The sequence below is a fragment of the Fulvia fulva genome, chromosome 3 (genome assembly GCF_020509005.1).
Source record: "Fulvia fulva chromosome 3, complete sequence".
In the NCBI taxonomy this organism is placed as follows: domain Eukaryota; kingdom Fungi; phylum Ascomycota; class Dothideomycetes; order Mycosphaerellales; family Mycosphaerellaceae; genus Fulvia; species Fulvia fulva.
Window position 1 is genome coordinate 4,061,338 of NC_063014.1, and position 67,578 is coordinate 4,128,915.

Genomic DNA, 67,578 nt, shown 5'->3' on the forward strand with positions numbered 1-67,578 from the left:
CGGTTATAGCGCTAGGATAGAGAAGGAGGGGCCCTTTATAGGGTCCTATCGGGCCTATTTTGCTAGCTTCCACATCCTCGCTAGCTTGCCGGCGATTTCTTCTACTATAGCCCTCTAGCCGACTGCTTTCTCCCTCCGTATTATAGCTTTCTTCTATTAGTATACCTCCCTATATACGTTCTAGGCCTCCTCGCTATAGCTACTCGTCTATACCCGGCGGGCTCTCTATACTTCTTATACTACCGTAGTATACTTCGGCGTCTAGTATAGTTTAGACTATATCGTTAGTTAGGTAAGCGGAACGTAAAGTAAGGTCGCTTTTCTTATTTCGTCTATTAACCCTTAGACTACCTTATCTATCTCGTCGTTACTATTATATTGCTACTACGCGATCTAGACTAGCCTCTCGGAGTTATTAAGGTACGCCTAGATATTGGCCTAGTAGGCCTTTCCCTAGTTTAGCTTAGGGGTCCTCGCTAGTATATATTATATCTATATCGTAATAGAGGTCCTAACTAGTATATAGTCTAACGACGTAACGAGTTTATGTTCGATCCTATAGTAGGTTACCGTATAGTAGTAGCTATCTAAGATCTAGGAGAGGTCGATCGTGCCTTAGAGTCCCCCTCTCTTCTAGGTACCTAGGTCCTTCGGGGTATTAAGGGCAATTGCGTTGCTCGCTATCAAGTCGAGTACTTCGTCGGCTATAGGGTGCGGCTATATAAGGCTTTCCTAGAAAGGGTAGTATATATTAAATTCTCCTACTACGATATAGTACCCTTGTCTCTTAAGCGTACTATCTAGGTATCTATAGACCCTAAGGTCGCGGCTAGACCTCGAGCCTAGCGGTTATATATATAGGTTATATATCTAAGTACTACCTACGTAAAGGGAGGTAATGTCTCCCCCGCCTTCTTCGTCTACGTAGTATACTACCTCCTAGTCGGATTCTAGTATGTCCTTACTAATATAGAAGTACGTACGGGGTCTACCGTCGCTTCGTAGGTATGTCGTATAGCCTAGTCACTTATAGGTCGTTAGTCTCTTATAGTACGGGTTAATCTATAGCTCCTAGATTACTAGGACGTAGTAGACGTACGGGTCCGCCTCGTATAGGAAATGGTTCTAGACTATATCCTTGCTATAGTTAACATTATACTAGATAATACTAAGCGTGTCGAGGCTAGTTATCGGCATCGACAATTATTTCCTCTATAGCATCCTATATACTACTACCTTATACGTCCTAGTCTACGCCTATCGGCTATATACTAAAGGGGAGCCGGGCCTAGTTAGATTCCCTCGCCGTAGCTAGTAGAGCACGTAGCCTCCCGTACGCCCTAGGTTACGTATCCTTTATATCGTTCTCGGCCCTAAGGCGCTTATACCCGACCGCCGCTAGCTAGTTCCGGTATAGGCTAGCCTTACGGTCGCCGTAGAATCTTAGGGCGACGGTTCTGTTTATAATTGCCTTGTTTTTCGCCAGTTTCTGCTATAGGCATTCCGCGCTATACGATAGGTAGTACCCCGGACCGTTCGCGTACCGTCTCGTAGCCGATATATAGTCCCTAGATATATAGTCTCCTATATAGTTCGAGTAGGCCTACTTGTTTATATACGTATAGTTTTAGTGTCTATACTATTAGTATTTAAAGCATTAGAGGACACGAAAGGATAAGGAGTGCTTTTCTACTATCTTAAGGCTATATTACTAGATCAGGCCTTATTCTATCGCTAGATCCGCCGCTTTCGCGTCTTATAGCTATACTATTAGCGCCGAGGCCTTCTTACCTTCTGGCCATTTCCTATAGAGCCAAGCCGCCTTCTAGATTAGAGAGTTAAGAGTGACTAAGTTGTCCTCTTAGAGAGCACGTAGGTGACCTTAGTTAGTTAGGTCGAACTCCTTAGGCATATCGTAGACTAGGATCGTAAATTGCTTCGTTAAGACCTTCGCTAATACCGTAACCTTAGATACCTACTATAGCTATACCTCTAGGTGCCTCCTAGTAGTAGTAGAGCTAGTATAGATCTATAGAGTACCGTTAGACTATTAGTTCACTACGACCACCCCTAGTTAGTTGATTCGTTAGGCGAGCTCCTTGTTCGATAGCTTCGTAACTTCGGCCTAGTCTTCCTTTACTATAATACGGATCGTAACTATATCGTACGTTAGGCGGGGGCCTAGTATCGATACCGCGACCGATACCTAGCTATAGGGGTGTTGATTCCGGGTGGCCTTACTAATCGCCTAAGACGTCGTCCTTATTTCTTATTGCCCTCGGTAATACGATAGTATAAGCGCCGTACGTAGCTAAGTGATTATTACCTATAGAGACCGGTATAGGAGCTGATCGTTAGTTTCTATACTTTTTACGTCCTCTATAAGTTGCTACTAGTTGTCTTAGGGGAGCTTTGCCTATAGAGCCGTAGGCGCCGTTAGTACCGTAGCCTAGGCTACTATTACCTAGGAGTTGCCTAATGTAGCTAGGCACCTCCGCGGCGTTTAGAGCTAAAGAAATAGGGTGAGGAGAACTTTAAGCTATCTAGATTAAATAAGGTAGAACTCCCTTAATCCTAGGGGTAGTGGCCTACTTTATAGATCGTTAGAATGGCCTTAATAAGAGCTTTCGAATATGTCTAGGAGACTTTCTCGTTTGCGTAGTAAATATCGGTTAGGTATATAAATATAAACTAGACGAGTACGGTATACTAAAGAGCTTTAAGGCTAGGCTATACGTAAGAGGCGATTTGTAAGGAATATACTTAGACATATACGCCGCTATACTACTAGTAAGTATACTCCGCCTCTACTATACTATAGCCGCGAGCTTCGACCTAGAAGCCGAATAATTCGATATTATTAACGTCTTCCTAAACTCGGACCTACTATATACTATATATCTATAACTACCTCCTAGAATCGACAGGCCATCCTATAGACACGACCTTAAGCTAGTTAAGGCCCTCTACGGTCTGAAGGAGTCCCCTTTATTATAGTATAACTCCCTAACCGAGACGCTAGCCTCCCTAAGACTAGTACTTCTATCGGACTCTAAATATATATACTATAATAATAAGGTTATGTTCTTCTTTTACGTTAACGACCTAGTTATACTCTACTACCGTAAGTATAAGGCCTATACTACTAACATTAAGTAGCGGCTACTTACTAAGTACGAGATATACGAGCTCGGTAATCTCTCCTAGTTCCTAGGAATTAAGGTTACGCGCGACAGAAACAAGCGCTTACTATAGCTCTCTTAAGAAGACTACATTAAGAAGCTAGCCGCTAAATTTAGTATATCTACGAATATACGCAAAACGACAGTACTAGTAGATTAACACCTTAATTGGACCGTTCTAGAGGGTCATTAACCTACCTCTATCGCTATCCTTACGTACTAATAACGTATAGGATCCCTTAACTTCGCCGCTATATACACGCGGCCTAACATCGCCTTTTCCTTATCTATACTATCGTAGTATCTAACTAAGCTAACTAAGATATACCTTAAGCTTATAGATTAGTACTTACGCTATCTCCTAGAGACTAAGAACCTCTGCCTTATATATAGCGCTAGTAAACACATTACTAGCCTTTAAAGCTAACTAGAACACCTCGGTAGTAACTATAAGTTCTTTAGAGTATCGGACGCGTCCTACGGCATAGATAATAATAGGACTAGCTTAAATAGCTAGGTCTTTATACTGTTCGGTAGACTAGTAGATTATAAGGCATCTAAACAAATCACTATTACTAAGTCCTTAACAGAGGCTAAGCTACTCGGGCTTTCGTAAGCCGCCTTAGAGCTTATATAGTAGGAACGAGTCTTCGCTAAGATATACCTTTAGTTTAATTAGCGTACCTACTTATACTACGATAATACGTAGACTATCCGCCTTATTAACTAATAAGGGCAAAAGCTTAATACGAAGCTACGCTACGTTAATTTCTACTACTACTAGCTCTAATAGCGAGACTAGTACGGAGACATTAAGATCAAGTATCTTAGTAGTAACGACATACCTATAGACAGGCTGACTAAGCTACTTCTACTATAGAAGTATAAGCACTTCGTTAAGCTACTTAATATAGCTAAGGAAGGCGTAGACCTACGTACCTTAGTACCCTCTATAGCTATATTAGGAGGTAACGGGCTAATAGACGCCTAAGAAGCCCGTAGTAGCGGCCTTACTTTATCTCGAAACGAATACCGAACGGCTTTATCTTTACGGACACCTCTCTAGAAGCGCTAGTAGGCGCAAAACACGGCCACTAGTAGCTACTAATACTATAGACGATGACGAAGCTAGGGTAAAGTATCTACTATTTACCGGTACGGCCCTAGTACTATTATAAATAGGTGTTTCTCGGACTCCTATTAGCTGATAGCGTAAGGGCGAGAAACACCCCTATTACTAGTAGTAGCGTACGCGCGCGACAAAAGTAGCGCGTCTAATTAGAACGCGAGAAACGTCTCTAACCTACTACTAGTAATAATACTACTACCTTATTACTACATTATCCGCTACTTTCGCACCTTATATATAGTATATACTTGCCTAAAACAAAAAGGTGTTATAACCCTAAGGTAATGACCTTTAAAAGTATAGAAAGTAAGGCACCCTAAAGGTGCCTTTTTAACTTTCCGATACCGTTACTCCGGTATTACCTATTAGAGCCCTATTATACCTTATATAGTATAAGCTCTATCGTAGACAGCCTAGTACATTACGCTACTAACTAGTACCTTATACTCCCTAGGGGTAGAGCGAGCTCTCTTACTATTTGCCGGAGTAAAATAACTTAGTATAGAGTAATTATCGGACAATTTAATAAGTTAAGCGGACGACAATATATGTTTAAGTATATAATAGGACTAAGGCTACCTATAGATTGAACTTAGGACCTCTAATTATTTGCCGGTAGGTAAGATAATTATATACTTAAGTAAAAGTCCGTATAACGGGACTATTACCTAAGCTATCTCACCGGTAATAGTTATATAATCTATACTTTATTATATAGGTAATAATAGTAGGAGTGGAGTAAGGAATGAGGAAAGGGGTATAAAGCTCACCTTACTCACCTTAGCGTACTTTACTTAAAATAGCTAACTTACTCTTACTATAGTAGTAGTAATACCGAGGGCCTAACGTCACTACTATAGGTAGGGGGGTAGTTATAATAGGGTGCACGCGATTATATAGAAATCAGCTCATTTACTCTAGCGTACGAGCTAAGAGGGTATGTCGCGATCCGAGCGTATATATAGGTAACATCCTATTATTAAAACTGAAGGCTACGTACGCTAAGAATTAGGTGACTAATTAGTCACCTATAGCCTCTTTAAGAGCAACACTTGTCTATTCTAGATAGACATATATAATATATAACCTACTTTTGAAACACCCTATATAAGCCCGTATAATAACTTCCTATACTTCTAACGTGATAAGAAGGAGATTAAGAACCTAATTAAGGATATTAAGGGTAGGCTTAGGAAAGTAACTATAGCTCTTACGGTACTCGGTAAGGAAGTTAGAGTCCTAAAGTACCTTACTTTAAAACTCTAAGGGGGTATATAAAAAGATAGTATAACTTTATAGCGTAAGATAAGATTATAAGATTTAATAAGCGTTAACTTATAGGGTATAAGGATTTAATAAGTATTAGCCGAGGAGATTGCGATAACTGATTCAGGGCAATCAACTTACTCTATATAAGAGCTAATAAGGCACTACTTTGAAATGACATAGTTTTTCACACCTTGCAACCAATGCCCTGTACTTTCTAATCGAGATCCCCAATTTCACAGCTCCTGTCGAATAAAACAAGGCCATGACGTGCCCCCGTCGTCTCATGGTTGACTGCATCATGACACTCGTGGTGCCGGTACGGACTGATGTGGTGCAAAGTACAGAGGCTGCTGGAATCCCGGTCGTGGCATGTGGGATACCTCGATTGCACAGTTCTGATAGACATATTGCTGGAGACGTTGTGCTTCGAGGAGCTCGCTGATTCTGGACTTCGCTCTTGTCAGATCTTGTGTCAAGGAATCGACTGTCGCTTCAAGCGCCTCGTTCTGGGCAACGACCTGATTGAACTGCTCACGACTGACGTCCGGAAGCTCCTGTGTCCGCGTCGCATCGAGGTACTCGATCCAGGCTGTTTGAGCATACGAGCAGTCCATGTCGATGTCCTGCTGGCCGTGCCTGCTGCCGTTTCGTCGGTGTCTGTGGGATGATTGCTGCTGGAAGTCCATGTTGATGTCGCCCTCGTAAGACGCCGTGCTCATGCGGACGGGAGAGGAGATCATGTGGAGTGTTCGATGTTGTCCATCATGCACCCATTTGGGGGCCTGGAAACAGCTCTGCTTCGATCTTGCAGGGCTGCACACATCTTCGGCCTTTCGTTTCGACATGATGTATATGAGTTGTAGATAGAAGGCTTCCCGCAGCACCACTCGGGTTGATGAAGGAAAGAGGAAGCTGTCGCGTCGATAACAGAGGCGTGGCGCGTTGTCTGAAGGAGGCTAGACCACCCCCTGCTGATCGGTGGCACGGGCACGGTGGTGACTCCGTGTCTGGTGACTCGTGAGAGGCTGAGAGCTGAACTCTGTTTTGCCAGACCTCCGACCACCGCCTCCGTCGTATGCACCATCAAACAACACGATATGACAAGCACCAGTCGTCCCCGTCCGATTCACCACTTACGACTGACTCACTCTTGCCTATGTAGTGCTCTCAGGGAAGTAGCTAACATCTGATATTGATTTGGAACCTGCGCCTCCATCTCCAATACCTCCAGCACCAAGACCCAAGACATCGCCGCCAATTCCAAAGACCTTGCAATGCGGCTCCACCAAGCAGTCCTTAGCCTCAACGAGCAAAAGAACGGACTGAGGAAAGGATACGATAAGCTTCAAAACGAGTACAAGGTGCTTGAGCAAGAGTACTATCAGCTCAAGGGAGCCATGGCAGCTTCTGAAGAGAGGCAGACTGAGCTGCTCGATGAAGTACGCAAGTTGAGGGAGGAGAATGGGTTTCTGAAGAAGTTCCCGAACTTACCGTGAGAGGTGAGACATCCGAAGACAGTGCTGTGGTGCATGGAATAAGGAGGACTGACGGGTCTTGTAGGTTCGATCTCGTTGTGAAGAAGGCGATGAAGTGTCCTTGGGCTTCAGGCCTGGCGTGATGTTGTGGGTCTGCGCCTCTTCGATTGTGTCTTCTTTGAGTCTCATATTCTGGCGTGTCAGGTGTGAGACGTTATCATTGTGGAGAGTGTGTGGTGCGAGATGTTGGCACTTCTAGCGTCTCTCCTAACATGCCACATCGACATTGGTGGCTTTCGTTGCGGCTCAGTGTCTGGAACCGCTTCCATCAGCAGAATCGGCTGAACCAGCATTGATACATAGACTTCCTAAAGCAAGACACAACTCTTCCCCCATCTCCCACGCCTCATAAAAAGACACCATCCGCCAGCCCAGCTCTCCAACCTTCCATCCAATCTCAAGCATCATCCACAGCCTCATCTCTCCAAGTTCCACACACCCCACATCAACAAGCCAAACATCCCACCTCCTGCAATGTTCTCCCGCACATACGAAATCGAAGCCCTCGAAATCGAGAACGACCGACTCCGCGAGGACGTCGCCCACCTCCAGACCCGCGCGGCAGAAGTTACTGAAGAGAACCAACACCTCAAGCAGCGAGTTCTCCTCCTTCAACGTGGACTGGAGCAGACCGAAGCCGAGTTTGAGGAGGAGCAGGAGCGCGTGCGCTGGAGTGTTCGAGATACGCTTAAGCAGCTGCTGGAGATGAAGACAGTGGTGGAAGAAATCGGGAGGAAGATCGATGTGGAGGTCAAGACGTTGGGGGCGGCGTGTCTTCGTTGAGGAGTTTGATTCCGGGTGTGGGTCGGGTTTGAGGTGAGTCGCCGTTCTGCATGTTGCTGTTGTGTTTGGCTGACCTTTGCTGCTTGCTAGGACTTTTATTTCTTGTTAAGTTGGAGACAAGGGGTTGCGCCGTGGTGCATGTGCAATGCAGATGAACAGGGTTCTAGACTGAGCATGTCTTAAAGTGATTCGGAGGTATGAAGCGGAGTCAAACCGTGTATCGTATATCTACCATCGACTTTCATCCCTGTCCATATGTGATGCCCCTCACGGTAGGTATCGTGGTCCGGCGCTCTCTTTGGCATTTCCGATACAAAGGGATCTAGGCGGTGAAGTGGGCCAGACGTGAGGTCGCACGTAGGGTGCACTCCTGACACTTGCGCGGTGGAAGTCAATTCGGCCAGTCTAATGCTTCACACCTGATATCTATCGACTTTCCATTCATGTCGAATGTTGACGATACTCCGTAGCAGAGTATGATCCCGCTTCAGGGCGATCTAATGTGTACTTCCAGAATTATCGTCCCCGTTGGCATCGGTCGTATAAGGTGCACCTCCAACCCGTTGGCTTCCATCGCACAGTGCGAGAATGCACAGGAACTTTACGTACTGCCCGTCCCTTGTTGTAAGCCCGTCTCCCCGGAAAGTCTTCCGGTAATGGTGAGGCTACGGTGAAGCTTGCTAATAGCAAGGCGGCTGTCGCGACAGTGGAGAGGAAGTGCACTTTGCAGGAGCGATTGGCAGGAGGGAACCGGAATGTGGTTATAAGGAGCGTGGTCTGTAGTGTCGAGGCTGTCTTTGAACGTTCCACCCACCACCACGGGCCACGGCGTTGCCATGAGAAATGCAGAACATTATCCATGTCTTTGCAGACGACTCGCAGACGTTTGTGCAGTACGAGTGTACGACATGGCCGGCTCTGCTTCGGAGTTGTTCTTGCCGCACACCGAGGACCGAGGCAGAGACATCGTGCCCACATTACTGCTGTAGGATGAACGTGTTCTGATTTCCTGAAGGACAGAGTGCACCCGAGAAAGTGCTCTTCACCATACCTTGGAAGTACTGTATGATCTGTATCTCCTCCAGCCAGCTAGTCGTTGCCCCTTCCTCCACAAGAAGACACATCCAATATACTTCACCTCATTTCGCGCTAATTAGTGCTGAAAGCATGGCTTTGGGTAAGAACATCGTCATGGTTCGCCTCCTCCGAGAAGATCAACCGCTGATCATCAATGAACAGCTGTCGCTGCTGGTGGCTTGGCCGCCGCAGCATATCTGGATGGGAAATACCAACTACGACGAGATGCAACAACCATACTCAAGCGGAAAAAGGCCGAAAAAGTGTACGAGAAAGCGCTGAAGGACGACAAGGTCTCGCCATGGTACCTCCTCGCCGAGGCATGCGCAAAGAACCCAAAGAACCGTGCTGTCTGGACTAGGCATGGAGAATGGACTTTCCAACAGTTTCATGACGAGACTGTCCGGTATGCTCAGTGGATGCTGGACCAGGGCATCCGGCCAGGCGACCTTGTCGCCATGTACTTGACCAACAGTGCCGAGTTCTTGATGGTCTTCTTCGCGACCTTGAGCATTGGAGCTGGTCCGGCCTTGTTCAACTACAATCTTGAAGACAAGGCATTGATGCACTGCCTGGCTGTTGCCGAGAGCAAGTTCTTGATCGTTGACGAGGACGCTGGTTGTCAGCAAAGGATCGAAGCCAAACGTCAAGACATCGAGAATGCTGGAGCCAAGATTGTCACACTGAACAACGATCTCAAACGCACAGTCAAGTCCATGCCCACCACCGTTCCCGAAGACAGGCTGCGGTCGGGCATGAAAGGCGAGTGGCCTTATGCTCTGATCTACACTTCTGGAACCACAGGACTGCCCAAAGGGTGTCCGTTCACTGTCCAGCGAACATGGCATCTCGGAAGCCACTTCGAGCCAGTTTTCGGCGCAAAGCCAGGCAGAGACTGCTGGTACAGTCCCATGCCACTTTACCACGGAACAGGTCTCATCACAACATCGATCGCCCTGCTTGGTGGGATCGGTGTTGCTATCGCACCACGCTTCTCCGTCAGGAACTTCTGGCAGGACATCCATGACAGCAGATCAACCATGTTCATCTATGTTGGCGAGACTGCCCGATATCTACTCGCTGCACCAAAGCAGCCTCTCGAGCGGGATCACATCCTGCGTGTTGCATACGGCAATGGCCTCAGACCTGACGTCTGGCACAAGCTTCAAGAACGATTCAATATACCCGAAGTTGCAGAGTGAGTGTCCGATTCAGCGTGAATGGTCACAAACACATACTGACTTTGATGCGCAGATTCTTCAACTCCAGTGAAGGCGTATTCCAACTCCTCAACTACGCCACCGGCCCATACACAAACGCATGTGTCGGACACCACGGTCTCCTCCTCCGCGCCATCACCAACAAAACATACGTCCCAGTAGCAATCGACGTCGACACCGGCGACATCTGGCGAGACCCCAAGACCGGCTTCGCCAAACGCACTCCCTACGAAGAAGGCGGCGAAATGCTCGTCAAAGTCCAGAGTAAAGCAGAGTTCGGCGGTTACTGGCGCAACCCCGAGGCAACGAACAAGCGCTTCGCCCACGACGTCTTCGTCAAAGGTGACCTCTACTACCGCAGCGGTGACGCCTTGCGAAGATCCCCAGACGGCCATTGGTACTTCATGGACCGCCTCGGCGACACCTTCCGCTGGAAATCCGAGAACGTCTCAACAGCAGAAGTCGGCGAAGTTCTAGGCCACTACCCCGGCATCGCAGAAGCCAACGTCTACGGCGTCACAGTGCCCGGCCACGAAGGTCGCGCAGGCTGTGCCGCACTTCATCTCACAACAACTCCCAACCCAGCCTTCTTCGCGGATCTGCTAAAGTACTGCCGCGCGAGATTGCCGCGGTATGCAGTGCCCGTGTTTTTGAGGATTGTAAAGGGGAGCTCGCATATTCATAACCATAAACAGAACAAAGTTGGTTTACGGCAGGAAGGTGTTGATCCAGAGAAGGTGGGCACGTTGGAGAAGGAGGGTGGGGAGGATGAGTTTTATTGGTGGAGGCCCGAGACGGATGCGTATGAGGTTTTTACGAAGGGGGAGTGGGAGAGCTTGAGTAAGGGGCAGGCGAGGTTGTAGGTACTCTGCAGCTCAGAATGAAGGAAGCGATTGACGACAGATTCTCGTGTACCTGGTATGAGGCAACAAGTCAGAGGTGAATATCGACGATGTCCACGATACATGTCCCAGAGGCAGAGGCTGTCAGACGGATTCAAGATCTGCTGCCTACTTGTCAGAACGACCGCCCCAGGGTGGCGGCCAACAAGGCTGCGTGCTCATGTTACACGGCCTGTACCAACGTCTCGCTTATTCCAGCTCCAACCATATTGAGCGAAGCACATGGACAAGAATGGGAGCATCTGCATTTGCCGACACTTCAGCTGAGCTCTGAGCTGGCAGTGTCAGCACAGCCGCCTCGTCTTTGGCCTGATGCATCCAATACTTCTTGGCTCGATTGGCCATACCAGGGCAACGTCGTCGCATTGCAATCCTCCTCATCCTCTAGCACAGACACCACACGTCATCGACCAAATATCGATACTACATCTCGCAACATGTCCAGACCCAGTCAGCAGGGTCAATTCGACACCCTGAAACAAGAATTGACCCACGGCAGTCCCGTTAAAGGAGACGCAGCAGCAGACGTCGTCAAGACTGCCACCGTGGGCGCTGGAGCTGGCTCTGATGTCTCGGGTTTGGGAAACGCAATCGGAGCTGCGGTCACTGCCGGAGTAGGTGCAGTGGATATCAAGGCCAACCACGATGTGAGTCCCCCTTCGATGTGAGTGACATTAACGCTGACACGTGGCTTAGTTCAAGAAAGCTATCGTAGAGAATCGAGAAGCGGGCAACTTTTATTCTGATCCGAAGCAGAACCACTCATACACTGAGGATCCGGCTTTCGGTGGGCAGGGACCTGAATAGGGTGATGGCAGGAATCTACCGTGAAGTGGTTGGAGTGGTGCAGATGAAGCGTATGGATGAGGTCCTGACCCTGTTTTCACCCTTCATGATCACACTGTCGCTATCAACTACATCCCCTAGTAGATATACCTAAAATTCATATTATCCCGATCCGTCATATCACTAAACGCCGTAGCATCCAGATCTCTCCCCTCCAGCCCTCCCTCCTGCTGACTCTGGATCCTATCCCTCTTCTTATTCTCCCAATCCAGCGCGAACCTCAGCAGCAAAATAACACAAAACTCAATCAAATGACTAACAATCATACTCCAAATCCCCAACGGATACTCCGGCCGCTGCACCTCAAGGTAGAAGAACGGACCAACAATGTTGCCGGTACAGTAGCCCAAGAAGAGGACGCCGTTGGTGATGACTTTCTTAGTGTGGCCGGCGGTGTTGGCGGTCGTCATGGAGAGGATCATGCAGAAGGCTGCGTTGTAGGGGCCGGTGAGGTAGTAGCATGTTAGGCGGCCGCCCATGTTGTCGGCTGCGAGGAATCGAAGGCCGAAGGTACCGGCGATGTTGGGGAGGAGGAAGATTAGGATGAACCAGCAGCGCGTCTGGCGGCCGTGGCGGGCCATGTAGTCGTTTAAGTAGACGCATGCTAGGATTGAGATGGCGATGATGGCGCCGTAGGGGATTTGCATGAGCGTTGTGACCAGCGTGCTGAAACCGAAGCCTTTGATGATGATGGTGCCGAAGTTGGAGATGCCGCCGTTGGGCACGTTGCAGACCATGCCGAGGATGAAGAAGAGGTAGAGTTTGTAGTCCATGAAAGCTTCGCGGACTTGATACCACTTGAAATTCTTGTTCTCAATGCCGGTTTGATCCTCTCGTAGTCGTTCCACCGCAATCCTCTTCTCGCGATGCGTCAAACCCTTCGCAGTGACAGGGCTATCAGGCAGGAACACCACCATCACAATCCCCCAGACCGAACAAAGCGCCCCAATGATCAAGAACTCATACTTCCAGCTCGGAAGGCTGCCCTTGATATTCCCAATCCCAAAGCCCAACAACCCACCCAACGCAATACCCACCCCATTCGCCGTGTACCACAGTCCCATCCTGATAGGCTGCTGCCGTCTCGTATACCACATCGCCGTCACCAACATAAATGCCGGATCCGCACACGCCTCCGCCGCACCGGCCAACGCCCTCAGCGCCGCCAGCGTCGCGAAATTCTTCGCAACAGCCTGCAGCATGAGGAAGAAGCCCCACATAAAGATCTGACTACCCAGATACTTCCCCACCGGAAGTTGTTGCAAGAGTAAATTGGTAGGTAACGCCCAAGCGAGAAACCCAAAGTAGAAAATACTCGACAACCAACTATACTCGGTCCCGACGAGGTTAAGATCCTCGCGGATCCCGAAGATGGCGGCGTAGGAGAGGGTTGTTTTGTCGATGTAGAAGAAGGCGTAGCAGACGGCCAGGTAGGGGAGGATCATGAGGTCGATCTTGCGGACTAGGGCCTTTTCTTCGGAGGGGTCGATGGGTTCGTGGAGGTCGGTGGGGGAGTTGAAGAGGGCCATGGCGGCATCGCCGTCGCCAGCTTTGTTGAGTTTCCATTTGGTGGTGGAGGGCGCGATGGAGGCTGTTTCTTGGTATGTGATGTCGACTTTGTCGGGGTCTTGGTTGGAGGACGGAGGGGAGGTGGTGGTTATGTTGTCGTCGGTGTGGACGTTGCTTCTCTTGAAGAGGCCCATCTTGGGCGAGCTTGATGGTGGCGCTTGATGGCGGGCTTGGTGAGGCTTAGCTAAAGCTACTGGTCATCGAGACTGAGCTTCTTGAACGGGGAGCCACTTGAGCTGAAGCGAGAGCAGACAGGAGAGACGTGCATCAAACACCCATGAATAGGTGTACACGGCAAAGAAGAGGGCGATTCTGCCTCAAATACAACAGCTCCCCCAACGGCAGAGCGAGGATGCCGATATGGTAGCACGCGGCCGCCCCCCAATGATGAAGCAAAACCCGCCTTGCATGGTCACGCCAGTACGACAGGTCGTCCTCCGCATCAACCCCGCCGTTCCCTAGCACTGGTAGATAGTTTCTCCACGCAAGAACTTTTAAAGCTTCCCAACACAGAATATGATCGGCAAACATGCCGACTCATTCGACAGACACCCGGCCGGCGTGTGAAGGTCGCAGACTGAAAAGAAAGGTATAGAAATGCTGGTAAAGTATGCTGAAGGTCGTTCATCATTTCATCTTGACGTTTTGGAGTCATAGTCGTTGCCGACATGCGTGAAAATGTTACTCAGATCATTCGGTAAGGCAGAGACAACATCGTCGCTGTACCGATGCTTCGAGTGCGTCCAGCGCAGATCGTCTTGTGAATGGCCGACTCGTTGGTGTGTTATCGGATCTTGATGGCACAGAGGCGAGGTCACAGAGTGCCTCAGGCATACCTATGGTGTCAAATCGCGCGAGCTTCGGTGTTGAGCTCAATCGCGAGCGAGCGACACGAGCTGAGACACGGATCGTTATAAGCCAAGACATCGTGGCCACACGTGAAGGCCACTTTGTGGGCCGCGAGATACCGGGATCCCTTTTCAGCCGCGACTCGGCATCAGCTGATGGCAAAAGGTGGGCCAGTTTGGGCCACAACAAGGCACACTATCAGGCACGCCCTTGCAACGTGTCCTGGTCTGTTTCACAGCCGCGTCGATCTTGATGATTCGAGGTGCTGCACTCATGGTCACGGTCACGGATCAAGTCCGCTCGTGATATCTTCGGTGGGGTGCATTATCCGGACTTTGCTTCCGTGATCAGTCATCCTCGACGTTTGTTGTTGGGGTACTGGCTGTATGCCGAATGGTCGACGGATGCCTCAAAATATCGTTTTTGGCCATGGCCAGACACGTAGGCGCTTGTGAAGGCGTCTTGCCACATGACCGGCGTTACCGTGGGCATTGGAGGTGGTGCATCCGGAACCACCGAGTTTGCATTGACCGGGAGCTGTTGTGAACCATACATTGCATGGCTGTTGATGGGAGAGGTCTGATTGGGCATCATTGGCGCGGAGGTGGGTTGCATCGTGCGCGGATCAGGTGGTGATGGTTGCGACGGCGCCTGCGCACCACCGAAGGCCGTGTTCCAATTGTTGAAGATGCTAGAAGGATCCCAGACAGGTGTGTGCTGTTCGTTGCTTATCACCGGCTCCAACGCATAGCCCATCTGTTGCGCAGAAGCGACAGGCTGCATATGAGGAGGGGCGTACGTGCCGTGACTGGATAGGTCGTAGCTGCTCGAGTGGCGTGGCATTGCTGGTCGAGGAGTCATGCCATACGGTGAGACATTGTCGAATGGCTGCCCGTATTCGGTAGCAGGTGTCATAGTCTTTGATGATGCAGCATCAAGGCTTGACCAAGCCTGGTTAGACATGATGGGTGCACTCGTCGGGCCAGAATTCGTGCTTGGTGGAGTCGGATGGTCACCCATAGTAGGACTGCGCAGCCCAAGCGTGGGTTTCAGCTCGAAAGGCTGTGTTGTGTCCGAGCTGAAAGCTTCACGGAGGGCATTGATTTGCACCTGCATTTCCTGTGTCGAAGAAGGAAGACAGTGTTCGAGAACACGCATGTGACGTGTGAAATAAAGCCTAGCTTGTGAGTTCATTACCGGATCTGGGGAAGTGATCGCAGCCTGTGCAGTCATCAGTGTTTGTCCATGTTCTTGTTTCGTCTTCACTCACAAGATGTAGCATCGTGCAGGTCAGGACGCAGTAGATTGTGAAATTCACTCCCCGACTCATGAAGTGCAGTCCATGGAACCCAAAATCCCGGTGTAAAGCTTCCTGTATCCGACACATGTGAGACGCAGACGACAAGCAAATGTCAAGTTGCGCTCTGAAACTGGGATCCCGCTTTTCAAGCAACATCTGTAGCTGTGGCCGATGGTGCATAATCACTACCAGATGATGGTAGCAGTGAAGGTTGGCAGTGAAGTGATCGCCGTTAAGCACAGGTGGGCTGCCATCCTCTGGATAGTGCAGTTGAAAATCAGCCGGAAGGTCCCGTAGCCAGTTCGGTAGGTCTTCGTTGTGCCGTGTGAACACAGGGTCTAATGCCCAGTCCTTCTTGTAGCGGCGCATGTGCTGCCACAACAGGTTCGACTGCTTGATGTTCGCGACATTCTGAGCCATAAATGTCGACCTTCGAGATGTTTTGTGCTCGTAGGCATCAATGTCGTTAGCTGGCAGGGGTGGGTTGAGCTGCACGGTTTCAGCGTCTACCGCAAAGTCGGTTCTGCCTTGCGGAGCTCCAACCAGAATCTCAAGAATGAACAGGGTCTGCCATACGCGCGTCCTGACTATGCAGTCTTGCCGGTCGAGACCACACGAGCTCTCCATGCGCTTGTCGTTGTGTTCGTGGAGCGAAAGATCGAAGCCCATGGTGGTCATGTACTTCATGGCCATCCAGGAGCGATAGTAGTAGCCTCTCTTCGAGATGCTTTCCCGTGCTTTCATGAGGATGAGCATAGCCTGGACGGTGCTCAGCCGTGGTACATCCTTGAAGCTCTCTTCGTGCTTGGATGCTAGAGCAAGCCATCTGCGAGACATAGAGATTGGTGCCACGTATCGTGTCACACAAGCGAAGATGCCTTCCAGAAGAAGTGGTGAGATGCTCGCTCGCGAGGTCCGCCACTGTTGGTAGAATGTGGCTCGATGCAGTACTGGCACGTATGGATGCACATGCTCGAAGAAATAGCCAAAGTATTCCATGGCTTTCCCCTCGTCGGGCATCATCTCAGGCGGTATACGGACGGGAGAATCGGTATACACCGACTGTGGCAAGACGACTTCCGCTTCCTCCTCGACAGCAGGTGCATCTGGCGCAAGTCCCTGATTTGTGATGTAGGGAGCGGCCGATGTGATGTCGATCTGCAGGTCACCCATCTGCGCGGAAAGTTGCTGAACCCCAACATCTATCTCCTCTGGATCACCGCTGGAGCTGCGCGACTCCACCGTCTGTGTGCGTGCCAGGCTTGGCGGGTAACCAGACTGGTATTGCACAGGAGTTGGGTTGAAGTACGGGTCGTCGGCGTAAGCTGGATCTAATCGTTGTGCCGGCTGTTGCTGATATGTCTGTTGGTTGTAGCTGTAGCCGGCTGGATCGAAGTCATGCTGTAAAGATGGCGCTGAAGTTGTGGTGGGTGTCATGACTGGCGCAGAAGCTGAAGCAGGCCATTCATGGACCATGGGAGGCTGTTGCGCAAAACCATTGCTTTTGGTGTTGACCGGACTGGTGTTTGGAAATGTCGTATTCTGAAAAGAGAATGTAGTCTGGGCAGGAAGGCCGCCGGGGGTCTCTTGGTCATCATCTTGATCGAGTGTCGGTGGCACGCACTTCAGCTTCAGACGTACACACGCGCCGCAAGGCCATGGACCATTCTGAAGTGCGCCGTCACATCTGATTTTCCGCTTACGGCAGCCGTCACAAGCGCGCATAACTTTGAGGCGTTTGTGGCGGTTGTACTCGTCCACGAAGACATACTGTTTCGTGTGGCCAGTGAGCGGCGGCGCCGGCGCAGTCGTAGCGTGGTCCATCCGGATGAAAGAGCAGTATATGGAGGTGTTAGCTGATGCGCATCCGGGTGGTGAGTGTGGTGGTGGAAATCATCGGGGTTTTGATGGCGAAAGGATGATGAAGGCCGAGTGGTCCGGCGTGGTGACTTGCAGACGGCTCCTGGCTCCTGGCTCAGCGCGGCGACGAAGTCCGGTGCAGGTGTGGGTTGAGTAGTAGGAGTAGTATTTGCAGCAGTTGCGCCATCGTCGGAGGGATAGGTATACTGTAGTCTGTGCCGCAGCGCGAGGTGTGCGTGCGTGCGTATGGTGAGCAGGCCAAAAGTCTAGTCTACTCGACGTGACCTTGACCTTGGCCTGACGTTGACCTGTGGGGGGGGGGGACCTGCAGATCAACGCGTGTCCACTGAAGTTCCGCTAGCCACACGGAAGGCGAACAGCGATTTGCCCGGCTCCACTGGCCGCAGTGGTAATGCACACCTGCAGCAGGCCTGACGACGTTGACCTGCACCTGCACCTGCACCTGCACCTGCAGCTTCTCTGTGTCAATCTGCCGCTGCGGCGGCAAGGAAGAGTTGGGCGCCGTTCATTGACGCCAGTGTCCCGCAGGTTTGCTGCGCCCTCGCTATCGAGACACGGTAGCGTATGCTTATGCTAGCAACAGAAAAAATTAAAAATTGTCTTCTCCCAGTCAATCAATCCATATCGCCGTGACCCCTCCCTTTACGTTTAGGGCTTCGGCGCATCTGATTCTGACATCTCGATTCTCTCGCCTCTCGCCACAACCACAACCTTGGGCTGCACCCTCCCACCCACAACACACAGACATCTCACCAAAATCACTATCGTTACATTGTCTCCAACGCCCACTTGCGCCATGGACGCCGGCAAAGACAACGCCAACCCGACCATCCTCAACCCGGACGACATACCTCGCCGCACGCGGTCCACGCCATCGACGCTGACGAAGCATGCCATGTTCGACACCTTGGCACCGGCTTATCCCAGCCTTACAGACTCCGACACTCTGAACGACAGCCTATCGTCTTCAGAAGATGAGTCGGACCGCGAAGAAATTGACGAGCAAGAGGTCTACGATCTCATCTCCAACATCACCGACCCGGAACACCCGCTCTCCCTCGGCAGCTTGGGCGTGGTGAATCTGTCAGACATTGCCATAATCCCGCCCACCTCGCCAACATCCCGCATCAGCTCCGTGCGCGTGCTCATAACGCCCACAACATCCGCCTGCTCATTGACAACAGTCATTGGCCTGGGAGTCAAAGTCCGCCTAGTCAACGCCCTCCCACCCCGGATTCGCGTAGATGTGCGCATCAAGGAAGGAACCAGTTCTTCGGCAGACGAGGCCAACAAGCAACTTGGCGACAAGGAACGTGTCGCAGCCGCCATGGAGAACCGCAATCTAGTCAACATGGTCAACCACATGCTGTCCTCGTGCGAGTGACGAATTTTCATCTAACACACGAGCGAGGTGTGGGTTCCTGCATTAGCGCAGCAATCATCGCTACCTCCAACGGCTCTCATTGTACATGTGCTGTACGATGCACTTAAACGATGAGCACACCATCGGGTTATTACCTTCCAGTCCGGGAGAAAGACACCCCGCAAGCAAAGCAGATCATGCTACGGTACATGCAACATGCGTGCCCAACTCCACGAACAGATGTCACTCACCGACCAGGGATTGCGAGATGCACAACTCAAGCCGAGGCATTGCAAGCAGATCATTCGCACATGCAAATGGCACAGACGCACGGTACGGCACCGGCAACGGCGGAGGCAGGCCATCGTATTTCGATTCCCGGCTCACCACCCGCTTTCTGCTAAAGGTCGGCTCACTCAAAATCAAGAAAGCTGTCAGGCCACTTTGACGCGGGTCCCAATACCACCAAAGCGTGCAAAGCCCCTTGATTCAACCCAATAAATGCAAGCACACGCACAAGCACGCACTGCGTCACACACCTCGCTTACAAAGTTGGCATCCGCGACATGGGACATGGGCCACGGGCCACAATATTCCGACCAGTACCATGATGAAGTGACGTTAGCTTAAAGTTGCCGTCGAGGGCTTGTCAATCATTTGCATTGCTTCCATCACTCTTCCAGAAGAAAGCGTGGGAAAGGACAGGTCCGCAGCGGCCGCGCTCTGGCGACCCTCGCCCCTTCCCCTTCAGCCTAGTGCCATGTGCGGATAGACTATGATGATACGCCATGACTGCATTAACGCCTGCCAAACCCGGTCATGATCTGATTCCAGACACTCTTCAGACCCGAATGTGTCGCTTCAACAATAATGATGTCCTCCTGACGCTATGCATTGGGTCTCCGTTCCACTCTGCTGCAACGCTCCACACGCTAGAAAACACCAAGCTTCCGTCTATTGATGTGCCGTCGAGGGCACAGGCGGCAGAGGTCCCATCTGTCCAGGAGGCGGAAGTGGCTGATCAAGACGACTCGCCTGTCCGCCCTCTGCAGCCCTATAGACGCCCGCCCTACCGATATTCTGATCCGCCATGGCTTTGCTTGCGCCCTCGGGAGGCTGATACGCTGGTGGAGGTGCAGTATGTGGGTAATAAGCGGGAGGCGGAGCCGCGCCGTATGCGCCTGAAGCTTGTGGGTAGGATTGCATTGGGTAGCCTTCTTGCGGTTGGTAGTGGTATGGCTGTTGCTGCTGATAGTATGGGTTGTATTGCGGAGACCGCCTATAAGCGCGGCGGACCATCCATGCGTGGTAGGGTTTGGGTGGGAGGCCTTTTCGGATTCTGCGTTGCGCGTGGTAGTAGCCGCCGAGGAAGAAGAGGATGATGCCCCCGAAGAGGAGCACTATTACGGTGTAGCGCACTGCCATGCCCGTCTGAGTAACAAGTGTGTGAGCATTGGTTCAGCTTCCTGCAAGGCTGTATTGGTTTCTCGGCTTACCGGTGACCACCACCAGCTATTGTGGTCATCATACTCGTCGTTGTTGCTGAATGTGTCGGCATCCACATCATCGTACACTCCCGTCCCTCCCAACGTCTGATCTCCTGACTGCCGCTTCAGCAGCGTATGTGCCAGCAGCCTCGCTGCCATGGCGCAGTCGTTCTACCGTGTGGTATGTCGAAGCCCGTCTGTAACCGTCTACTTTTCGCACTACTGCAAGGTCGCGGCGATTTCCCTCTTTCTGTCGGCGTTCTGACAATGCAGTGTTTCGCCAAGTGATCGGCGCGGTACGTAACTCGGGATTGTGAATCGAGTAGATCGAAAGGGTGGTAGAATTACGAGAGCGAGTGAGGATTAGCCAGGTGGCCGTGTGTACGACAGTTGCAACAAAGGATTGTGGGAAGGGACGTGTGCGAATGCCACGGGGTGGTGCAAACTAAGGTTGGAAGTGAGGGCGATGCTTTCTGAGGCTTCATGCATGGCGGGCGGGACAGGAGTGTTTCACATCGTCTCCTAGCGTCGGTGCGGAGCGTCTTCGAAACATCACGAGACGCTCAGCATTTGCCATCTGTAGCCTTTGGCTGTTCGAGTACAAATTTCATACACAACCGTAATATAGAAGTCGAGACTCTTGCTGTCAGTCCTGAGAATAACATTATGGGCATGTTCGCCATGACATAGCATTGCATGGAGTCACAAGATCTAGCTCCACCAGCAAATGCACGATTTCGAGGTGAAGCCTGCCTCCACTCTCCGACAAAGCCACCCGTCGTCCGAACCTTCATCCAGCCCTCTTTCGCAACAGACTTTTGGCCACTGTGTTGAATCGTTTGACAGCATTGGCTTGTTGGCGAGCAGCGCCACGCACTCTGTGGCGTAAGACGATCTTGGGCAGACTCGCAGGGCAGCATGTGCATGTCACGTGATACTGTACTTCTGCACAAACATCCTTCTAGGTTTTTCCATGCATGCCATCCCTTGCCAGACATGCTCCGCCAGACGGGTACGGATACGGGCAGGAGATGTGTTGCACGGAAGCGTGTCCGGAAGGCGAGCGAGCGAGCGGTACAATGTATCTACCGGCATGAATTGATGCCTGATGCTGCAAGACGTGCCGAGGGAAACGCGGCCGTTGAAGCAGATACATCATACATTCTGCGAGTGATGGTTATCGACGTTATGCGGATGGAACATGTCCATACCGGCATCGAATATGCTTCAGCGGCACGGCATCTACAGGCTACTTCCTCGTTACAGGTACGAACCTCCCGAGAATTTTCCAGAGAAGTCAGAGGCTTTGTTGAGCATCTGTCTTTTCTGGGTAGAAGATATGCGACTCGAGCTGGCCATGTCCTTCTCACGGTCAAAGGCCCGTTTGCTCGGGTCGTCTTCAGCTTCGGCGCCTTTGCTCTTCTGGTGCTGTTCGAGAAGGGAGGGGCCACGAGCCGTTGTCTCCTGTGCCATGAAGTTAGTAGACGAATGCGCCAAGTAAGGCTGAGTACAGATCGTGGGAGATGAAGTCTTACCAGTTGCTCCTTGACTTTGCGATTCGTGGTGTCTTCCTTTGCGACTTTCGAGGTCTTGCCGGAGGCTGTGTTGGGTATAGGATTGGGCTTGGAGATGCCCATCATCTCGTCTTGTAGGCGTTTCTGCTTCTGCTCTGGGGTCTCATGCCACGTTGAGCTGTCGCCGTCCATGTTGTTTGGCCCTCTTGCGCCTTTGCCGGTGTTGAACTTGGTGGGCCGCTGCTTGGTAGGGTCTAGGCGAGCAGCAAGATCATCCTGCTTGGGCGGCATCATCATCCAGTCGTCTCTCTTCAGCTTCTCCTCTGATTGTGGCCCTGTTGTGCCTCCAGCCTGCGTGCCATCTTCTTCATCTTCGTGTGCTTGCGTGGTAGCACCGCCAGTAGGTAATGATGGGCCGAAACCGTCGTCGTCGTCACTGCTATCGTTGTCGTGGGCATTTGGTGGCTGTTCGGGTCTTTCGTCTATGGGTGCAGGAGGCATTGCAGGTCCCACTACTCGCCGTCGCTTTTCTGGCTCGTCTGGACTCGCCGATCGCTTTGCGCCGGAGGTTGTGGTAGATGCATTCTGTTCCTCTTCCTCTTGCTGCCGTTTGCGCTTGGCGAGGAGGTGTGGCGGAAGGTCCGCTCCTATGGCCGACATGTTGGTGATGTTCGGACGTGGTGATATGATTCATCTCGACGTTGAGGTGGAGCTTGACCAAGTGACGAAGCAGAAGCACGCGGCTTCGCGGCACGCATTCAAAGGTGGAACATCAACCACCCTCGATGTGCACGCAAGGACAGACAGTACAGCACGACGTCACGACCTTTACGACTCTCTCACGACCATTGCTCACAAGGCGGAGCAAACACAACAGTCGTCGTTCGACCTCCATCCCCATATCCCGCTGCCTGAAGCCCTCGAATCCTGCTGCTTCACAACTTGGCCACCAGAACGCAGTCGAAGCTTGACGCATTGAACCAGAGACTCAGTAAAGGTAGAGCGATGTGTGTGTCTACGAGAGACAGATGAGCTCCTCTCCCGGAGATGGCCACGAAGGCGGTAACAATGTGGATATGGAGACGGATGAACTGGCGCGAACATCGGAGGCGCGGATCGAGGACGAAAGAGCGGAAGAAGACGCAGACTATGGAGACTGTGAGGATGCCGCAGAGGGTGGTGCAGGAGATCCGGCTGAAGAGGAGCTTCTCCCCGAGGCTGGAGGCAATGGCAACAGCAGTTCCATATCAGAGGACATAGATGATCAGGACTTCCCACAACTCAGCAGAGAAGAGGGACAAGCTACGGGTAGTGTGAGCCCAGAAATCGACCTGGATGTGGGTCCATCCACGCCAACTCCAGTGAGCCCTCTGGCCAGTTGGCCGGACTCGGGCTCGATACCCGACGACACACTGTCTCAGCGAGGCTCTTTGGCATCCTCCCCCGGCCGGATCATGTCGTCAGGACCGCGGAAGACAGTGTCAAGAACGCCATCTGGGGCACTGCAGCCATTTGAGCGTAGATTCGAGACACGTCTGTCAGCATCGCCCGCCGGCTCACCCAGAGCCCAATCACCGGGCTTTCTTAGCCCACAGTCCAGACACATCTCCATCTCTTCGCAGCTATCTGGCGTTTCCTCACAGGACGGTGGCTCAGCGACCGACACCCCGCAAGCTCCATGGGAAGTAGTGCGGTGGAGGAAGTTGCGTAAAGTCACAGGTCAGGCGTTTTCGGAATCTGGAAAGCGAAGTTTCGGTCGACCAACATGTGTGGCTGTCTCTGCCTTGATAGCGATTGGCACATCGAAAGGCCTGGTCCTGGGATTTGACTACCATGAAACCCTAAAGATCATTATCGGTCAAGGCACGAAGGCTACGGAATGTGGCTCGGTGACCGCCATAGCCATATCTGCGGACTACTCCACGATAGCAACGGGTCATGCTAATGGCTTCATACTGACCTGGGAGATCAATCGCCCAGCTCGCCCATTCCTAATGATCCCACCCCTGGACCGAAATGTTCTACAGCAGGCACAACATCCGGACGGCCACTTGGAGAACTGCGCGATCCTACATATCGGCTTTCTCGGGACTCGACACACGGCGCTCGTTTCTGCAGATGCAGCCGGTATGGCATTCTCACATCTGGCTACACGCGGTCTTGGTGCAGTCACAAGGTCCATCAAGACTACACGGTTGCTGGGCAGATATCCCTCTGCTGAACCTCAGGTTCAGCCCAGCAAGAAGCCGAGTTCAGTGCTTGCGTTCTCACCACTGCCACTTGGTAATGTGGAGCAAGCCACAGATGGCATGGGTCTCACAGCACTGCTCACACCGTACCTCCTTGTGATAGTTTCTACCACACCCATCGCCCAGACGCAACACAAAGCTCCACGACCAAAGGAGCTCACTCCACACAGTACGCTCAGCGGTTGCCTCGCCTGGTTTCCAGCTGTCAAGCTGAAGAGCTCAAGTGCGGACGCTGAGAAGGGCAATTCTGACACCAAGCTTGTCTACTGCTGGTCGAATGTGCTTACAGTGCTAGACGTCAAGGTCATCGAAAACGCCGATCCGCAAAAGCAGCCTTCTTTGGAGTTCGCCCCACGCAGTCGTTGGCGAGCAGACGAGGCCATAGTTGCAGTACAATGGCTGGGCCGTTCTGTACTAGGTGTGCTCACAATTAGTCAAAGATTGCTCATCGTAGAAGATGTGTCGCTGCAGGTGACTGATACAATCGATCTGTTGCACAAGCACATCTATCATCAGGATCTGATCTCGCAGCAGTTACACGCAGTCGTGGAGCAGCTCAACACCGATGACCCTTCGCTACATGGAGTCGTCGCTGATGCATTCTACATGAGCTACAAGGTGTACAAGGGTCGGACCTTCTTACTGGGATTCAACGATCTGACTGTGGGCATCCTCTCAAACTGGGCTGATAGGCTCATGGCATTGATGGAAGCTGGAGACCACATCGCTGCGATCCGCCTTGCAACGGAATACTATTCAGGAAGTGCCAACAACTTGACCATAGGTCTACCTGCCACGGATGGTGCTAGGCATGAGCTGGTGGAAGAACGTCTGCTAGCCATGATCTCGGCATCGCTGAACTACACTTTCGCACAGCAGGACAGTGAAAGATCGACAAGGCTGCGAGAGCTTGCAGAAGTGTGCTTCGAGGCGTGTGTCATGATGGAAGAGACGGACTATCTTTTCGCCGATGTCTTTGAGTACTTCGAGGAAGCAGACGAAGGCTCTGTGTTCGTCATTACTCTCGAGCCCTATGTCCTTGATGGAGAAGTGAACATGCTGCCGCCGGAGGTAGTCAAGGCCGTTGTCTCGCACTTCATCGGCGAAGCGCAAGGGTCTCGATTGGAGGAGCTGCTGTGTCGGCTTGATCCTCATTCCTTTGACCTGGATCAAGTCACCATGCTTTGCAGGCAGCACACTTTGTACGATGCTCTCATATACATCTGGACACAGGCTCTGCAAGATTATGTCACGCCGCTAATCGACCTGTTGACGCTCGTCAAGATGCTTCTCGAGGGCGACGAAGATGAAGACATCACGGAAAACCTGTTCTACGATTCAGCTGCGAAGACGTTTCCGTATCTCGCCTACTCTCTTACAAGCAGGCAATACCCGAGCGGCGACATAATGGACGACGAGGAAGGATCGCAAGCGAAGACAGACTTGTATGGTTACCTCTTCGCAGGCACGCCAGTGGCGTGGCCACAGGCAAGCAAGAAAACCTTCCGCACAACGTCCCAGTCCAACGACGAGCCGGCCTACCCTTACCTGAGCTTATTGCTCCAATTCGACGTAGGCAGCTTCATGAGCATGCTCAATGAGGCGTTCGAAGATCCTTTTCTCAACGAGGCCGAAGACGATAGCGGCACCAATGGCACGTCACTCACGAATGGACTCACCGCGCGACAAGGGTATAGGATAAGTCGACAGCAGATTATCGAAATCTTGCTGATAGTAATGCGGCAAGGCGAATTCGAGCCTGAACAAGTTGTCTATCTCGACATGTTCATCGCGCGAAGTCTGTCAAAATACCCGGGGCAGCTGATCTTGTCGGGAACTCTGCTCAACAGCGTATTGCAGCGGCTGTGTCATCCGCCACTTGAGTCTCTCCGGGATGATTGCCAACTCAGCGTGGAGTACTTGCTCTCAGCATACCACCCTTCAAGCGTTACCACTTTGATCGAAGCATTGAGGAAAGCACGGTTCTTTCGGGTCCTGAAATCGGTCTACCGAAGCGAGCGACTCTACACTGAGCTTCTCGACACTTACTTCGAGGATCCCGATGACAAAGATGCTGTGTTTGATCTTATAAAGTTGTGTCTGCGCGATAGTACGGGACTGAGCAACAAACAGACTCAATCCATCAAGCAAGTCATTGATCATCATGTGTACGATCTTGCGGCTATCGACATCGTGCTCACTGCTCGTACGCTGGCGATCTCAGCGCCGGATCTGTTGCAATCGAGCGTTGATGCACTAGAGGACTCGCACCAGCAGTTCATATTCCTCAGAGCCCTGCTTGAGCCATCATCACTGCGTGCGCAGCAGCTTAGTGTCTCTCCGCTGACGCAGGAGAGCCAAAAGGACTTCACAGAGCAGTATGTACAGCTCATGTGCCGGCACGATCCTACACATGTTGCAGACTATATCAAAGTCTTGCCTTCGAGCGACCTACGACTTGAGAGGGTGCTTCCAGCTATGGAAAACAGCGGTGTCATCGATGCGGCAGTCGCTCTACTTGCACGAGATGGCCTGGCTCGCGATGCAATGGACCGGCTCGTATCGCATATGCAAAGTCTTCAACTTGCTTTAACGAGTCTAATCGACGCTGCGGCATTGCCCGAAGTCACTGCCTCGGAAGAAACGTCGGATGATCTGGTTGAAGACCTAGAGAAGTATACTACAGTGGGTATCTGGCTGTGCCAAAGCCAGAGTGCTGTCGTCACCCGGAAACCACGACCTCGGAGTAATATGGTCTGGGACATAGACGAAAACGACCTTGATCTGGACGAATACCTGTGGCTTAATCTAGTCGATATCGTGGTTAAGGTGACACAGAGCGTCATGGAAGCTCTAAACCACTTCGAGGAACATCCAAGCGACCAAGCAGGAGATCCTTTCGATCCGAGCAAGCTCGCGTCGTCTCTTCGAGCCAATGTCCAACAAGCCTTCACAGCCCTCATGGCCACCACCGCCATCCCCAGCGTCAAGCTCAAAGAGAACGAAGACGCACCAAACAAACCCAAACAGCGCGCTGATCACCTTAGCTTCCTACGAGTCCTTCGAGCTTTCCTCTCCCGCGCTGCCTCAAGCGCTCCATCCCTAGCAGATCTTCGCGCAGTCCTTCAAGACATCTTCTCAGCCTACACTTTCGAGAGCGGAGTCCTCAGCCTAGCCAACGAACTCCTTGGCTCAGACGTCTTCACCGAGATCCAAGAAGCCAACACCCTTCGCCAACGCGGCTGGCGACCCCGAACCCAGGTTTGCGAACGCTGCAAACGACGTGCTTGGGGGCCAGGGATAGGGGAGATTGTCTGGGACGAGTGGGTCGCTCGGGAGCAAGAACGTGAGGCGGACAAAGCGAGGAAGATGCTGGAACGTGGTGGAGGGGAGCAGGCGAGACGACTATCGAGGGGAAAAGCTAAGGCGCCGGCTACACCTACGATAGAGAGGGAGGGTGGAAGTGAGGAGGCTAAGAAGCTTGCGCTGGTGGTGTTTGCGTGTAGGCATGTGTTCCATCGGGTTTGTCTCGATGAGGAGTTTAGGGAGGGCAGGCCGTTGAGGAGGGAGGTGTATAGATGTCCGGTTTGTGTATAGATGCGCGAATGAGCAAGCGACGTTGTGGTTTTGTGGTGATGCCGTGAGGCTCACAGGTATCAATACTTTTGTTGGAGCTTTGGACTTTGGCGAGCATGGCGACTTTGTCGAGCGAAGCTCTTGGTCAGAGTCTATGCTGGGATTTCTGGGATGGAGGATACTTGAGCATGAGCCCTCCACGCGAGTCGAATGTGTCGGCGGCCATCCAAGTTTCTAGCTCTTTCGGATGTTGCTAACAACGGCTGCAGTGGTCGACTAAGTCAAAGGGTGTCTGAGAGTGGCTGAGGTTTGTTCCGAACAAGACGTGGGTCAGCAATGCTCCTGCAAACAAGACGAGCTATATGAAGTCCTTGAGAGTTGCCTGGTTGAACTACGATTCTCACCAGAGCAATGATTACTTTCTCAGAGAGCAAGGCCTACATGGCGACTTCGGACCTTGTGCCCCTGAGCCTTTCGATGAGCAGTTTGAACTCTTGCCTGTGTCCCTGGAGGAGTACCTTGCACAAATTCGAGAAGCACTGCCGAGCTGGCTTCACGACAAGTACGATGTCTTCCTCAGTTCCTGGAGAAACAGAGTTCCTATAGAGTTCCATCAAGACGGTGAGCCTTTGTTGGTCGTTGGTGATGACGGGCTAGGATGCATCAAGGCCGATGCTCCAAGGCATAGGGGTAAATTTCGCTATGCAAAAAGGGATGGACCAACAACCCATTACTTCCAAGAAGGACCTCTGACACCTGGTGAAATCTATGCTCTGGCTTCGAGGTTCGTGATCGCACCAGACTTCTTCGCACGCAATCTGGCGATGGGCTGGGCGGTAAGCGAAACCACAACGCACACCCCAGCAGCCTTCTGGAATGATGTTTGTGCGGATGAATCAGAATGGCACATGTGCCTTGTACCATGTACGACCGTGGACAGATGGGATAGTCCCGTTTACGCTACTGGAAAGTCGTCGACAATATCCTGTATCAAGACAGCCGACAACAAGCACCGTATGTGAAGCTTACATCGGATGACCTGATCTAATGATACCGACCAGACCATAGATCTCTTCTTAGTGAGCGAAGCCATCCGTCTCGACTTCGAAGAGGCCAACCGACCCGAGGACTGCCGACTGAGAGCCTGGCTACAAAGCAGTCTGCGTCCTCGGCCCACACCACTGGAACCAAATCTACCGATGTGGAAGGCACCGTCTCCGGCAGAGACGCAGCTAGATGCATTCCGGCGAATCGCTGCAAACTCCGTGAAGCATGATTTGAAGTCAGGATAACTGATGAGTTCATCTTCGGATGAAGCCCTGACACTCGATTTTGAACCACTGGACCTCGTTACCGGAACTCTTCAACGCCAGGCGAGAACGTCGCATCAACGATTATGGTCTCAACTGGTCTTACATAATACTCGGCAGAACTTTGGCTCCATGTCATGGAGCGCTGACCATGCATCTTCGGCCGTCTTGGAAGGCGCAAAATCTGGCGAAGACATGCTGAAGCAGTGGGATTGGCAGCGGTGGTTCATATTCACTTTGAAGGCTGATCTGAAGATAATGAAGAACGAATCGCTGTCATTCTACAAACGTGAACATGCGGTCAACGTCATGAAGAGCTCTGACAGCGAGAACTCTTTCAGCTTAGATGCAGAGGACAGTAGACTTCTGCAGCAGTGCGATGAGCAGCTGGATGATGGCAAAGCATTGAGTCGACAGCTTTACGACGTTGTACCGGTTCTCATTGGCATGGCCAACCTCGCCGATGCTGCTCAGCCGAACAGACTCCGCGAGCAAGCAAACGATCTGGCATGCTGTGCATGCATGCATAGTCTCTTCAAACGTCACGCCGAAGCTCCCCTCCCAGATACGTCGCAAATCGATGGGGACAGATGCTGTGACAAGGTCAGCACAAGTCCCAGATTCCATTCCCGCCTGGGAGACATCAACTTACCCAACCAAGACCTCCTTTCGGCTCTGAACCCCCCTCAAACCCGCTTAGAAGCCTCCTTCATCTCAACCCTCTCCTCCGACTCCCTAATCCTCCCCTCACTCTTCGCAACCACCTCCTCGGCATCCTCCAGCCTCTCCAAGAGCTTCTCATGGTCGGCCATGGCTTTTCTAGCGGTATCCTCCACCTTCTTCGCATTCTCCTGCACCTTCTCCGAGCCCTCCCGAATCGTCTTGTACCGCTCCTCCTTCGCGATACTCTCGATCAGGAGGTCCTTGACATCTTCCTGGAGCAGGAGGTGGGAAACTTGGAGGCGGAGATATTTGGCATATAGGTCCGCGACTTCTTGCTGGAGAAGCAGATGGGAGGCTCCGAGCAGCGCATACTTGATGTTTTGATGTTCTTGTTGCCGCTCGGCCTGGGCGATGTTGGAAGACAGGGAGGTGATGGTTGCTTCGAGGTGGGTCAGGCTGGAGGATGGAGAGGATGGCATCGTGGTGATGGTGGGATGGGGTCGAGTTCGACAGGTTCTGCCAGATTTAGATTCGAGTGACCTGGGACGAGGAAGACGTCGCCGGGACGCGCATTGAAGATCGAAACTGCAAGAAGATCACTGCAAGTTTCTGTCTATGCTGTCACCGCCTTTCCACATGCAAACAGAGGGATGATGCTGTCGGTGTGTCATGAGCGGCTACTCGCAGCAGGCCACATGGACCTCACATCGCGCCGAGCACTGAGCAGCCAAGGGACTGCGTTGTAGATTCAGTCTGAGCCGTACCTCGCATACCAAGCAGCCAGATTTGCCTCGATTATGGTATGACCCGACCATGCGCGCGTTACCGTTACAACTCATGCAACAGTCATACTCTATCGCCTTCAGTGCTCCCTACTGTAAGTTGACGGCTGTGGCCGTGACGATAAACACATTTCGCCTGCAGCCTGCAGAGTCGGACCCAGGTTGAGAAATCCTGGAATCTCTGTGTTTCGGACATCCGGTCAATCAGTCGTGCTGCCTGATGTGTTTGAATATGTCAAAGTGCGTGCCGCAACCATCCCGACCCCAAGACTTTGTTCCTTGCGCGCAGTTCTGTATATCGTCAGCCGCCATCACCTTTCCAACCCAATTAAGATAGAGTCTACCCGCCCACCCTCTCCCATCCTCAACCCTTCATCCAAACCTTGACAGCGTCCACAGCCTTTCGCTCCAACTCCCGAATCTGCTTCCCACTAACAAGTTCCATCTCCCTCGCCGCATCGAGACTCCTCCTGAGCTCCTCATTCTCAGCCTGCAGCTTCCTCAACTCCTCCCCCCTCCTGCCATCTTCTTGCCGTACCATTCCCGCGTGCTGCAGCAGCAGACTATACTCTGCTCTTGATTTCTCATACTTGTACTGCGCATTGCAAGTGCATTGTTGTGTCTCTACCTTCTCAGTGGAGAGGCCGATGCTTGCTTTGAGGAGTGGGATTCTGGTGGGGTCTCGGGCGGTTAACATGGTGGGGTTCGTTGGTGGTGAGGAATCGGATTGTGGTTGTTGGAGTAGAGAGGTGCGGTGGCGATGTGGTTTGAGAGAGGCAGAGGCAGAAGTAAGTACTGACTCGTCGGGGTCACCGCTGGATGGCATGCAAACATAGGGTTGATGCTATTGATGCACCAGGGACGGGCACTTGCAGCTCAGCCAGCACACGCTTCTTATTAGAGGGCCGTGAGCACGTACCCTGTGCCCTGATCCAGCCATCCATCGTATGTCCAGTGGCCAGGCCGGCGAGAACCACGGCACGATCCATGTCGAACCGTGCCACGCTCCAACCATCTCGCTTGCGAACGTCGTGTCATACAACCTTCCAGCACCGCAGAGACGCCTCGGAACGGTGGAGAGGCCGCTTTCCGAAGCGCGAATTGACTCAATTTCTGGGATATCTACCTCTTCTCCTTACGCCCAACGCCTCGCTCTCTCAGCAATCATTTTGGTAGCTACGGTCATGGATGTGCCTAGGTCAGGCTCAGGCGGTAGTTGAAGTCGATGGAGAAAGCGGGGTCGCTAATCGCCACGATCTCACCGTCTTCGATGAGGTCTTTCAACTTCAATTTCAGGTTACCCTCAGTTTGCTGACGTAAGCTTTCTGGTGAGGAGTAGAAGAGCGATTTCTCGCCTGTTCTGAGGTTTGGCTGTGAGCATGTTAGCGCGAGCGATGTGACAGTGTCTCAGATGGACGCGTAGCAGTGGGGATCTAGCACTACACGACGCGCTGTCCTCCACTGCACGACGCGCCCTCTTCACACATACCTTCTTCAGCTGAGCGTCTGGACGCTCTGCGAAGCTCTCCACAAGCTCACCCAGCGTGGTATCGCCACTGACTGAAAGATCCTTCGGAAGGTTGCCACACACTGGGCAATCCGGTTTCCTCTTGTGTCCGAACGTGTAGGTGTAGACGCTGTTATCGCCAGTGTACAGCATGTAATTGTCCGGCGCTGGCATGAATTCACCTGGAAACGTCAGCTATGAGGAGGCCCCAAGAGGATACGAGGTACTAACCATCCATATCGGCCATGTAGTCATCAGGATCAACACCAGTCGGAATGTTCATCGGATTTGCCAGGAAGGGCGCCGAATTGGTAGCGATCTTGAAGGCCTCATTACAGCTCGAGGCGGCAATAATGGCGTTGGTGGAGGCGATGGCGGGGATGATGTTCTTCACGACACCTTGTGTCATGGTGTACGTGACGCCCTGGATCCCAAACTCTTGTGCCCGCTTGAGGGCGGTCTGGTATAGCCACGTGATGTGCTCTGGATCGTCTGTATCCAGTGTGACGCCCTTGCGCTCCTCCTCCCACTTGATGATGTGAGCCCATTCGATGCAGTGTTGTGGCTGGCGTGGGATAGTAGCGAGTGTGCAGAGAGGCACGGCGGCGCGAGGCGCGTGCATGTCGAGCTGGCATTCGATACAGGAGGTCATGGTTGGAAGGATGACGCGCGACTGTCCCTTGAAGCCTTCTGTGCCGCCCTGGAAGCATGGTGTTAGGTATGCTCGAGAATGGCGTATCGGCGCCTCGGTATGTGATGTCACGCGGATGGCGGCCAGTACTTACATCGATCAACGGCTTGAGACTCTCCTGGTTCTGTTCATCGACCATGCCCACCAGCGTAGCATTGATCCAGCGTCGTGCTTCGACCGAGTCGAGACCGCAAATGAGCATGTTGAACTGCATGTAGTAGCTCTCGTCCTTGTCCTGTATCTTGCCGACGTACGCATTGATCTGACAGCCCGGCACGCGCTTCATGACGAAGTTGGCTGCCACCGTGGCCTTGGGCTGACCGACGTCGCTCTGTCGGAAGAGGAACTGGCGGTTGAGGTTGGAGACGTCGATGGTGTCCATATCAATCACGTCGATGCTCTTGAAGCCCGACAAGGCCAGGTTCTTGAGAATCTCACATCCTAACCCGCCTGCGCCGATGACGAGGACTTTGGTCGTGCTGAGCGAGTCGAAAGCTGCCTGACCCGGCGTGAATGTGCTGGCATCGGTGCAGGCCCCGGCGCGGGACAGGATGTAGGCCATGTCTTTGGAGCGAGAGCGTGTCGTGGTCTGGCTGTCTCCGTTGAGGGCAGCCATGGTCTACATACCGGCACGCGACAGCTACCTAGACACACAGGCACGCAGGGCTGTTGATCGCAGAACGAGCTGCATATCAAAGCACGACGCGAGATCCACTCCACTTCACGTGCCAGCGCCTCTTCCTCCACCAACGTCAACGTCCACATACAATGTGCCCAAGCAGAGGACATGGCAGACTTCTTGACGGCCGTCAAGTCCGTCAGCGTGAAGCAGAGAAGCGACGATGCGCCAGCACAACTTCTGCAAGCACTTTCCCGCCCGCCAGTCCAACGACCGACGCCGATAGTTCTAGCATACACGGAGCCCCAGAAGCCTCCTCAGCACCCTGGCAGCATCAACTCACCTCGACACTGCTTGCAAGCGCTCAGGTCCCAGCCAGCCGCACATGATCTGATCGGGATCCTTGGCAGAATCTTGAAGCACGACGGCGACTTCGACATTCGAGCACCGGGTCCATTGCAGGCACAAATCATCAATACCCTGGTCAGCTCCATCGTGCCGACATTCTGCTCGCCATTGCAGAAATCCGACACATCGCTCCTAGTGCGCTGTCTTCGGAGCGTGGCTGGATCCAATGCTTTGGTGGCGAGACTGCGCTTCTTACTCGACTCGTCGGAGAAGTCGAAGCCATCAGATGGCTCCGCCTCGGAGCTCGAGGCTCTCCTGCTCCTCGCCAGGGAGCTGTTCGTCGGCGATGACTTCGCTCTCACCATCTGGACTGGCTTGACGGAGGCTCTGACGGATGACCGCAAGCGCCACATGGCATGCAAGGACTTCATCGGCTTGATGGCTTCTGGCAAGCTCACCGCTACCATCGCCCGTGCTGAAGACACGCTGTCGACGAAAGATGCATCGCGAAAGATCAAACCCAGCCCTTGGCTGACTCGTGGCGCAGAGTATGCAGCTTGGCTTGGTCGCAATGTCGATGCCTTGTGTGCCGGTGGCGATGAGCAGCGCTCGACTGCCGCTTCTCAGCTACTGAGCCGCGCTTTTGGACTGGGCTACTCGACTCACCTCATCCAAAGTGTGATCATGAGCTCCATTCGCAAAGCAGTGCAGCGTTCGGAAGCCACGACACGAACACTAGCGGCACTTTCACTAAATCTTCCCGAGTACGATCAGCGGCGATTGCTGGAGAATGCGTCGAGGTGGCTCTCCGCTATCTCTGCGCAGCAGGACTCCTCAGAAGAATTGATAGCGGCCATCGCTGCCGTGATCGATTCTTTAGCGGCTCCTTCTGCCTCCACGCAACGAGCTTTGTTGGAGCTGCTGTCAGATCCTGCTCTGCCGAGTGCTTTCTCCTTCGCCGTACGGCGGGCGTGCGTAGCCGTGCTTGCCAAGCTAGGTCCTGACGAGCTTCAGACCCTGCTCGAGAGAATCCTGACATGCTTTGGTGACCGCCTCTTCATCGACCATGCGCCGATCGTGCAGCAAGAATGTGCTGCTCAGGTGCTGCTCCTGTGTGCAGGATCGTTACATCGCACTACTCCCATGGCTGTTCTGATGACCGCACGGTCTTCAGGTCACATGCAAGGCGTGAGTAACAGACTCGATAGCTCCAACAGCAAATCTAGATGGCTCGGTATGGTTGTTGGGACAGCATTGTCTAAGCTGGTCGACAAGGAAGGATCCAGGATGAACTTCGGCACCGAAGACATGCAGACTGATGAAGCGAAATGGTACGGCAGTATGATCTCCCTGACGGCTCATATTGGAACCATTGCGGAGTCTTTGCAGTTCCTAGAAGGATCCAGTCAAGGCGCTCGCAAAGCCCTGCGGCCGGTTGCCAAATCTGTACAGTTGCCTATCATCAATGGGAAGCGTACATATGGACCTGAAAGACCACCGCTGCCAGCTCAGACGGGAGTAGAAGGCGAGAAAGTGACAGAGATCTTGGATGACGAGGATGATGAAGACGATGATCTCAAACCCTATGCCAAGCCTGACAGCGACCCCGAAGACAGTGACGAAGACGCTACACTCGTCAACCGGAACAAAGCCAGAGCGCCAGTCTATGTGCGAGATCTGATGAGAATGCTCAAAGACGACAAGGACCACGATCGCTTCCAGCTAGCGATCAAGAGCGCTCCAGGCCTCATCAGAAGGAAGACGGATTTCGGTGGTGAAGTTCGTGATCATGCCGAAGAGCTAGCCTTGATGCTCTGTGATCTACAAGACCCCTTCGACACCGAGGACTTCGACGAGCTGAGACTCCAAACCCTCATCGCCCTTCTCCTCACGGACGTACCAATCCTCGCACCCTACCTCAGCAAACAAGGCTTCAGCGGCGACTACTCCATCGCCCAACGCTGCCTTATCCTCAGCGCTCTCGGCCTCGGAGGTCGCGAACTCGCCGGTTTCAAAGACCAAGACGACCTCAACCCAACACTTCCCGCCAGCACCACTTCCTTTCCCAGCAAACGTCTGCCCGGCCATCTCCACGCTATCTATAGCCCAGGCGACCTCTCAGTGAAGCGTCTCGAAGCCGCTTCCAAGAACCTCGAGCACCGCTTGATCAAGCCCCTCGCGCTCTCCGCCGCGGACGAGACGACATCCCACCTCAACGCCGTCAAAGTTCGAACGTTTTCCAGCCGGATGGAGGTCGAGCGCACGAAACGCAAACCAGCACCGAACCAGCTCGCCAAGGTCTTTGGAGAATCATTCTTCTCCCCGCTAGTCAGCAGATATCAACAAGAAATCTCTGCCTACGGCCAAAGCTCCGTCTTCGCCTCTGCACCATTCGTCGTCGTCACATACCTCAAAACTCTCGCCCTCCTCTTACACGCTTCCGGGCCCGCGACATTGAACCTCTCAGACATCACCACCGTGTTCTGGGACCTCTTACTTTCGCTCCGCGTCCAAGCGATCTCAAACATCAGTATCCTGGAAGCAGTCCTCTTCTCTCTTCTGACACTACTCGAAGTCAACGACGCTAACAAGCAGCGCCTAGCACAAGAAACCCCGAAGCAGCTTATGGAGACGCAGCAGTGGGTTGAGGTAGTATTTGAGAGGACAGGCGGTGGACACCTCGTCACAGATGGGAGTGGGGAGGAGGTGAGGGTTAGGACTTTGGCGGCGGGAGTGCTTGTGAAGACCAGGGAGAGTATTGAAGGGTATCAGAAGATGTTTATCGGGGGTGGGTATGCATGAGATGGGGTGAGGAGCGGACGAGCATCACTGGCATGCTTGCCGGGGCCCTGCGAATGCGATGTGATCGTGCTTAGCGAGTGCGAGACTTGAAGCGCTATACGTATAGTGCAGAGTACAGACTTCAGGGGAGAAAGTACAGAAAGTGATATCGTATACGACACGACAGCGTATATTGCATGACATCATTCCATGTCGTGTGGAAGCTCTGGTCGTCGAGGTACGGTGTGGATGGAATCGTGACATGCAGTGGACTGCATCGGCACCAAGATGAAGCGCCATGCCCCTGCAAGGGAACAACTTGATCCCGCTACACATCCTAGAATGTCTACTCCCAGCACGCCACTCTCAAATTCCCATTCCCTAACTCGATCCATGCCTACAAACATCCTTCGAAAACAACGCTCGGCACCACGACCCAAGGTCCTTTGGGTGCCACTTCTACAGCTTCGTGACTACGAACGCCTCGATACATCATCGTCAATACGGAGACATGGCGAGACTGAAGTGGATGGACACGGAATTACGGCCTGTTCGCCATGGTGCAGTTGTCGTGAACACGAGCTTTCAGCACCAGGCCTGACATTTGATGATGTAGCGGAACAATTACGTGGCATTATAATGCCACCCCTTCGGACGCATGTCGGCTGATGGCAAGGTGTAGAGGCCCAGTCCGGCGGCGGAGTACAGGGTGAAGTGGGAATGAGTCTTTCCCGGGTTGGTCGAGAGTTATGGTGGAGTAGGTTGATCCAGTTCTGCACGCCATTTGACGACCCAGCAGAGTGAATGTGTCAAAGGATATCGCGCTCTGGCTCCGGCCGATCTCAGCAGGCGGAAAGTAGACTCCGTCGAGGATTGCAGCATGTATGCCGCACGGTGTTCGTCCCGGACCAATGAAGCGTGATCGATGTCGAAGCTCCCTGCATCCACTTCATTGTAGCTGTTCAACCTCGAAGGTCTTTACATCCAAACTCATGCAGTGTTCATGTGTCGGTGTAGTAAACCGGGTGTCCTTCCACTAAGTTATTCACGTCCATGGCAGCTTCGCCCAATTGCGAGCCAGCCTGACGCCGGATTTCTCAACAAGCCGACGCGCCCTGGAACATCGAACAGCGCAACACGCAAGTCTAAGAGACGCTAGCGATCAATTCTCGCGCACCATGGCTCTTTGTTCGGCTATGCGCAATACGACTGCTGCGGAAAGCAACAGTGTAACCTGTAACATGCTCGACTACCTCACGAGGTCGCGGCAGATGAGGGAACTCAGTGGTTCGGCCACTGAAAGCAACGCGGTCCAGTATTCTCGATCGACTTCAACTATAGCATTCGCTTTTTAGACCTAGTGGATATGGCTGTCTCCGGTCATGGATGGTGCAAACGGCGTCTGCCCACATCCGGCGGAGTGTCTCTGGGGCCCAGAGATTCTCGTGGAAGCAGCATCAAAGCTTTCAGTGATCGAAGACCAGCGCATACAATGTCGACACAACTTTGCCTTTGTTGGTGGCTCAAACGTATGGGGTCGCCTCATGAAACGGTACATCGTTGTCTGATATCCAGACACCTGAGCCGCGTCATCGTAAGTGGGCCTCCGGACCAAAGATGTGAGCGGCCGCGCACCAGAAGCGGCAGCAACATCAACCTGCGCAGAGCAAGCTAAGCACCTTCGAACAAGGTGAGTGTGTCGAAGCGAAGCGAGGGGGCGCTTTACTGTTTCGACTTCGCATGCAATGACTGCGGTGCAGTGTTGCTATCGCAATGTGCAAGAGGTAGTGGAGTGTGTGTATGGGTGGCCTCCTTTCATTCATCCCTGCCCATCCCTCCTCTTACACATGGCCACGACCACACTAATATCGTCAATCTTGCCACCTTCAATTGCCAGTCCCTCCTCCACGGCCTTTTCCATGAACGGACTCGCCGCAAATGGATCTTCCGCAATCTTCCTTGCATTGAGCACAATTTCTTGCGCGACATACTTCATCGCCTCAGCTCCATCATCATCGCTGTGCTTCTCTTTGTAGCTCTTCAATCCTGCTACGGCATAGTCCGCAATCTCCTCTTGCCACAGATTATCCGTGACACCGTCGCTCATGGCTAGGACCAGGTCGTCCTCAAACAGCTCTACGCGGTCTAAAACGCCGTTTTCTTCGGGTGTGTCAGGCGAATTCGTGCCAAGTTGGCGAGGGCAGTCAAAGTAGTGGTATTGCTCTTGGCTGGCGAAGATGACATCGCCTTCTCCTTCGGTGTCTTTCTTCGGTCTTACGACGAGTATCTTACAGTCGCCCAGCTGTGTTACGTATAGCATTGGATGTTGCCCTTCCGGTCCATCGATCCAGTGGAGAAGTGCTGCGCTCGCGGTTGTCGTCCCGTGCCACTCGTTCGGCTCACTCAGCGCCTCTTTGGCCCTCTCATAGGCTTCTGCGAGGTATCTGATCATATCTGGCTCGCCTTTGCCCTTTCCACCTTCTCCCTCTTCATGTACTTGTCCGTACAGATCTCGCTCAGCAGCCAAGGCCCAAAAATGCGCTATCAGCCTGCTCCAGAGCGGCGCATGTCCTCTTTCTCGCTGCGCCCACTGTCCCACCCCATCGTTGGCGCAGATGAGACTATCACTGACCAGGATCGCATCGTCGCCGTTGGTAACACCACGAATCATCTGTCCGTCTACCTTCGGTCGGCGATCGATCGATCGGTGGTGTGTCGACAGGGGATCGGAGAAGGAGCCGCTGGGCGGAGAGAAGAATGGAGGCGGGAAGGGTCGTGAGGGGCGTTTCGCCCATCCTGCGTAGCCTGCGGAGAAGTAGAAAGGTGAGGCGCTCTTCTTATCGCGGGCTTCGTCTGGGGCGGGTGTCGCGAGGCCGGCCTGAGGATCGCGGGACCGTTCACGCTTCTTGCTGCTACTGATGATGGTCGATGGCTCTGCTTCTTCATGTCTCGCTGTGAGGGTCCAGAAGGCTCGTGTGGTGGAAATGCATGGTGAGGCTGTCGCTAATGACACTGCTCGGGGAGCGGAGATGGTCAGCCGCAGTGTGAGCATGCCGGCGTGCCAGCGGTGAGCCTGCAGAGCTCGAGAGTGAGTGGCGGTAGCAGCATACCACTCTCCTCAGCAGCGGGATGTCTCGCAAGAGAACAATGTCCCGACGGTGTTGGGGTGGGTGTCGTGAAAGTCGGGGGGTTGATCCGAGCACGATATCAAAAAGTATATTTGGTAGTGACACGACCCGACTCGTGGTGGGCTGTCGTTCTTGTTGGCCACGAAAGCTACGCCAAAGGCACGCCAGAGTAGCATATCAGTCCCCACCATAGTTCTCGCAGGCTGCTTGCTCGCACACCCGGGACGCTCATGGCCCACTAACGGACTGGAAGATCTCGAAAGCTACATACGGCAGCACGACAAGCTACCTGATCTGCCTGGAGAAATACCAAGCGATATCGACCTTAGGGCCATCGATGCTCACTTCAGACTACGGCAGATATGCCCCAACCGCCGCATCTTCGCAACGAATGCAGGCTACCTGGGCGTGGGCCCAAGTCTCGACCTCAATGACGCTATCGTCGCAGTATTTCATCAGTGCAGACTGCCATACGTGCTCTATCCTTCTAAAGACGCGCCCGAAGGCACATATCGTATGATGGGACCCTGCTATGTTCGTGGTATAATGCAAGGCCAGTACGGGCAGAAATGTCGGCTCGAAGGCATAGCTGATCAGGAATTCGTCATCACCTGAACGACACAATGACAACGTCACCCAAGAGCGAAAACAGTGGCAAGAACTCTCAAAAGTGCCAATAGGGTATCATAGGTCTCGTTCACGCCAATATACAAAGCCTACACTTCATCATCCGCCGTGGCAACCTGTTCATAGCCACCACGATACTGCATACCTCCCTTCGGCACCTCATATAGGTTCGCGTAATCCACAGTTTGACCACCTATCAAACCCTTATTGCTCTCCTTCCTCCCAAAGACCGGTCCATCCAACCAGAAATCCTGGCAATTCCGCACGACACCTCGGGAGAACGGATTCGTCTTCCTTGCCGGTGACTTCGTTTTCTTGCCGTCCTTGCTACCCTTGTAGCCCTGGAACGCGATTGCCATGAATGTGTCGATGCCTAAGATCTTTGACCATCTCGTGAGGAACCCTTCTTTCTTTTGATGAGAGTGCTTGTGGCCGTGGCTGTGGTCGTGTGCATTGACGGGGTCGGGCCCAGCTCCGGCTTCTGTGATTTGGGCGCCATCGACACTCATAGTGCCGGCGGTGATGGCGGACATGAGGGGGTTGACTTGATCGGTGTGTCGCATAGACTCGAAGGTGGTGAGGTTCTTGGCGACTTGGAATAGGTGCACGAAGAGGAGCATGAAGGTCCATGTAAGCTGTAGGGCGGCCCATGCGTTCGTGATGATGGTGAGAGGGTCTTTCGAGAGTATGGCGCAGTACTCATCCTTGAGGACTGCGCAGTTGAGGTCTTCCGGTAATGGTGTCGGGAGTACTTCGAGATCTGAACATGCTGTCAGCATCACGAGAACATCATTAACTGGGGTGAGATGACTTACAGGCAATGGTAAGTCGTATCAGTAGTCCAATGCCGAGGATCATGAAGGTGACATATAACAAGAATTGCTTGTGGTTATTCACAGCAACACAGTTGTCAACCCAAGGACAGTGACTAGACTTGGTTAGTAGGTAGCTCCAATGGAAGACTGTGCGCAGCCACTCACTGGTCCTCCCTGGCGACGCATCTCCCACAACGCCTGCAATGCTTGCTTCGTAAAGGCTTGCGTATCATACAAGTTGTACAGAAGTGCGTCTCGTTAAACGCGTTATGTTCTACGAGGTCGTCGATCGTCTTCTTCATTTGACCTCGGCTGGCACCTTTGGGGATGAAGCCTGGGTCTCCGGTCATGGTCATGAAATAGAAGTAGGTACATAGGCCGTAACAAGTCGCAAAGAAGAGGTTGAGAAAGAAGTTGGACGATAATGTCGCTGGAATATTGTTAGCACATACGAAGGTACTAAAGAGCGTAAAGACTTACCGGGCAGTATGCGAAAGATATATCGCACGCCCACCCAGAAAAGTGTTCCAGCAAAGATTCCTGCCAAGAAGGGGGTCTTGTGCATGTGCTTCATGTCGCTTGGCGCCCAACGTAGAAGCTTATTCGCACCATACTGCAGGGCGTAGCCAACTATGAGCACCGCGGGTACTGATATCCAGACTATCATGTACGCCAACATATGGAGCTGGAGACCACCCAGCACGAAGGGCCACAAGAAGAAGAACCGATTGAAAAACCATCGCTTGTCCTGGATCATAGGCAGCGGAAAGTGGAGGGGCGTGCCATTCTCATCGTAGCCAGAATCCAGAAGCGCCTTGTGCCATTGTCGTTGACTCTTCATCTTCGACGCAGTCATGCTAGGAGTGTCGCCTTCGGTCTGCCCTTCAGTGGGTTTGCTAGGCGCAAAGCGGTCCGCTCCATGTTCGATCAGTTTCTGTATGCAAGGATAGCTACCCTTGACTAGCGCCCAATGTAGTGCTGTGAAGCCCATATCATCCACAGCATGCAGATCGGCGCCGAATCGTAGCAGGATGGCTATGCATGCCGGGAAGCCTTTGTACGCTGCCCACATGAGCGCCGTATGTCCTTGCGCATCTGTCACATCGACAGGGATGTCTGGCTGGTGTAGCAGAAGCATAAGTTGGTATACATTGCCGTCGAGCGTTGCGGAATGCAAAAGATTGTAGCCTTGATCGTCTTTTATCAAAGGATCGGCACCGTGTTGGAGAAGAAGGGACACGACTTGGAGGTTGAAGCGCTTGCTCGCCCAAAGGACTGGAGTAGCTTGCGCATCGCCGCCTTTGGCGTTGACATCTGCGCCGGACTGGAGAAGGAAATGGCAGAGGGCGTGGTGGCCGTTGATGGCAGCCCACTGTTGTCAGATCAGTGTCTTGTTCACGGTATATAATGCTATCAGATGCGTCCGCCCATACATGTAGTGCTGTGATGCCTTGATCATCTGTCGACTTTGCATTGTACCTCCCACTATCAAATAACTTTTGTATTGCTCGCAGCTCCCCCAGTCGTGCCAGTTGCATCAAGTCGGACTCGATCGGGAGCGGCGGAGGACTCGAGTCCAGGTCGCTGAGTTCGACTTTGTCGAGGCCATCTTTGGTAGGCGAGTTGGGTGCGCTGCCAGAGTCTTTGCGGTTGGGCGAGACGTCGCGCGATGGCATGTTGGTGTGGTGTGGTATGGATGGTGTCGTAGTAGATGCTATCGCTACCGCATGGTAGACATCACTGTGTTGGAGAGACACGCGCGCAAAGGGCGATGGGCGTGTCTGCTCCTCGTTTGGCCAGCCCGCTGTGAATTGCGCTTGCCTCGTAATGCAACGCTCGCGAGGCGCAGATGCGGCTGAGCAGCTTAAGCTTTCGGGTGTAGCCGGCACCCCTGTGTGCGAGATCCAACTTCATGCCCGGTCGAAACTGACCGCGATAGGCAGAGTACGTCGCTCATGTGCTGTTAGGTTCATGCCGCCGCCGACATGCGGCATTACCACCTCTTTCGCGACGACCGTGTCTTGGACCGCTCTTTTCGGCTTCTTGCAATGGCGGCAGTCCTGTGTGATACACTGGCCGAGGTATGTCCTGCAAGCTCGTCGGGAGCGTAGCGATGACTGCTGGAGTCTGCGTGGGCTGTTAATCTTCGTTGGCTTGGCTTCCTCGTTCGGCATGGCTTCGTCGATGTCGGGCGCACCGTATGTGACCTCGTTCTGCAAAGGGCTTCCAACAATAACGCGCTGCCGCATCTGGGGTGATGGCAGCACAATATCTCGCTTGGCAACAGGCACTTCGATCTTCAGGCTGTCCAGAGTTGCGCAAGTTCTTTCGTGCTGTAGCTCTGCCTCGCGCGCCCTTCGCTTGAGCTTCTTCACTGGGGAGGCCTCACTTTGTTCCTTGAGCACGTCAACCTGAGCTTGGCCATGCGCCCTCAAGGCTTCCATCTGGCAGTGCAGGCACCGTCCTGGATAATGGATGACCGGGGCATCCTTCTTCTCCCTCAGGCTTTTAGTTGGGTTGCAGGAGGGTTTGGTGATGCCAGCACGAGTGGTGTGCGTGATGGTTCCTTTGCAGGCGCTCAGGATTTTGGCGTAGAAGTGTCCGCACATGTCGTACTGGAAAGTCTTTACTTGACACATCTTGTTGATATGCTGTTGGTGAGGCTGACAGTGCTTGACAGGTCCTTACAAAGCTGTTGCTTGCTCGAAGAAGATCAGAAAAAGTGTGGGTCACTGATATGTCTCGTCGCACTTTGTGGTTTGAGTATGAGAAAGAAAGAAGGAGAAGACGATGAGCTGCACGGCTCTTGTAGGGATGCCAGCCACACGAGTCCTCAGGTTCTCAAAGTATGGACCAATTGCAGCTTGTGTTTCACAGCCGACTGCATGCCAAACAAACGACCAATGAAGCGCTATTCACTCTGGGCGTGCAACAATGGCAGCGGGATTGCTGTTCCAACTTCCCAGCCACCCAGATGAGGGGCAGAGTTCCTATCGAGTGCTGCAGCTGGGAGCCTACACCACGAGCACTCAATACATTACCAATTCTCTGGTGGTCCGGTGCCTCCGCTCAAAGGATGGGATCTCGCAGCGAGTCTACCGCACATCACGGTAACGTATGGTTTACAAGCTATGTGGTGTCCTACTTGATGCAGGACCCCAACATAATCCACCTTCGAGATCCGGAAAGGCCCCCGTTTCAACAACAAACGGCGCTTCGCGTATTGTGGATCTCATTCACTGTATTTGATCACGGTTTTCACCCATCGCTGCCTGCAATTCTGGATCCCACATTCTGTTCCTCCGCCGATTTTATCACAGCAATACCACCAACACTGCGACTACCACCGCCGCCACGTGCCTGACACCATGGCAGACACCGAGCCGACAGCAGTTGTGAGTCGCTACCGCCGTTACAAAGCTGGCACCAAGAAAGTCGTTGGCTGGCTTGCTCGTAGCGCAAGTACATGCTGCGACGTTGCCGCCAAATTCAGCTGCTTTCAGTCAGGCTCGACTTCACGATCGGAGATCAAGGTGCCATCAAAGGTCCTCACAGCACTTGCAGACATCATCGCGTCTGCCGAGGCGGATGTGGCAGTCCCCAAACACATCTTGCAGGTCCTCGAAGATGTCATCGAACTTCGAACAGAATGTGCTACGTGGTACGGGGCTCAGGCCGTCAGTGACAGCACTGATCTGGCAGCCCGCAACAAGAGTCACCAACATTTCATCAAGGTACTCAAGGAGGTACATGCGATGTTGAGCAAGTCTACGAACATACAAGCCTCTGCCACTACTACTTCCCAGTCCGAAGAAAATAAGTCTAGCAAGAGCAAGAAGAACAAGAAAGGCCCGAGGAAGAATAGCCTCGACAAGCTGGCGAATCTGTTCGAGATGCTGGATCTTGAGGAACCGATACTCACACCGCTCGGTGAGGCTCCATCGCCTTCCTCTAAACCACCCAACGAATGGAACGGCAAGTCCCTTTCGCTCGAAGATGATCAGGACAACGAAGCTGTGGCATTGTGGTATTTTCTGACAGACATGAACGACGTCCGCCAGAATGTACGGCAGCTCTGGCTCGAGTATCTGGAAGGCCAGACCCGTCTAGCGGTTGCTGGCATGGTGACTGAGACTGCTCTCGGTATGATCGAGCGTGCCAGTAACGACTTCGTTAGACAATGGCCCGGCTTCACTGACTGGATGTCTATGCCAGAGTACCTTCGAATCACCATCGGCATCAACAATAATCTCGTCTACTTGTTCTGCAAATACTCGAATGCCCTCACGAAGCACGCTGCAGCCAATCCAAGTCCCGCCGATCTGATCTGCCCGACTGCGAGCTTCCTCCTGCGCACCTTCGCCGAGGGTGCATGGACTTTTCAACAATCGCTCACAACTTCCGACTCGGGCTCACTCGGTGGTCATGTCGACGGCAATAGATTGTCAGCGGAGCGACCTTACTCCGAATTCGAAGAAGTGCTGCTCTTCATGCTCCCAGCGTTAACCTCCCTTAAGACCTGGAAAGAATGCTACGAGCTGACGAAGCGACCTACGCAACTCAACTTGTCAATCCATGATCATTCAAAGATTACGGATGGCCTGATGAGCTTGATCGACGCTAACCAAGACATACCTGTGCTCGACACACCTATTTGGCTTGTCTTTGCATGCCAAATATGCATGGACATTAACGAGGTGGTGCAAGGTATGGGCACGTGTGGTGCTGATGGGCTTCTGAAGACTACGACCGACATCCAGAACAGCCTCAATGAGGCCCTCACTTGGGTACAAAAGGAGATGAACGTTAGCGCTTTCGCCACACGTAAGTCAGAGTTTCAGCTGCTGGAGTCCCTTGTAGCCGGCTTCAAAGACAACATCAAGACCATCAGACGGCTGGAAAGTGCTAAGAAAATTTCTCCGCTCGACACAGACGATACATGGGTCCTTTACAAGAGCAGATGCACAATCCCAGGTCTTGAGGTATTACCGTATCGAGCGGCACTCATGATACACGCATTCAAGGACTGGTCATACGACCTTCTCACTGGGGTGGGCAACGATGATCACGCGATCGTGGCCATGGCACACCTGTATGGAGCTGCTAAAGGTCGTGGTCTGCTTCAGGTACCCTGGGAAGACATGATATTCCTCGAGCGTATCCAGTCAGGCCGCAAGCCATTGGTGACCAAGACCAGAAATGAGGCCAGCATTATGGAATACTTGCGCCACTATGCCATTGACCTCGGAGCTGACGTGGCTGCTACGATCAAGCCTGAGTTTCCTGCCAATCTAGACTGGAAGCGTATGCTAAAGAATGGCAAGCAAGTCAGCAATCGGCTGTCTGAGCTGCGATGGGCGTTCCGAGAGCGCCATGAGGAGAACCAAGTCTTGGGACACCAGCGCGGCAACACATACGACGTCGTCCTTGCCACATTCACTGATAGACGGAAGCGAGAAGATCAAGCACGCGGTTCTATGAAGTCCTCTTCAGGACAAATCAAGTACAGCCCTCTACAGCTTCTTCAAACCCTGACCGGATACTCAAAGCGCGACGAGCCTCGGGTCAATTTCGACTATGCAGGATTCTCACGACTGTGTCAGATGACCATGCGCGACATGCTTCAAGTGGCCGGACTGAAGAAGGAGCGACATATGGCTACGCGTTCCAAATTCTCCAAGTCACGGCCGAGTTCGAAGCAAAATCAGTGCCGCTCTCTGCAACGCCGCTGGCGTATGTCACCCGCACCTTGCGGGCCATGATTGAAAAGTGCGGCAAGGACTTCTTTACCAAAGCACAGCAGCAATGCAGTGGACGCATCCCCAAGTCGCACTTGCCCAAGTTTGAGAACACCCGCCCGGACCCAAGTGATGACATCGCAAAGCTCATCAACAAGTACCCCGGATTGTCAGTCGGCACATCGCGCACCACAGTTGAGTTCTACGACTCGCAAGGATCCACTACACGCTTCAACGATCTGCTGTACAACAACGACATGCGGAAGATCATGCCACAGGGTATGAGCAAAGCTACTCACATCATCGTCCCGGTCGAGGAGCTTGGTGAGGCTGAGGAGACTGCGAGAAGGGACTTACCGGATCACAAGCTCACTGATGTGTACGAGTACTACGATTTGATTTGGGATGGGAAGAGAGAGCAGATTCATGGTCGCAATGGATTTTGAGGCAGAAGACAAGAGAGGACATGCATCGCATATCAGGCAAAGTGAACTACCAAGATTGAGAGATCGCCAGGAGATCGAGGCATGTTTTTGGAAAAGGCTTACTTGTACTGTCATGGTTCATGGTCATCAACAGGCTAGTCTAGGCTATCCTCGTGGTGTTGGCTGATGAATAGCTCGTGCACGTGCTCTTCGCTACATTCACTTGTCGCGAAGCTGACGTAAGAAGACCCGATTTCGACACTTTCTATTCGCTGTAAGCTTCCATAATCTCTACCTCTCGTCGCATCTCATAACAACAACACATTCAATCACTCTAGTACACAATGCCGCATGCCGCGCAGAACCCGGCGACAGGCCGCTACCAGCTCTACAAGCAAGGCACAGCGCGAATTGTCGCTTGGCTCGTAGAGACAGCGAGCAAGATTGCCGACACACCCAAAAGCCTTTGCTCCCTCAACACCCTCGATGGTGCACCTAATAGCACTCAGAGGAAGCAAAAAAGTGTGACCATAGTCAAGACTCGAGAGCTGCTGGCTTTCGCACGGGTCATCGCGACCGCTTCATTATCTAGGGTGCCACCAGCTATCATCGACCTTATCGCCCAGGTCATCGAAGGTCGACAAGCATGCGCCGACTGGTATGCATTAGAGCCGGCCAGTACCGAAGTTAGGAACAGAACAAGTCGCATGCGCACTTCATCCAGGTCTTGCGTCAAGTATATGATCTGCTTAAGCTTTTGAGACAGGAAGAGCCACGGACCGTTCGAGCCAAGGCAAAGGCGGTCAGAGATGACAATGACGAGGTCGCCAACTTGAGCAATATCTTCGCACGACTCGAGGTCGAAGAACCAGCTGCGGCGCCGCTCGGTAATGCACCCGATGTGACGATCCGACTCGAAGCCACGGAACACGATGCGGAAATCGAGCTAGAGCACGACGGCGGTAGGAGCAGCTCTTTAAGCTGTACTGTCTTCTCCAGGACGCGCGAGACGTGCGTCTCTTCATCAAGCAAGCTTGGCGAGACTATGCAGCGGGTGAGCTGAGTATCCTAGCAGCGGGATCCATCACCGAAACCGGCTTTAGTCTTCTTCGCACGGCGAACATATTGTTTCTGAAAGACAACGAGGAAGTCGGTGACTGGATGATGGTACCAGGTCTGTTGTCTCTACAAGTCGAGAACGAGGGCCGCGTTTGCTATGTGTATCCGTTGCATGCTTGGGCAGACAGACTGCGTGCAGCGCCAGAACTCGACCCTTGCGAGTTGGTCTGTCCAGCTGCTGGCTACTTCCTTCGTGACCTTCGAAACCCTACGACCGCTAGTCACAAAGGGCAACAAATCCAACGACGCGATGACACCGCTCAAGCACTTTCTGGCCGCGCTAGGTTTGCCAGCCTCGGCGTTTTCGAAGGGCAACATACCAACTCTTCCTCCACGTAGTGCCGAGGTGTTCGACCAGCAACGTAAGATCGTGGTCACTTCTGCGATGATGCGAGAGTCGGCAGAGCGTCATCGATCCGGCAAGCATCGAGAGTTCCTTCGAGGAGAGCTCATAGAGACCGTCTTGACCGCGATCACTGCAAAGTCATCCGAGCGCGGTAACGCAGCCCAACACAGCGCCTCCTTCACTCCTCTCGAGCTTCTCACGGCTTACAAATGCAATTTGATCGCCGACGAGCCGCACATCAACTTCAACTACTTTGGGTTCTGGCAGATGCTGTGGGACGTCTATGTCGACATATTCCTTGCCCTCGCCGAGACTCATTCGAAGTACAGATTCCAGGTGCAGCCAAACAAAGGTCTGTCGCCACACAAGCTGGTGTACGACATCTTGCTCGATGCAGGCAAAAGCGTCTCGCAGTCAAAGCCGCTCGCAGGAACACCCATCTCCACAGTCGCTGCAGTTCTCGACTGCGTCATCAAGACCCAAGGTAACGATTTCTCGACAGAAGCCTTCTCCGAATCCAGCGGCCGCATCCCGAAGAGCAAGAGACCCGAGTTCCGGACCTTCAAGCCGGGACAGGATGTGGACATCTTTACGACCCTTCTTGCTCAGGATCCTGCATCGAAGATGTATCTTTCGGGTGCTCATCGCACGGTCTACGATCCGAACGGGTCGCATGAGCGACATGCCCAGATCATGGAGACCTGCAAGCCATGCCTGACGGCTGTACGCGATGCTTCAAAGGAGGATTCGAAGGTGACAGTGGGGCAAGTGCTGAACCAGGAAGGATCTCGCTGGAGATTTCGTGATCTGCAGCAAGATAGTGTTGTGCTTAGGACCGTGCAGCATGTCTGGGATGATTGAATGGTCGCAAAGGGATCCGAGAGGTAAGCTCAGAGCTCGGAACATTCAGGCATTGCGAGGCGTTCACCAGCAGACAAGGAATGTGGTAGAGGTCTTGTGTCCCGTGAAGATGCATTTTGGCCAGTACAGTAGCCTTAGTACCAGCGTCTTCCCGCTTGAACGCTACAATGTAACAAGAGCACACCATCTCCAGATGGGCCCCAAGATCATCTTTGAGCATCCTTGCCCCATCCCATTGCTCTCATCCGCGCCTCAATCTGACTCCAGATATCCTCGACCACTTCCCGATCTCTCCACCTATTGCTGCCCTTATCAATTTGCACACTCAGCACGCCTCTTCCCCAACCTTTCACAGTATCCGGCACGACTTCTCCCTTCCAGCCAACGTACACGCCTAGAGCGTGACTGAACAGCTCCGCCGGGTTCTGCCACTTGTAGTTCTTGAACTGCCACGTCTGACCAGTCGTGAACACTGCCACAACTCTGTTCCAGTAGTCCGGCCGGAAGTGCAAAGGATCGTCGACCAGAATGAATCTCGTAGCATGACCCGGGTGGATGGTCCGTAGATTGCGGGTGATGTGTAGAATGTTGGCAGCTTCGCCGCTCGCCTCGAGGGGAGTGTAGGTACCTTCTGCGAGGAAGGACTTGATGTTGGGCATTCGGATTAAGCTGGAGAAGGATGATGACAGTAGAATGATCGGTTCTGGGCGGCGGCCCTGTTGCGACGGTTTGACAGATGGCCGCATCGCAGGGTTGTTGTTGAGCGCTGGAGCCTGGGCAGTTGGCTTTTGCTTGCCAAGGAAGAGAGCGCTGTACTTTCGAATTCCGCTGAAGTCTTGGGTCTTGCTGCCGCGCAGGACGGTGTTGTGGTTTCCCATCTTGCGTTCCGCAGCGTAGATCAGGTGCAAACGTTCTTCCTCCTCGCGACGTCTTGACTCGTCTGAGGCGATGTCGCGCATCTCGACATCGGCGTCACCGGCTGCCTTCTCGGCGGCATCTTCAGCCTCTGCCCTGAGCTGTTTGTTGTCGTCGAGGCTCTTGATGTACTCGCTGTCGTTGACGCCAATCTCGCCGGCCAACCATGCGCGAATGTCGAGTCTCTCGGCGAAGACCAGGTTCGTCACCGTCTCGCTCTTGCCAGCCGCCTTCAGCTCTTCATTGGTGGAGGATATGGCCGACAGGTACTCTGCGATTGCTTTGTCCCTGTTATGCCAGGCCAAGTATATTGATCGCAAGTCCAGCGGCCGGCCTGAGCCCGAGGTGAAGCGCGTATGTTGTGTGAGCGGTACTGCAATGTGTTGAGGCCCATCTTGCTGCGCGTGGGAGTTGAAGATCAGATGTGAGGCGTCTGCGATTGAGACATCGGATTGCGCCTGGTTCGAAGGGTCGGGATGTGTCGCGGGTACTGGGAGTGTGTTGGCAGCTATTGACTGTCGGAGAAGTAGCAATGGATCCGGCGGTAGGCTGTGTGCGGTGGCAGCCATGTTGAGGTGTCGGTGGTCACGTATTAGAAGTTGATGTCTCTCACAGGGCAACATGCATGTGTCTGAAGCTCGATGTCGCGATCTGCCGAGCGGGAAAAGTTCGGCGGAATAAGAAGTACGAAATGTTGTCCAGATAGTCTTAGCCTATTAGAACCCCTACCGCAAGCTCGCTTCGTCGCCTAATAGGGGCAAGTCTAGGTTTCTAAGGCGTAGGTACAGTCCTGGGCATAGTTTTTACAACCCCTGTTCTTCCACCTTTCCCCATTAGGAAGGATGTATCCACTGCTTGGCGTAGCTCACCACCTGGTGTGTCCTCCATTGTTGGCTATTACTGCCTCGCAGCGTTCTCGCATACTCTTGCATATACGTTGTATGTCCTTAGGTGTGAGATTGGCCCATTCTTGATAGTGAGATTGAAGGTAGCAACACCTGAGATGGACATGGATAGCCGGAAGTGGTTAGCGTAAATACAGGGGTTGTAAAAACTATGCCCAGGACTGTATCACGTTAGAAGTGTGGGAAGTTATTGTACGGGCTCATATAGGGTGTTTCAAAAGCAGGTTGTGTATTGCATGTGTCTATCTAGAATAGACAAGTGTTGCTCTTGAAGAGGCTGCAGGTGACTAATCAGTCACCTGATTCTTGGCGTACGTGGCCTCAAGTTTTGATGATGGGATGTTGCCCATGTGCACGCTCGAATCGCGACAGTAGATAGTCTAAGGGCGTAAGTCGTAAAAAGCGCTATCGCTTTACAGAGCTATAGCTAACTCTACGGGTAATAGCTTCGTATATATATTACTCCTACCCCCAGTCTATAGTACTCTATAAATATACTTCTAAATATCCCTTTATAGATCTATAAGGAAATTAAAAGGAGAATAATCTTTATTTTTCAAAAATCTAAGATTTCTAGTAGTTTAAAAGCCTTAATGCTTAAAAGGAAGTCTTAGGAATTTTTTTATTTATTAGTAAATTTTGGAACTCCTACTCCTTTATAACTACTTATTTAAATATTATAAAACTTTTACTATAAGTTATATACTCTATAATAGGGACTTTAACTCTAGAAAGAGATAATTTAAATATATAGCCTAATTATTAAGTAATTGGCTTAAGAAGTTTTTACGGGTACTACTAAGCGTACTACTAACTCGGCTAACCCCGCGCTCTAAAGGATAAAAGACGAGAAATAAACAATAACGTTACTTATTTTAGTAGCGTTCTATATAAGGCTTACGGGACGGGCCGTTACTCCGTAATAGAAGTACTAATTATCTTAATACGTTTAGTCTTATAATATCTTACTATAGTATAATATAAATTTCTTTTTTTAGATAACGTAAAGTACTAGTAAGCTAGGAACACTAGTGAGCTAGGAATTTTGTTCTATTATAACTAACTTCTTGATTATTATACTATGTCTTAATAACATAATATATAATCGTCTAATAAAGAAGGTAGAATTGCTCTTACCCTCTCTACCTATCGTTAGGGCTAATTTCTAAGTCTCCTACGCGTAGCTATAGTATATCACGTACCTTGTTCGATGCTAAGTAGCCGGTACTACGGAATCACTCCTCGCGTCGATACTCGCCCTATCTAGTATAAACTTAGGTTAACCGAAGAATAGACGATTGTTTAATATATCCTCGACCTCGATTTGCGAGGATTCGCGCCTACCCTTAGCGAGGTAGTAGATATAGCGGACAAGCTACTTAGTAAACGCGACGCAGATCCGGTAGGTAAGAACTAGGTAGAGAGATTCGCTTCGCGCTCTACCGAGCTTAAAACGGCCTTTAACTAAGCAAAGGACCGTTAGAGAATACTCTAGGAAGATCTAGAAGTTATAAGCGCCTAGTTCAAGCTTATATAAGAGACGATTGCTAAGTATAGCGTATATAGCGAGGATATCTATAACTTTAATAAGACGCGCTTTTAAATAGGCGTAATAAGCTCTATAAAAGTCGTTACTAGCTTAGAACGACGCTCTCGCCCTACGGCTACTTAGCCTAGTAATAGAGAGTAGGTTATAGTCATTTAGAGTATCTATACCGCTAGCTACTCGACCCCGCCCTTTATTATCTATAAAGGGCGCGTCTATATTTTAGTATAGTACAAAGTGTCACGGGCAGCCCGCGACCCCTTACTATAGCTACGTCGGCCCGGCTAAACCGCGGACCTTCTACATCGGGTTAGCGCGGCTTAGCTTTGCTTTATAACTTCGCCGCGCCTCGCGCTCCTCTTTCGTAGCTTCGTAGAACAACAACTATCTCATTCGGACCCTATAGTACGCGCGCCCTTATATAAAGAGGTAGATATACGGCGGAATTAGAAGCTTACGGTCTCCGAGAATAGATAGATAAATAACGTACTTAGCCTCGAGTAGTTAAAGCACTTTAACGCGTATATAGAGGCGCGTTCTATAGGTAGCTATAGGTTGCTTATTTTAGACGGCTATAAGAGCTATTAAAACTAGGGTTTTAAGGACGATTACTTAGACTATAAGATCCTTACGCTCTATATACCGCATATTCGTCGTATATCCTATAGCCTCTTAACGTAGTCTGTTTTTCGCCGTTAAAGCTAAAGTACTTATAACGTATACGGGACTTAGCGTATTAGCGCGTCTTCTATATTAATAAAGAAACTTTCCTTCCGGCGTTTAAAGACGCGTTTTTCGACGTATTTACCGCGTTAAACCGTATAAAGGCCTTTAAGGCTATAGAGTTAGTTCCTATTAACGCGTAAGTAGTACTTAATCGCCTTAATATACGCCTACGAACCCCGCTAGGACTACCCCCGCCTTAGATAACATTATAGTAGTCTTAAACTCCGAGTACTTCGAAGGAGTTTACGTCGTAATCTAAGCTTAAATACGACGCTATACTAAGCAAGTCTTAAGCAGCTTAGAATAGCTTCTCTTAGCTTATAAAAGGCGGCGAAGTAATACTATAAGAGAATACGCTTCTTAGAGCTCGTAACTCTAAGCTTAAACAATAAGTTAAGACTCTTATAAAGCCCTAATCTCGTATATAAAAGCGTCTCTAGTACAGCGGGGTCTTAGAGTATAGAGTTGGCTCGTTATAGGTAGTCATCGAGTCGTTAAAGGCTATAGAATAGTCAAAGAAGAGTCGTAGATTAGAGGGTACAAAAGAGGGCTAGCTAAGTAGACGGCGGTATAGTAACTACGGTCGGATTAGCTATAACGTACGAACGTACTAGGAAGACAAAGAGAACAATTCTAAATCGGATAAGAGTATTAAGTTCACTGGTTCTCTATTTGATAGTAGTGAAAACGATTAATAAAGAATACGAGTTAGTCGTACTAAGACAAAATTCCTAGCTTACTAGTGTTCCTAGCTTACTAGTGCTTTACGTTATACTAAGAAGAGAAGAGTAAGTCTATTAGTTATATAGCTATAGTAGTATAGCTATTTAAGAGATATAAGCTCTTTAAGATCTAAAGAGATTTTAGCTATTATATACTACTTAGTAACTTATATATAATGTTAAATAGGGACGGATTGCGTAGCCGTAGAAGATAGGAATTGCAGATTATATAAATAAAGAAGGACCTAATAGGATAGCATATATCTATATATAGTATCGCTAGTTAATAGTATAGGTGTTTTAGGAGGGACAGTTATACTTAGGACTTGACTAGCAAGCCCTGATTACTAATCCCCCTAAGCACCTAATGTTGACCCTATGACCTACATATTCTTAACACTCCTACTCAGGTCAGAAGGTCTTAAACAATCCCTTATATAAGCTAGAGCTGCCTTATAAAATTTTGAAACTACTAGCTATTAAGGGGCTTAGTCAGCCTATTAGCAACTATGTCCTTTATGTGGTAGTAATCTACTACAATCTTCCTTTACTACTAGAGATTCCTAATATAGTAGTATACTACATCAATATACTTTCACCTATTATAGATATAGGCATCTTTAACAAAGGTCAAAGCTACTTAGTTGTCACCTATAAGCTTCACTAGTCTTAGCTCATCAATAGTACTTTTGCTTGCCTTAATCCTAGGTTAGAATAAATACTCTCTAACTAGGTCAGGACACCTTATCTCTCTAAGGACTGTAGCAAGAAACTATAACTACTTAGCTACTATATTTATAGCTATAAACTCAGCCTCTATTATTGATGTAGTAACAGACTTCTGCTTCCTACTTATCTAGGACATAGGTGATCTATAAAGGAACTATATATATCTAAGGATTGAGACTCTGTCTGCCTTATCTATAACATAATCAGAATCTGAGTATCCCTAGAGAATACCTCCTCCTCTTCTATACATTAAGCCTAGGTCTAGGTATGATCTTAGATATCTAGAGAGTTTCTTTAAAGCTCTAAGATGTTGCTTTAAAGGGTCAGTAATATATAAGCTGATTCTTCTAAGGGGGAAAGTAAGGTCTAGCCTTATCATTATTATTAGCTATATCTAGGTACTATTATAACTCTAGTACTCCTGTTTGCTACACCTCTTATCTATAGTAGCTGAAGGTCTTAGATCCTTATAGCTGTCTATAGGTAAGAGTGTAGGTGTGGCCTTCTCTAGAGAGATGCCTATCTTAGTAAGGTTAGTTTAGATATAGTGTCCTTAATTAAGCTTCAAAGTACCTAGGACCTGTTTCTTGTAATCCTTATTCTAAGGATCTTCTTAGGTTCCCTAAGATCTTTGATCTTGAACACTCTTCTAAATTTAGCCTTAAACTACTAAACATCTAATAGCTTTAGAGCTACAATAGGGATAGTATCTATATAGGTGAGGACTATAATGTCTCTTCCTCTATAGATAAGTAGGTATAGATCTACCTAGAACTAGGTGAATCTAATCTGTTCTAGCTTAGCAATATAGAGCTTGTTCTAATCTCTAGCTACTTGCTTCAGTCTATACAGGCTTCTAAGGACCTTAAAGACTATATTTAGTGGAATTTCAATACCTAGGGGTAGGATCATATAGATGTCTTTAAGAAGGCTACTTTCGGTAAAAGCATTATTCACATCTACCTAGTGCATCTCAAGATCTCTCTTATATACTACAGCTATAAAGACCCTAAGGGTATTATACCTAATAGTAGGTATAAAGGTCCCTTCAAAGTTAACACTATATTTCTGTGAAAACCCTCTTATAACTAGTCTTGCCTTGAACTTTTTAATAGCTCTTCTGATCATTCTTTTTATATTAAAAACCTACTTAGATATAACTAGGTTTGCACCCCTTAGTAGTATAACTAGATCTAAGGTATTGTTGCTCCCTAAGGCAATAAGTTCTTTCTAGATTACCTCTTTCTATATATGTCCCTAATTAGGGTCTCCTACTGCCTCCTTATAGGACTTTAGGATTAGCACTTCCTACTAGTAGGCTATAGCCTACCTAACAGCAGTAAATGTATGTCCCTCTACATTATTCAGGATTTCCTTAACCTAGCTTATAGTTAGATCAAGATGAAACATCTGAGCCATCAATACCCTATAATGCTTGGCTTTATACTTAGTAGAGCCATCATCTTCATCCCCCCTTAACCTCTTATTGCCTATAAGCTAAGGTGGCTATTAAGGTTAATCCTCCTGAACAACTTCCTCTTCCTTTTCTTTTCTTAGAGTCTCCTCTACTCCAATCTTCTAGTACTCTCTAATGTCTTTTAGAGGTTAGGGAAGTTGTATAAACAGAGGCTTTGCCTAGAGCTGCTATAGCTATATTGATGAACTAGAGACCTGAGCAGGAGATATTCTAACAGGGTTTCTCTTTAGGGCTCTACTTGACTAGTTTGTGAAGGTGATGCTAAGATCTATATCACCCCCCTTCTTATTCTTAAACTAGTCAACTTGCCTATATGTTTTGATAGCTTTCATATTAGGCTCCTAGAAGAGCTATTGCTTTGTGGTGTTCTCTATATAGCTAATAAAGACAACTTATTTACCCCTATTTATGAGCTTATGACTTCTTAAGCCTTGAGGTTAGGATCTCGGGTCTATATAGACCACTGCTTTACATCCCTAGACTCTCAAATGGTCAACTGATAGTACCTGGCCAGTAAAGACTTCTTCTAGTGAAAGAGTAGTACCATCTATTATTGGTCTATTTAGAAGTCTGTTCCTGACCACAGTTTGAGTAATAAGGGCCTCTAGCCAGAATTCAACTAGTATATTTGAGTCCTTAAGCATAGCTCTTACTGTGTTCTTAGAGGCTTGGATTGACCTTTCTATAGGTCCATTCTGAAGTGAGTTGTAGGCATCAGTTGTGTCTATCTAAATGCTAAACTCCTTCTCCTACTGTTTTAGTAAGGAAAGAATTTCCCTTGCACCATCACTACGGACTGTAGATAGAAAAAACCTTGAGCTGTTCTCTACTTGAACCTTGCATTCCTTTAGAGCTATAGGAGCATCACTCCTAGCCTTCAAAGGGATTATCTACTTCTTCCTTGAGAAGTTGTCTACAATCTCAAGCCAGTACTTGAAGCTAAGTCTTGAGACTGTACCTTGAAAAGGCCCACAGATGTCAATAGAGATGAGGGCCAGCCTCTCTCCTTTCCTCTCTGTGGCAGGTCCTTTAAACTTCCTCATGTCTGTAAGGGAGCAGACCTTGCAGTTCTAGTGTTCAGAAGGAACAGGAATAGGATCTTTCTTGTCAGTGACTCTATATAGGTTTCTTAGCAGTCCCTTGCCAAGGTGTGCACATCTTCTATACTATAGCTCCTACTGGTCCTAGGACTCAGTGGCAGTCATAGCCTGTTCTAATTCACACTCAAAATGTGTACCTAACTTAGACAGATCCAAGTCATGCTCCTATAGAGAGGCATATACTTAAGGTATAGCTTCAAGCTGCTCTGAAACACTTTGAATGAATAGAACACCCCCTCTCAGCTTTGTCTAGACAACAGGTTTTCTAAAAAGGGGTTTAAGGGTGAAACTGGGTGGTTGGATAGCAAACTGTTGGCTCAACTGATTCTAAGAAACAAGGCTAACTCTAAGGCCAGGAACAAACAAAACATTCTTCAAGACAATCTGCTTCCTAGAAGGACTACCTATCACTGCACTCCCCTTATGTGTAGCATGTAGGTAGCCACCCCTAACCTTGATCCACTTCCTCTTCTGAAGAGGTTTCAGGGTCCTAAAAAGTGAATCCTGGTCAGTCATATAGGATGAAGCACAAGAGTCAAGCAACCACTCTGAGGAAGGGTACTTGCCTTTGGCTTCCACAGTTGAATGGGCAACCTCATCAACTTCATCATCCTCTGATAGTGTCTCAGGGTCTGATGAGTCTTCCTGGGTTGCATGGGCTCTTGCAGGCTTCTTGGTGGATAAGGCTTTCTTCTTCTGGCTGTCACCCACCTTCCTTATACGGTCCTTCATCACCACTAGGATGTCCCTCAGGCTTAGGAATGGGGACCTCCTTCTTGGTGGTGATGATTGTCTCTTTACAACAGAGGTGTTTCCTCTGTTGAGCTTGTCCTTCCTGACAGCATGCTTAGCTCTAGAGAGGTGTGTGACGTTCTTATCCGAACACACCGCCGGCTTGGCGCTCAGCTTTGTATTTAGAGTTTTCTCAGGTAGCTTTCCTATATCTCAGATTCACACTCGCCAAGGTTCTCACATCTGGTAGCTTCCCTTCCTTTCAGCCTTTCTATTAGGTTGAATCAGCCTATAAGTGAATCTCCTAAGCTATAAGTCTCTAACTTACGCCTTAGTCGGACCTTAGTACTAAAGCTAAGCGAGGTAACCTCACCAACCTTATCTCAGCTCCTACGAACGGGGCGGGCCACTCAAACCTTTAGCATAGAGGACACTAACTAACACCCTAATTAAGGCGGTTATTACCTACCGGATTAGTAAGGTTTCGCCACTTATTTAGTCGGAGAGGGCCTAGCCTATAGTCGCGCCCTAGGCGACAACTACGCGGCTTAGCCTACTGGCCTAAACGACACCTTTAGGGCCACTTAGGCTATACCCCTAGCTACTCGGTCGTACCGCCGCCCTAACCGCGATAGCGACGCGGAGATAGATAGGGCGGACTACCTAGACGAAGATAACTTCGGCCTATATAACGAGCTAGCTAGTAGAGGCATTGCCGCTAGTAAGAATCGTCCTCCTAAACGGTAAGGAGATTATTTCTACTTAGGGTGTCCTTCTACTATATTAGATTAGTACCTAGTAGGACATAGTCCCCGCTAGAGTTATTAATATAGAAGGATTTGACCTTATCCTAGGCCTTAAGTAGTTCTAGGAAGTCAACCCTAACGTAAACTAGTAGTCTAGCTCTACTAGACTATAGGACCGGCGTAGCCGGTACTATACGATTAGGTCGTACTCTAAGGTGTTCGACCTAAAGGACGACGAAGGCGAGCTAGAAATGTTCAACTCTATATGTTTAGTAGACTTCGCTATACGATACGAAGGACCCTAGCTCTTCTACTTGCTTAGGCGACTCCCCGACGATACCCTAGTCGACATCGACTTCGAGGAGCACGGCTTAGATAAGGTATACGAACGCCTTATAGCTATAGTAGGGGACCTAGACGACGAGTCTTAGCTACCGTAGGTAGGTAACTAGGTCTTCTAGACGTTAGTTAATCTCTTCCTAGAGATCTAGAGAGCTTAGCTCCCGGCTAGACTCCTACGGAAGAGAGCTTTCGACTATACTATCCCTACTAGTAACGCTCGACCTATTAACTAGCCCGTATACCGTCTAAACCCGGGTCAGCTTCGAGAATAGGCTCGCTAGATCTAGATGCTCCTTAATCGCGGACTAATTAGGGTCTCGTCCTCACCCTAGGGATCCCTAGTCCTCTTTGTCCCTAAGCTAGACGGCTAGTAGCGTATATATATCGACTATCGCGCCCTAAATGCCGTAACTACTAAAAACGGCTTCCCTCTCCTACGTATCTAGGAGTGCCTAGACACGGTCGTAAAGGCTAAATACTTTAGCAAACTAGACCTAGTCTTAGGGTACTAGTAGCTACTGATCGACTTAGCCGACATATATAAGACTACGTTTAATACTATGGATAGGAAGTACGAGTTCCTCGTTATACCCTTTAGGCTAACAAACGCCCTAGCCTCGTTTTAGTCTATAATAAACGAGATCCTAAGAGATCTACTTTAGAAGAAGGTCGTTATATACCTCGACGACATCCTAGTCTTCTTAGACTCTAAGGAACAGCACGAAAAAGACCTAATAGAGGTCTTCGACCGCCTAAAGAAAGCTAAACTGTTCTACTCCCCTAAGAAGTACGACATTAGAGTCAAGTCAGTCACCTTCTACGGGCATTAGATCGAGAAGAATTCGATTAGGCTACTATAAGACAAGATCGACGCGATTAATAGTAGGCCTACGCCTACTAATATATAGTAGATTAGGCAGTTCCTTAGCCTCGTAGGCTACTACCGCCGCTTTATTAAGGGCTTCGCGAAACTCGTAGCACCCCTCTTAGATCTTCTTAAGGAAAGCGACGAGTCCCTTAGGCGGAAAAAGCGTCGCCTAGTACGATAGAACGCCTAGTACGTATACGCTTTTAAGAGCCTAAAGCTCGCGCTGACCTTAGGGCCTATACTAATCCCGCCTAACCCTAAGAAGCCCTTTACGATTAAGACTAATACATCTAAATAGGCTATAGGCGCTACTCTCTATTAAATAGGAGCTGACAACTAGCTACACCCTATAGCCTTCTCTAGAAGGAAGCTTTAGGGAGCCGAGCTAAATTACCTAGTTTACGAAAAGGAGGGCCTAGTAATTAAGGAAGCCCTCCGAACCTAGGACAACTACGTAGAAAATGGCTATACGATTATAATCCTGACCGATTACTAGTCGCTTAGGTACCTTAATAGTACTAAGGGCTAGAGCAAGAGGATCGTACAATAGGCTAAAGAGTTTTAGTAATACAACTTAGACATTAGGTATCGTAAGGGAGAAGAGGCGATCGTTCCCGATACGCTCTCCCGTCGGCCTAACTTTATCGGAGAAGGACCTACTAACCTAGCTTAGCCGGTTAAGCAACTCGTAGCTATAAGATTCAAAGCTGACGAGACCGACTTGTTCCCTAAACTAATAAGGTAGTTCAAGTTAACGGGATAGATACTAAGTTACGGTCCCTACCTCGAGAGCTTAATTAAGGCACGAGAAGAGGAATTCGAGCTACTCCTACCGATCGACGAGTCTAAGGAACCTAGATTAGGCTTCATTCTTCTAGACGATAAGGGAATAGCGCCTTTCCTCGTACTAACCTAGCGTCTTGATCTAGTAAACTACGTATACTAGCGATACGGACACTTTACGGCGCCCGGGCTAATAGATTAGCTCGAGACAAGAGCCTAGTAGCCTAGTATAAGAAAGGACGTACGAAGGTTTATCGAATCCTACCCTAGATACTAGCTAACGTAGAAAAAGAAGCCTAATAAGCCTTAAATACGCGAGCCGCGGTTTTACTAGGTTGACGATAAGCTTAGGCCCTTCGAGAGATAGGCGATTAATGTCGTAGGGCCTTTGCCGAAGAGTCTACTAGGGAACGAGGACATCATTACGGCGATAGATTACGCTACGGGTTAGCTAGTCGCTTAGGCCGTTCCGCGTACGGATACTAAAGCGACTATAGTATTCCTATACGAGAGAATCTATTAGGACTACGGGCCACCCCGCGAGCTCCTCTTAGATAATAGCAAGAACTTCCTAAGTAGGGTTGTGAGCTACCTAATAAAGTAGTTCAAGGCTAATTATCGTCTAGCATCCCTATATTATCCTATAACGAATAGGAAGGTAGAAAACCTAAACGGTATACTAGGATCGATACTAACGAAGCTATATATCGGCAACGATATTAGGCTATAGGATACTTTCCTACCTAAAGCGATCTACTATACTAGATGCCGCTAGTATATAATAACCTACCTTAGCCCCTTCTACCTTATATATAGCTAATACCTACGAATCCTAGAAGACGAGAACGAGCTACGAGCTAAGAATATCTTAGTTAACGACTATAGGAAGCGTATCGTCCGCGTCCGCTATACGCGTTAGCTCGTAAATAAAAGACTACTTTCTCGAGCTTAGACTAGGAACCTAATAAGTCTAAAGTTGCTTCCGCCGGAGGTATAGCTAAGACGTAAAGTCGGAGAATAGGTCTTACTAATAAACCTAGATCCGCGTAAGCTAGAACCTAAGTACTTTAGACCCTATAAGATCTATAAAGCGAGCTTCCTAGGGACGTATATACTTCAGACCCCTATAGGTAGGATTCTAAGGCATCTCGTCTATAGGAATAGGCTTATATTAGCCGTGTATAAGGATCTAGCTAAATTCTAGTATCGGTATCTAGCTAGGAGACTTCTAGATAGGTCCGGTGTTTTAGAAGATAAGCTAGAACTTAAGGAAGTTCTAGGTACTAGTTAAGACACGAGTCTTAATCTGAAGGACCTTTTAACTATACCGGAGGCTAAGTGGTTAAGGAAACAAGTTGAACTCTAGACTACGAAAGAACGTAGCTAGCCTTACGTAGGAGCGCGAGGGTTCTTAGTAGGGGAGGAAGGTTAAAGAAGAGAAGCTGACTTGCTAGAGCAAGTTTAGCGAGACCTAAGAGTTACGGAGAATGCTTAGAGGAAAAGAAGCGAGCAAAAGAATTTAGCTAAAGCACTTAGGTCTTAAAGGCGATCTTATTAGATTAAGTTAAGAAGAGTAGGCGAGGAGTAAGATTAGGTACATTCCCTACTACTCGAGAAGGACACTTAGGAAGATCGTTAGCCTCTATAATAAGAAAGTCCTTAGGAAGCTATCCCTACCCTAGCTAAACCCGCTAAGGTCCCGTAGGAGATACCGGTTAGGGAGATTAAAGTATTCAGCTCGACGCTCTATCCCTAGGCCGACGAAAAAGAGTTAGCCCTCCCTTAGAGAACATTACTTAGATCAAGCGTAGCGTACGAAGTTATAGCCGAACCTAAAGCGGCTAATAGCCTTTTAGATATAGACATACCGGACTTAGTAGACCCGGAGGTTAGACAAGCTGACCTATCGTAGTAGCTGCTTTAAGAAGCCGAGGTAGTAGCTAAGACCGCTCGCCTAAAGGGACTAAGGTAGCGGATAACGAAGAAGAAACTATAGGAGCAAGCCTAGTTACCGAAGCGGCGCTAAGGGAGTTAGGTCGTAAGAATTATTAATTATAGTTGTTAGTCTATAGTACTCTTAAGTCAGGCTACTCGGCTACCTATCGCTCGTATAAAATAAGAACGTAGTACTAAATTATAAAGTAGCCTCGGGCTTATTATTATCTAGGCTCTTAGAGCCTTACTTCTAAAATAGGAACCGGAAATTACTAGGTACTACCTCTAGATCCTCTCTATTATTATCCTCTATTATCGGTATAGGCGAACGAGCTAAGGAGCTAGATAGAACTATAGCCCCTCTCGGCCTCTCGGTGATCGAGCCGAATCGTAAAATACGTCTAGTCGCGATTGACTACCTAAACCGCTTAGCTACTAGAAGAACGGGAGGACTAGCTATACGACCGTAGACCGTAGGCGAGGTTACGACCGCCTCGCCCTTACCCTTAGAGTCTTCTAGGAGAGGCGTCTATACTAGAATCTCGCGGAGCTGCCTAATATAGTCGGAGGTATCGCTTAGACCCTCCTACGGCTCGTTACGGTCTAGGGTATAGCGCGGCGACATCTACCGAGGGCTACGCCGAGTCCTAGGAGCCGACTTCTTCTTAGCTAAGGCCGCGGGCTTCTTACTAGCTAAAGATACGGGCTTCTTACTACGAGGCTTCCTAGGCACCTTAGGTATACTAGCGGACTTACTAGGCTTAGTTAGTAACACGAATAAGCCGTCGTCCTCCTTATCTAAGGTGTTCTCCTCCTAGCTAGGTCTATTCGTATTAGTCTCGGCGTTCTCGCGAATAAAGGCGCGGACGTGAGCTAAGTTAGCCTTTAACGCGGCCTTTAGGTAGCTAGCGGCGTCGCGGGTAGTATAAGGCTTACGACTAACCTAGAAGACTAGACTATATATAGCTAGGGTCGGGGCGTTAATCTAAGCTAGATTACGATACTTAAACTTAGTATTCTAGAACTAACTAGACTCCGTAACCTAAGTAATATCGTAGGCCTAGGGAAGATTAGGGAAGTTAGCTACCTTACTAGGGGTAACTAGACGCTTAGAGTCCTTTGACTAGGAAGACCGCTTAGTATAGCTAAACTTAGTACGAGACCGGCTACGGTCGTAGGTAGAGTACTTACTAGTCTAGAAACAATTAGTATAGCCGCCGCGCTCGATAAAGGTAAAGTCGCCTATAGTATTAGGCTTAGGATCCTCCTAGTCGCATTTCTCTAGCTTACTACTCGGTAGGCTAAGTTACTAGTACTTAGTAAAGGTTCCTAGCGGACGCTCGGTATCGCCCTTAGAACGGCAGCTTTATACGTATCGCGTAGATCTAGAGCGGCCGCTATAGTAGCTAAAGACGATCGCCGCTAGCCTAGTTTATACGGTATACGGTCTAAAAGCGACAGGCTGCCTTAGAATACCGCCCTTAGGGACCTCTTCGAAGACGTCGAAGTCGGAGTCTAACGCGGCTACTAGCTTTAGAACGCCGCTAAACTAGAAGCGGCTATAGCGCGAAGGGAGTATATAAATCATCTTAAAGAATCTAGCTCCTCCGTCGATCCTTAGATACTAGCGCGCGATACGGGCTAACTATAGCGCGATCTAATCGTCTAGCTTAATAACGTCGCGAGAGAACTAGACTTTAAACTAGAAGGCGTAGAGCCGAGTCTACTAACCGGCTAACTATCCGGTAGGTATATCCGGAACGCGCGTCTTAGTACGAACGGCGAGCCGCGGGAAGTTGTTAGATACGGCCGAAGTATAGGTGACGGTAAGGGTGTCTATCTAAGCTATTAACTCCTCGCCTTAAGAAGAGCGCGGGACAGGAGCTATAGTGAGCTATAAGGAAGAAAGGAGTCTAAAACACGTTAGTATTACTACGTTAACGCCGATACCGCGGCGCGGCTTATATACCTTAATCTAATTAAGAATAAGTTAGCTAAGGCTAAAAAAGGTTAAGGAAGAAGATACCGAAGGGCGAAGAGGTTATTAAAGACTTAGTAAGCTTAAAGGTTGATGTTCGTAGTTAGATTAATTTAGAATAAGAGCGTACTTTTATACTTACGTTCTATACGAGCTACCTATTACTACGAGCTTCTAACGATATAGGAAGGCGCGTACACGCATAAGAAGCTCGCGGCGAGGTTATCTAACGGGGTTAGTAAGCTCGTAGTAAGCTTAGGTAGTAGAGTTAAGCCGCGTAAGGCAGTTATATATACGGAGTAAAGTAAGCTAAAGGGTCGTAGGCTAGGAAGCTACGACGAAGGAAGCTAAAGCTTTAGGATCTCTTTTATTATCGATTTAAGTATATAGGCGATCAGGCTGGCCGCCTTAGGCTACTATAGGTGTCTTAGGGTCTAGTAGGGGAGGATATGACGTTCTTATCCGAACATACCGCCGGCTTAGCGCTTAGCTTTATATTTAGAGTTTTCTTAGGTAGCTTTTCTATATCTCAGATTTATACTCACTAAGGTTCTTATAGGTGTAGGCAATCCTTAATCACATAATCACTATTATAGAGATAGTAGGTGATCTTGCCCTAGAAACCTCTTCCTATAAACATTACTGTTTCCTTAGATATAACTTCTAGCCTAGATTTATATAACTTAAGTAGTTATAGACAATCTTTATATAATAGTCCTAGCTAGGCTAGGATAGTGTTCTTGGTCTTAAGATATACCTTAGGTAGGGCTTGAAGTAGATGCTTTAGCTTCCTTATAGGCTCTCTATAGTAAGCCTCTACTAGGTCAACTTTAGCAATCCTTCTTATAAGATTGCTAAGGTGGACCTAGGCCTGTCTAATAGTCATGCTATCTGTCATTCTAAAGTTGATCAATTCTTAAACAACTGCTATTATATAACGTGCTTTACTACCGAGCGGGCTATACTACCGAGCGGGCTACTTTTGCTAAGAACTATACTACTTCGATAGATATAGCTATATAACCACTATTATAGCGTATATTGTCTTTAAACGAGGCCAAACTGACCTTAGCTGTCTAGGCCACGAAACGCGACGCGATAATCACGAATCGACTTGCTATAAAGGTATACGATGCGTCTCGAACTATACTAGGGTATCGATTGAATAGACGACCTCGTCGGGGTGACTACGAGCCCAATTCGAAGAAGCTTATAGAGCTAGAAGAGATAGTGATACTTAAGTATATACTCGAGCTAGATCTTAGAGGTTTCCCGCTATTAAAGGCTAGTGTACGAGCAATAGCCGATTTATTACTATAAGAGAAGGGTCTTAAGCCCGCTAGTCTTAATTAGACAGACAGGTTCATTAGGCGGTATCGTGAGCTAAAGGTTCGTATAACACGTAGATACGATTGTTAGCGAGCTCTAATAGAAGATCTAGACGTTATCGAGAAGTAGTTCTTACTTATACGTAATATAAAGGAGAAGTATAGCATCCTTAACTAGGACACCTATAACTTCGACGAGACAGGGTTTATAATAGGTGTCATTACGTCTTAGAGCGTCGTTACGGGGTTAGAAAGGCGTAGTAGAAAGAGGAAGGTCGTTCAATAGGGCGATAGAGAGGGAGTAGAGAGATAGCGTATTAGATAGCTCTTATACGAAGCAAAATTAGTAAGCTACGTAAGTCTAACGAGGCCCTTATATAGCGGAAAGCACGAAAGCGCAAGTACATTTAGTCTAGAGGGTCTCTAACCTTCGATAAGGCGTCGCAATTAATACCTCTAGAGGATACTAGAAGGTAGGAAGTGAGTAGAGAGTCGCTAGATAGTGTTTAGCTAGTACTAAGGCTACGACGCTATAAGCGATATAGCGAGTCGGGGTATAACGTACGCACCTATTAAGTAGACTCGCTAGATAGCGAAGAATCTGAAGAGGAATTGTCCTCCTAGTAACGATTCTATAGGATGTCGTCGTATTAAGATACCGTCGCAATTAAAGTGGAAGTAGTATAGTTCTTAGTAAAAGTAGCCCGCTCGGTAGTATAGCCTGCTCGGTATTAAAGCACGTTAATAGATATATACCTATATAGGCCGAATAGGGTCCTAGAATAGAGGAATAACAAATCTATCTATATATAGAGTTCTCTATACTCTTATTAGCCATAGCGGTTGTAGTAGCGTTAAGCTACTCGTACGGAGCTATAGTTATATCGTTATTTACTATCGTCTAATTAGATAGTTAGAAATTACTATCCGAATCGCTATCCGAAAGTTACGGTTTAGTAAACCCTATCTTATTAAATACTACTAACCGGTATTCTAGCTAGTATAATTCTTACCTAAGAAGTCTTTAGTAGGTGTTAGGTTCCTACCTAAGAAGTCTTTAGTAGACGTTACGAGCTTATTAGATATACGGCTACTATTAAGCCCATTCTTCTAATCTCTCGGCCTATACTATATCTTACTCGTAATAAGCGATATCTCGGTCGTTATATTATTTAGGCTCTTTAGCCGGTTCTACCGTAGCTATATTTTTAATAGAGGTTATATACCCTACTATTAACGTTAATCGGTCGTAGAA

General features: G+C 50.1%; 22 protein-coding genes across 22 annotated transcripts; 10 read left to right on the forward strand and 12 right to left on the reverse strand.

Moving 5' to 3' along the window:
• Positions 1-5,876: 5,876 nt before the first annotated feature.
• Positions 5,877-6,425, reverse strand: CLAFUR5_08362 (uncharacterized protein; the record flags this gene model as incomplete). Its single annotated transcript, XM_047907510.1, has 1 exon — positions 5,877-6,425. The coding sequence occupies one exon, from the start codon at positions 6,423-6,425 to the stop codon at positions 5,877-5,879; it is 549 nt and encodes a 182-aa protein (XP_047759825.1).
• A 429-nt stretch (positions 6,426-6,854) lies between these two features.
• On the forward strand, positions 6,855-7,198 carry CLAFUR5_08363 (uncharacterized protein; the record flags this gene model as incomplete). The annotated part of the gene is made up of 2 exons (XM_047907511.1): positions 6,855-7,072; positions 7,141-7,198. 2 exons carry the CDS (start codon positions 6,855-6,857, stop codon positions 7,196-7,198), a joined length of 276 nt encoding a protein of 91 aa, XP_047759276.1.
• Positions 7,199-7,589: 391 nt separating this feature from the next.
• On the forward strand, positions 7,590-7,898 carry CLAFUR5_20256 (uncharacterized protein; the record flags this gene model as incomplete). Its single annotated transcript, XM_059463092.1, has 1 exon — positions 7,590-7,898. The coding sequence occupies one exon, from the start codon at positions 7,590-7,592 to the stop codon at positions 7,896-7,898; it is 309 nt and encodes a 102-aa protein (XP_059318935.1).
• Positions 7,899-8,963: 1,065 nt separating this feature from the next.
• CLAFUR5_08364 (Isopenicillin N epimerase component 1) lies at positions 8,964-11,058 on the forward strand (the record flags this gene model as incomplete). Its single annotated transcript, XM_047907512.1, has 3 exons — positions 8,964-9,075; positions 9,138-10,173; positions 10,230-11,058. 3 exons carry the CDS (start codon positions 8,964-8,966, stop codon positions 11,056-11,058), a joined length of 1,977 nt encoding a protein of 658 aa, XP_047759757.1.
• An 89-nt stretch (positions 11,059-11,147) lies between these two features.
• CLAFUR5_08365 (uncharacterized protein) lies at positions 11,148-11,904 on the forward strand (the record flags this gene model as incomplete). Its single annotated transcript, XM_047907513.1, has 2 exons — positions 11,148-11,744; positions 11,794-11,904. 2 exons carry the CDS (start codon positions 11,148-11,150, stop codon positions 11,902-11,904), a joined length of 708 nt encoding a protein of 235 aa, XP_047759756.1.
• Positions 11,905-12,020: 116 nt separating this feature from the next.
• On the reverse strand, positions 12,021-13,646 carry CLAFUR5_08366 (uncharacterized protein; the record flags this gene model as incomplete). The annotated part of the gene is made up of 1 exon (XM_047907514.1): positions 12,021-13,646. One exon carries the CDS (start codon positions 13,644-13,646, stop codon positions 12,021-12,023), a length of 1,626 nt encoding a protein of 541 aa, XP_047759755.1.
• A 1,066-nt stretch (positions 13,647-14,712) lies between these two features.
• CLAFUR5_08367 (uncharacterized protein) lies at positions 14,713-17,485 on the reverse strand (the record flags this gene model as incomplete). Its single annotated transcript, XM_047907515.1, has 2 exons — positions 14,713-15,582; positions 15,632-17,485. 2 exons carry the CDS (start codon positions 17,483-17,485, stop codon positions 14,713-14,715), a joined length of 2,724 nt encoding a protein of 907 aa, XP_047759754.1.
• An 853-nt stretch (positions 17,486-18,338) lies between these two features.
• CLAFUR5_08368 (MIP18 family protein) lies at positions 18,339-18,926 on the forward strand (the record flags this gene model as incomplete). The annotated part of the gene is made up of 1 exon (XM_047907516.1): positions 18,339-18,926. The coding sequence occupies one exon, from the start codon at positions 18,339-18,341 to the stop codon at positions 18,924-18,926; it is 588 nt and encodes a 195-aa protein (XP_047759170.1).
• Positions 18,927-19,859: 933 nt separating this feature from the next.
• On the reverse strand, positions 19,860-20,551 carry CLAFUR5_08369 (uncharacterized protein; the record flags this gene model as incomplete). The annotated part of the gene is made up of 2 exons (XM_047907517.1): positions 19,860-20,336; positions 20,402-20,551. The coding sequence occupies 2 exons, from the start codon at positions 20,549-20,551 to the stop codon at positions 19,860-19,862; spliced, it is 627 nt and encodes a 208-aa protein (XP_047759764.1).
• A 1,101-nt stretch (positions 20,552-21,652) lies between these two features.
• On the reverse strand, positions 21,653-22,566 carry CLAFUR5_08370 (uncharacterized protein; the record flags this gene model as incomplete). Its single annotated transcript, XM_047907518.1, has 2 exons — positions 21,653-21,856; positions 21,928-22,566. The coding sequence occupies 2 exons, from the start codon at positions 22,564-22,566 to the stop codon at positions 21,653-21,655; spliced, it is 843 nt and encodes a 280-aa protein (XP_047759204.1).
• Positions 22,567-22,934: 368 nt separating this feature from the next.
• Positions 22,935-29,023, forward strand: CLAFUR5_08371 (Vacuolar protein sorting-associated protein 8; the record flags this gene model as incomplete). Its single annotated transcript, XM_047907519.1, has 3 exons — positions 22,935-27,740; positions 28,139-28,745; positions 28,800-29,023. The coding sequence occupies 3 exons, from the start codon at positions 22,935-22,937 to the stop codon at positions 29,021-29,023; spliced, it is 5,637 nt and encodes a 1,878-aa protein (XP_047759205.1).
• A 704-nt stretch (positions 29,024-29,727) lies between these two features.
• Positions 29,728-30,183, reverse strand: CLAFUR5_08372 (uncharacterized protein; the record flags this gene model as incomplete). Its single annotated transcript, XM_047907520.1, has 1 exon — positions 29,728-30,183. One exon carries the CDS (start codon positions 30,181-30,183, stop codon positions 29,728-29,730), a length of 456 nt encoding a protein of 151 aa, XP_047759206.1.
• Positions 30,184-30,850: 667 nt separating this feature from the next.
• On the reverse strand, positions 30,851-31,183 carry CLAFUR5_08373 (uncharacterized protein; the record flags this gene model as incomplete). Its single annotated transcript, XM_047907521.1, has 1 exon — positions 30,851-31,183. The coding sequence occupies one exon, from the start codon at positions 31,181-31,183 to the stop codon at positions 30,851-30,853; it is 333 nt and encodes a 110-aa protein (XP_047759207.1).
• Positions 31,184-31,680: 497 nt separating this feature from the next.
• Positions 31,681-33,300, reverse strand: CLAFUR5_08374 (NEDD8-activating enzyme E1 catalytic subunit; the record flags this gene model as incomplete). Its single annotated transcript, XM_047907522.1, has 4 exons — positions 31,681-31,857; positions 31,976-32,175; positions 32,225-32,693; positions 32,779-33,300. The coding sequence occupies 4 exons, from the start codon at positions 33,298-33,300 to the stop codon at positions 31,681-31,683; spliced, it is 1,368 nt and encodes a 455-aa protein (XP_047759201.1).
• Positions 33,301-33,471: 171 nt separating this feature from the next.
• On the forward strand, positions 33,472-36,453 carry CLAFUR5_08375 (DNA replication checkpoint protein tel2; the record flags this gene model as incomplete). Its single annotated transcript, XM_047907523.1, has 1 exon — positions 33,472-36,453. The coding sequence occupies one exon, from the start codon at positions 33,472-33,474 to the stop codon at positions 36,451-36,453; it is 2,982 nt and encodes a 993-aa protein (XP_047759202.1).
• Positions 36,454-38,251: 1,798 nt separating this feature from the next.
• Positions 38,252-39,484, reverse strand: CLAFUR5_08376 (putative protein phosphatase 2C 80; the record flags this gene model as incomplete). Its single annotated transcript, XM_047907524.1, has 1 exon — positions 38,252-39,484. The coding sequence occupies one exon, from the start codon at positions 39,482-39,484 to the stop codon at positions 38,252-38,254; it is 1,233 nt and encodes a 410-aa protein (XP_047759203.1).
• A 792-nt stretch (positions 39,485-40,276) lies between these two features.
• CLAFUR5_08377 (Palmitoyltransferase akr1) lies at positions 40,277-42,678 on the reverse strand (the record flags this gene model as incomplete). The annotated part of the gene is made up of 5 exons (XM_047907525.1): positions 40,277-40,947; positions 41,003-41,115; positions 41,168-41,432; positions 41,483-42,374; positions 42,436-42,678. 5 exons carry the CDS (start codon positions 42,676-42,678, stop codon positions 40,277-40,279), a joined length of 2,184 nt encoding a protein of 727 aa, XP_047759262.1.
• Positions 42,679-42,912: 234 nt separating this feature from the next.
• On the reverse strand, positions 42,913-43,641 carry CLAFUR5_08378 (uncharacterized protein; the record flags this gene model as incomplete). Its single annotated transcript, XM_047907526.1, has 1 exon — positions 42,913-43,641. One exon carries the CDS (start codon positions 43,639-43,641, stop codon positions 42,913-42,915), a length of 729 nt encoding a protein of 242 aa, XP_047759200.1.
• Positions 43,642-44,370: 729 nt separating this feature from the next.
• CLAFUR5_08379 (uncharacterized protein) lies at positions 44,371-47,186 on the forward strand (the record flags this gene model as incomplete). The annotated part of the gene is made up of 2 exons (XM_047907527.1): positions 44,371-46,600; positions 46,651-47,186. 2 exons carry the CDS (start codon positions 44,371-44,373, stop codon positions 47,184-47,186), a joined length of 2,766 nt encoding a protein of 921 aa, XP_047759280.1.
• A 323-nt stretch (positions 47,187-47,509) lies between these two features.
• On the forward strand, positions 47,510-48,228 carry CLAFUR5_08380 (uncharacterized protein; the record flags this gene model as incomplete). The annotated part of the gene is given in 2 exon segments (XM_047907528.1): positions 47,510-47,851; positions 47,863-48,228. 2 exon segments carry the CDS (start codon positions 47,510-47,512, stop codon positions 48,226-48,228), a joined length of 708 nt encoding a protein of 235 aa, XP_047759964.1.
• Positions 48,229-48,534: 306 nt separating this feature from the next.
• On the forward strand, positions 48,535-49,491 carry CLAFUR5_08381 (uncharacterized protein; the record flags this gene model as incomplete). Its single annotated transcript, XM_047907529.1, has 1 exon — positions 48,535-49,491. The coding sequence occupies one exon, from the start codon at positions 48,535-48,537 to the stop codon at positions 49,489-49,491; it is 957 nt and encodes a 318-aa protein (XP_047759137.1).
• Positions 49,492-49,697: 206 nt separating this feature from the next.
• Positions 49,698-50,975, reverse strand: CLAFUR5_08382 (Cell division control protein 73; the record flags this gene model as incomplete). The annotated part of the gene is made up of 1 exon (XM_047907530.1): positions 49,698-50,975. The coding sequence occupies one exon, from the start codon at positions 50,973-50,975 to the stop codon at positions 49,698-49,700; it is 1,278 nt and encodes a 425-aa protein (XP_047759647.1).
• Positions 50,976-67,578: the final 16,603 nt, after the last annotated feature.